The sequence below is a fragment of the Solanum dulcamara genome, chromosome 2 (genome assembly GCF_947179165.1).
Source record: "Solanum dulcamara chromosome 2, daSolDulc1.2, whole genome shotgun sequence".
Taxonomy (NCBI): domain Eukaryota; kingdom Viridiplantae; phylum Streptophyta; class Magnoliopsida; order Solanales; family Solanaceae; genus Solanum; species Solanum dulcamara.
In genome coordinates this window covers 63,980,850-64,052,938 of record NC_077238.1, presented here as the reverse complement: position 1 = coordinate 64,052,938, position 72,089 = coordinate 63,980,850, and the positions used below count along the sequence as shown (strand labels likewise).

The following is a 72,089-nucleotide window of genomic DNA, read 5'->3' as shown; positions in this document are numbered from 1 at the left end:
TAGTTAATCCATTTTAGATTGGAATATTTCTTTGGTAACCTCATAAGTAGCCTATCCCCATTTCTTCTTGAGCCCATTAATTTGATCCAAAAATCCTAAGCGCTATGAAAAAAAGAAATGAAACAGTATAAAGTGGGGCATTGGTGCTTAAAATAGACTTACATCCTGTGATGGGAAAAATAAAAAGAATTTTGATAAATGAAGAAAGAAAGAAGAAAAGTGACGCCCTATCATAAAAGTGGGTAAGTGGATTAAAGATAAGATATAAACAACAAGAAGGGGTAAAAACTAAAATGGTGAGTGAAGTTAAGTTTAATAAAAAAAGGTAATATATTAAAAGCGCTTGAAAAAGTTAGTCACTATTTAAAGCCAAATAATAGTTCCTACCCATCCCTTAGCTTATGTTACAGCCCGAGAACTCCTAGTTGATCCTAAACTATCGCTTCTTCTATAAGTGGAGCAAAACACAAAGGTCAGGCCTATGGAAAATATTTTGTGGCATGTGAAATCGTTTGAGAGAGTGAGTGACTTTGTTGTTGTACACCCACTGATGTTAAAAATATTATGTGAGTTCTTGTGGGTGATTCATTTTTGGTGAGAGACACGTGTTTAATTGAAAGGATTGGTGAGAATTTGAATACAAATTGAGTATCCAAGTTGAACGACCTTATATACATTGTGTGTTAGTATCCATGCATGAGCTAGGTGTTTACTCAAAGACAAACAAAATTCTAAGTGTGGGTGGTGATCTTGGGCACACTTATGTGCCCATGTACATTATTGTTCCCATATTTAGTAATTGTTTTGAGAATACTTTATAGATTAATTTTGTGGTTTAGATTGAATGAAGAACAAGTGTGCACTAAGGTTTGTGTTGAGTGAATACAAGAGTTTTGGAGAAAAAAAGTGCTTGGAAGTAAGAATATGCAATGGTATAAGCTGAACAGGAGCAAGAAGTGAAGTCCAAAGGAGAACCTAGTCGGGTGCACTACAGGTGAGTCGTGCCAAGGTATACACAACCAAGGGAAGAACCTGGCGCACTACTGGCTCGCCGTGCCACCGAAACCCCAAAATTTTCTAATTTTCTTATTTTAGTCTGGATCCAACTAGGAAAAGAGGGTTATTTTCCAAACCTTATAAATAGACCCCTAGCACTTGTGAGAAAGGGTTCACGTAGTTTTCAAAGGAGCAGAGAGATGAGAATACACGCACTTTAGGTTTCCTTTTCTTCTTCTTTCTCTTGAACATTAAAGTGTAGGAAATTGTTTACTTGGTGTTTTCATTGAATATGAGTAGGTAAGAGCCCTTGTTCTTGGGCTGTAGCTACGAAGTTATTTGGTTGATGATGGGTTTTTCTTTTTATTTACTCCTGCATTTTCGTTTATACTATTTTAATGTTTGGCCAGCATTAAAATACATTTGTTGTCTATCTTGAATTATGAAGAGGAAAAGGGGATAGAATAAAGAATATGGGGAACGTGGTTATGCTAGGGTAACTTAGGGCGATTCATATACAGGATGCTAGTGACACATACTTGTATATTGCGTTTGGTTAAGAAATAGGAAGATAGCTTAATGTGTTTTCACTTATTCATGCCTATACCCGCTCAACAATATAGTTAGGTTGTCAATAAAGATAGGCAATTAGAAATCAGAAGACCATTATTGTATTAGCAACCCTATAAATCAGTAATTAAATAACTCATCGGAGACTAAAACGGGAGAATATTACACTTGACTTCCTCTTATGATATAGACCTGGAATTTCTCATAATCTGATTAACCTATATAACCACTACGTGGTTTTTAATTGTAGTAATTTTTCTTACATCTAATGTTAGTAGTAGAATTATCTCCATCTCTTACAACACACATAATTAGTGCAATTCATTGAAAAGGAATAAGTAGTCTTATTAAAGTCCCTATGGATTCGATATTCAACTCGAAAGAGCCATTTTACTACTTGTAAGACCGCGTACACTTGCATGTACATTTGGATGCAACATAGTGTGAATGCATCTTTTAAGGGTGGTTTGGTACATGAGATACAGATAATAGTTTTGAAATAAAATTTAAAATTAACTTTATCACATGTTTAATTATAGTTGTTAGTTAATTTAGGGATTATTTTATCCCATCATTTATATGAAAATTGTTGGATTACTATTTCAATGAGCTATTCTTATGATTATATTATGATAGTGATTTGTATTGACTATGGCCTGATCTAATTCTATTGATGATTATGATTGATGACTTTCATTGGGATATTGACTAAGCAACGAGAGTACTTGGAGGTGGGGTTCGATCCAGAAGCTCAAAAAGCGACCTACGTGAACTCTAGTAGCAACCTCTAGTCCCAAACTACATGCCCCCATAGGTTTGCGTTATTTCGCCTAGCTAGTGGATCCACAAAAATCTCAAGTTTATGATGTTCTTATGAAGTCTTCCTTGGCAAGTAGCCTCTCTCTTTTCAGTGTGGGAGTAACACTGATTCAATGTTATAGCTCGCATGGTCTTAAATGTTGGTTAAAGGTTATATCCCACAAATGAACTAAGTTTTCTTATGAGCCCTTATGGCGATTTTGAATGATGCATTGACTACGTGTTATGACTTATAATTTTAAATATCATGCTTTTAAATGCTTCTTGGTCTTGCATCATATGTTCTTATGTTCATCATGCTATCATGTTTATGCCAAGCATACTTCTCACATACTTAGGGGTTGTTTGGTTGGATACAATTTATCCAAGATTAATTATCTTGGGATTAGCTATCCTAGAATAACTTATCACACCATGTATATGGGATAACTTATCCTATCACTATGGTATAAATGGTGGGATAAGTTATCCCAAACTTGGCAATCAAACAAGACATCAAAATTTTATTCCCAGACTATTATTTTATCTCATAAGGGCTCATCGCTTCGTGGATCAAACTTACCAAGATTATCTTTTTCATTATTATGAAAAATAAATTACATCCAAACGGATGAAAGTAAGCAATATTGGGTCTCTTACCATTCCAAAGTTCATATAGAGTCTTTTTCAAGATAGGTATGATCAAGCATAGATTTAATATATGACAAGTTGTACTTACTACCTCTGCCCAAAAATATATTCTGAGACTATTATTTTATCCCGGGACTTTTTATTTTTATCCCTCACACCAAATGAACCTTATTGCATTCTATGTACTAACACATACTTTTTTTCTATATTATATCATAATGTAGGGTCCGACGATCATCACGCACATCCTGCTCATGGCTAGAGTTTGAGTTACTATTTCTAGTATTAGTGAGCCCTCATGTTTCGAGGATGTGACATTTATATTTTCTCTATATTTTTCATGACTTTATTTCTTATGTTGGTGATCTAGAAGCTTTTCCTACGCCTTGTCTAGACTAGTAGAGGCATGTTAGATATTTATGGAGTTTATATTGTCAGTTCCATTGGATTTTGAGGTTGATTCCTTTTTATCAAGATATCCATGTTAAGACTTTTATTCCACACTTATGATGTCTCATATTATCTTATAATTTACCTTATGTATGCTCATGAATGATATGCTAAGAGGCTTGGTTGAAGTCTTTCAAAATTCTAATCATCTTGTCACGCCTAAGGCCTAACTAGTGTCGTGACAAAAATACACCTAGATTTTAACTTTTTTTGAGCTTTATATCTCAAAAATCCACTGTTCTGTTTTAATACCTAATATATGACACTCTTAACTATGTTTTTGACCATTAACTTTAAGAGGTTGTATAATATGCAAGATGATATAGGCCAACATATTTATGAGATTATTTGTTACACCCCGCACTCTTGAGCTCGGAACGTCTTCTTAAGTTCCTTAGACACTATCATGTGAGCCGTATAAGCTACGACACTATCAAACAACTCTAAGGAAAGAAGATTGTGATACCTCGCGAGAAGGGAGGTTGGAGATAGAGTCATAAGAATCCGGAAAGAGTTGAAGGGTAAGAAATGAGTCATAGGACTCGATTTACCTACGTAAGGCACTAAGTTAAGAGTCTTATACACTTAAGTTGCTTAAGGATATATCAAGCTTACGTAGTACGGATTACATAGGCTCTTAAAGTGAGACGAAATTACGAACCCGCGAGGAAGGAAAAAGACGACGTGTGGCAGCCAATGGAGGAGCGACACGTGGCAGCACCTCAAGCAAGCAGGTGATGCACCTACTTAGGGTCAAGTAGGTGATGCAGCTGCTTGGGGGAGGTGGACCCCGCTGCCATGTGGCAGCCCCTAATTAGCAGCATGACACGGTGGCCAATCATGGCTTGACACGTGTCATCCTTAGGGGATGACACGTGTCACCCCTTGGGACCACATGTATGTATGTATATTATGGATATACTTCAGAATTGGGTCTTCAAACTGCAGCAACAAAGCAGCAACAAGAGAAAAACGTGAAGAACAAGTGAGGGCAGCCACGGGTTTGAACAAAACAAAAGGTAAGGCCCGATTTCGTTTCGTGATTTAATTATTTAAGGTATCCTACGGTGATATAGCGGTGTTTAATAATGAAAATTTCGGATTTGGGGCAGCAAGAAGCCACACAAACAGCCCCTTAGTTTCAGCCGCGTCGAGGAGTTCCGAAGTTAATTTTCAGCACGTTTGAAGAGCCGTTTGTTAAGGTACGGTTGGATTATCTTCTCCCACGTTTTTGTGAGAGTTTATACATGATATGGAGGTGTTATTAACGTAAAGTTATGATTCAGAGCAGCACCAAAAAGATACAAACAGTCCGCTAAAGTTTCAGCATGTTAAGAAACTTCCGAGGCGCGATTTTGGCTAGTTTTGGCCAATTTCGGGTAAGGTAAGGTTTCTCCTTTAAATTAGGACTTTATAAGGTTGTTATGGAGTGTATTATGTAACTTTTATACTGCTGTAAGTATGAAACAAATCGTGGGGATGCTCAGCGAAAGAAACAATCTAAATTGAAGTCGCCGTAGTTAAATTGTAGTTAAAGTGAGGCGTGGTGTGTTTGGAGGCTGCTGCTGGTTGTGTGGTGTGTGTTTCAGGGTATAAATGTGTTCTAAAATAGGTTTAGGATCTTCTGTTTGCAGCCACATGATTCCACGCTTCGTACGGTTAAAGGTTTCGCAAAATAGAAACTAGAAACCCTCTTTTGATATCGTAACTTCGGACGAGCCGTTTGGAGTTTATATTGTGTAATTTTGTCGTAATATGTATATGTATGGGCTTCTGTTTGCATTGTTGGTTGGCTTCAGGTGCTAAGGACATGGTTGGGAATTCGTATAGGGCACATTATAGGGGAGGTGCTGCCCAATTTTCGTTAACATCCTAACTAGTTAAGGAACTAGCCGAGAAGGCGAGCGAAGGGATGAATGTTATGAATACTCGTGGGTAGTCTAAGTTTCTGAAAAGTCCAAGGTTGTTAATACTTACATTACTTCCATGTTAAATAGGTTTCGAGGACAACGATGTGGACGTGATTAAGAGAAGTCCATACAAGGTATGTGAAGCTTTCCTTTGGCGTGTTTTTGGAATAGATATGTGGAGCTATTCTTATTTTCTTTTGGCATGTCTTAGATATAAGTTATAAATGATATGTATATGATATTTGGGATTCAATCCATTCGTAAAGCCCTGAGTATGAGTTGAGACTCTTGTTTACTTCTTGATATTAGAACTTCTGCAATAGCTGAGTCGTTTCCTTTAAGTCTTCTATGTGATGAAAAGTAGTACATGTAAAGCCTATTTCTCCTTTCCTTTGGAATGGCTTAACTTTAAGTGAAATGGTATATGATATAGGTTTAGAGGTAATTCCATTTATGAGCTCTGATTGTAACTCGTGACTTGTAATCACTCCTGAACATTAAGAGTCTGAAAGTAGTCAAACTACTATTCTCGAGCCTGCTATATAATGAATAGAAAGTAGAGGTACCAGCTCCTCTTTTTAGAGGCTCTGAAATGATAAATGTCGTTGATTGCATGAGTTGAGTCTTTGACTAGATAAATTGTATTTCTGATTGCATAGACTATATTTATGATTGCATGAATTATGTGGCATTATTTTGATGCATGTTTGTGATCCCTGAAGCCCCAACTGATATAAGCCCTAATAACATCTAAAGGGATACCTCAGATAATTACTCCCCCAGTCTTTAGGTGACGGTTCACTTGATTGTTTCATCGAGTCTTAGATAATGACTTAGTTGCATATGGTTTCTCACTACTCTACTCGTGCATACTGTAACCAATCCTTCCTCGAGTCCCATAATGGGCCGGGATATGTTATCGTGCATAGTATTACTACTTCTTTCACCGTGTCTCGGGCCGGATGTGTATATTTCCACGCACGAGGAGACGATGTTTTACGTGAGGTATGATATATGTTATACGTTATGACGATATGATTATTCACCGAGTCCTGGGCCGGCAGTAATATGATAGTATATGTGGTGAAATAAGGAAGGAACACCGAGTCCCTCCTTAGAGGGCCGGGTACATATGTATATTATGATGGTACGCTATAGACGTACACCACTCCATTCACCGAGTCCCTCACTAAAGGGCTGGATACTTTATGTAGGCATGCATATGAGATTAAAGCAATACATTGTGACCCTGAGCCCCGTAGTGAACCGGGTATAATACGATGATATACATGATAAGATGATACCGTATACGATGGTATGATACCGTATACGATGATATGATGAAATGAAATGCATTATGACACGATAATATGTGATTATGAAGTAATGATTATGACACCGAGTTCACTAGAGGGCCAGGCACAGTATATGATGATGTATAAGATTACGTGTCCTAAGGTGCAGGTACAGTAATTTGCTAATTGTTATACTTATCCCCTGCATCCCTATTTCAGTTATGATCTCAGTTATGATGTGTTATGCTTTACATACTCAGTACATATATCGTACTGACCCCCTTTCTTCAGGGGGCTGCGTTTCATGCCCGCAGGTACAGATGTTTATTCTAGAGATCCATTAGCATAGGAGTTCCTCTCAGCTGTGTCGGAAGTGCTTCACTGTTCTGGAGCCTATATTTTGATGCTAGTCACCTAATGTATATATTTGTACATTTAGGGGTACGGCGGGGGCCTTGTCCCGCCATATGTTGCTGTTACTATTCTTAGAGGTCTGTAGACATATGTATATGTGGGTTGTTTGTGAGTTTGTTTCGAATGTGCCTATATGTCATGTTGTAAATGTTTTTATGTTATGGCAGCCTCGTCGGCGCGTGCCCTTTCATGATATGATATGAATGGAAGAGGCTACAGGAACATGAAAAAGTTTTAACTCATTGGGTTTTTTTTAGTAGTATCCCCTTGTTCATAGTTCAGTATGACTATAACAGATAGGTAGGTATACGGGGGTCCAGGTCGGACCCCAGTCGCGGCCCACGGGGTTGGGTCGTGACATTATTTTATCCCGCCCTCTAAGTATGAGAAAATATTTCATCTTTATGAATCCATGAGTAGGTGAGAAAACCTTTAACCTTTATCATGAATGTTTGAGATATCCTTTCACAATCTTTATACTTGCTTGAAAATATATTTTAACCATGTTTCATCATCAGCATAAATCATTACTTAAATCCTTTACTAATCCATGACCATAATTCCATAAATTCATTCTTGAATATAGCATAAGGCATAGGTCCATAAAAACAATCAATTGAAAGCATGCAACTAAACTTGAATCATGTGTAATCGAATCATTAACATTAAAATAAATTATAATTGAATTGACCTAATGCAATTTCATAAGTATATAAGTTAGAAGATAATTCATAAAACAAGAATTTAGAAAACCTTTGGGACTCCATGAATGGAAAGGAACCATGATGAATTCCCACATACCTTGATCAATTAAAGTCCTCAAATCTCTTTGAATTAGGAGACTTGAACTTGGAGGTCCTTAAAACCTTTACTTGACAAAGAAGATGGACTTGGGAGAAGAATTCTAGAGAGATCATTTATATTTAGTGGGTGAATAAGGAATTTAAGAGGGTTAGGGGTAGTTAATGGATTAGGATTTGTGCACAAACCATCCAAATACATTATTAAAATAATAGGTAAAAGACCAAAATACCCCTTAAAAGAAACTGACGAGTCCTTGGATGGATGCCCTTCACTGACCATCAGACCCTCCATGGTCCTTAAATAGGCTCGTGGATTTAGAGGACTTGATTGTGATGTACCATGTATTTACGATATTTTTAATGCTTTAAAACTTAAGAATGTGCATGTCTTTTAAGCAATTGTTAACATATTTGATGTTGGTTGTGCTTATTTTGTAGTAAGCTAAGTCGGAGATTTGGTTGAGGATTTACAAGACTAAAGGAAGTTATTTTTGGGGTTTACGAGCTCATCCTACAACTCGTCAATAGTTATACGGGTCGTAGGTATAAATCGTTAAAAGACACGAGAAAATAAAAGTTGAATTGAAGACCACAAGTGAAGTCAATGACTCTTTCTCAGGTTTACGGGTCATCAAAAGTAGTGTTCAAAGCAGCAGTGAATGAATAAGGGAAAAGTAAAGAAGAAGAAGAGTAAGTTTTATGGCTCGTTTAAGTTGCTATGAGGCGTAGAACTCACTCGTAACTTGAAGTTATAGGTGATGAAGAGAGGGAAGTATCTACAAACCCATTTGATGAACCATCTTCAGTTTTACGATCCATAGAGAATGGACGTGAAGAAGAAGAATCCTCAATGCGAAGTGAAGTATTATGAGCTAGGTCGATGACTCGTCTATATTGTTACGATCCGTAGAAGCGAGACCTAGATCCAAACCAACTTTTAGTTTCCTATGGTTTTCAAACCCATATTTATTTAGGAATGTTTGTCTGTAAATACACTTCTTAGGTTCAGATTATTTTATGCAGGTTTTTGGGTTTGAGAATGTAGCTTAAACTACTTTTTTGAGCTTTTATTCTTGAATTCGGGTTTTTGTTATTGATATTTTACGTTCGGATTTTATTGAAGATTTTTGGGTTTTCATAATTCTCATTGTAAGTTTATGATTTCATTTAACCTGAATATTATTGATTGTGAACACGTAGTTATGAGTAGCTAATTCCACAATGAGGGTTGTGGGAACCATGAAGAATTAACGACGTAGAACTTAATAAAAAGTAATTCTTGAATAGTGCGCATGCATGTATTATTTTTCCCTTTATTTTGATTGCTATTAACATTGGCCAACGTTAGAACTCTCCTTATCCTTACTTGTTGGATCAAGGAGGTAATGGATGGAAAAAGGGATTAAACAACGAGATTTGGAGCTAATCATCCTCATTTAATTAGCTTAAATGGATCAAGGAATAGCTAAATCTGGGATCATTGGTAAGGGTTAGTAAAGCATACACTCGTAGACGGATCATGTTGCATAGTGAAATTCACTTATTTGCCGGACCAAGGACTTAGGTAAAATTAACTTACCAATTCTACATGTAATACACTAGGAAAGAATTACTAATAAAAAAGGTCTACTTAGTTAAGGATTCGTGGGGAATACATAAAACCCTAGTTTCATTCTTATTGATTTAAACCACATTAAACGATACTTTCTTTCATTGACGTTTGCTATTTTGATTTATTGATTAATTTTATAACCCCCCCCCCCTTTATTTTCTGCTTTTACAGGAATAACTTGATTACTAAAGCAAATAATAAACGATTGATCTAAAGTCTAAACCATATTCCTCATGGGATAGATCCTAACCTTCATTTGGTTTTATATTTGAATAACAATCACTTTATACTTCTTTAGGGAAGTGTAATTTGAGAGTATCAAATTTTGGCGTCATTGCCGGAAAATTTGCCTTTTAGATTAAGATTAATTTTTATTATTTGATTGGTAATCATTATTTCTTTATATTACATTATTTTTTGTTTTGTTTTTGCTGAAACAGATTTTGATTCCTAGTGCAAGCCAAATATGAGAAGTCAAGGAATTTCCTTGATTCCATTCAATCCTAAAATTGAAATAGTGTTACGTAGGATAGCAAATAACAATAATAACAATGAGGGAAACGAACTTGGTGATGGCATGGAACATCTTGGAGAGAAACATGATAATACACCACAACATCCTCTGTAACATCAACCATAAAATATCCTTAATAATCCACAAATAGCAAGGCAACGTCCTACACCTAGACAATGTCCTGAATTTTTCATGTAGAATAATTATGGGGTCCATCCTGATGTCGTCGAAACTATGGGTGCTATTGTATTACCTCCATTTCCACCAGGAAATAAGTTTAGCATAACAAGCGGGCTGATTCAAATGCATCATAGTAGAGGATTGTTTTTAGGATTATCATCCGAAGATCCACACATTCTTCTCCAGAATGTGCGGTATATTTGCCAAAGTAGTATTGGCGACCCAAGCTTAAATATGTATATCATTGGTGTCAGTACCCAACCTCATACGCCGCGACTGGGGTCTGACCTAGACCCCCATATACATATTTATCAGCTGTCATCAAATCAAATAATAGACACGTAATGTATACAAGTCAAGTGTAGTCAAACCGGACTACAAACAACATGACCTGTATATAAAAACCCCTATGGGTCATAGCATTTCATATATTTGTAGCCTCTTTCATTTGCACCATAACCTAAAAGGGAACGCAAGCCGATAAGGCTATAATAACTAATAACATATACCATATATCATGTAGACCCAGCTGAACCAAACTGACATACATAACCCACATACACATGTCTGCAGACCTCTAAAAATATTAATGATAATATATGGCGGGACAGGGCCCCCGCCGTACCCCTGAATAAATGGAAACAATTATATACATCAGTGGCCAGTGCCAAAAACTAGGCTTTGATATAATGGAGCCTCTTCCAGCTGAGCTGAGCGGAATCCTAAGCTGATGGACTTCCAAAACCTGTATATGTACCTATGGGTATGAAACGCAACCCCTCTCGAAGAAAGAGGGGTTAGTACGACATATGTACTGAGTATGTAAAACATAACATAGCATAACTGGGATAGAGAAGTAGGGGATAAATATATTGTAAAAGAAACTCGATACCTGTACTCTATGAATTATAAAAGCATTCATGCTCAAATTATACCATATAGCCAGCCCTATCAGGGATCCGGTGGATATATCTGTAAAACCATCATAGCCCAAGTGCCATGACCACCTTATTACATCACATCATTATATATATACATATGTACCCTGGCCCTCTAGTGAGGGACTCAGTGAATAATGTAGTGAACTGTGCACGAGAACATACCCTGGCCCGTGACTCAGTGATAGAAGGATTACAGTATGCATGAGTAGAGTAGTGAGTAACCATATGCTTTTTAAAACATTACCAGATATTAAACCGTATAAGAAGATTAAACTTTCGTCTGAGGACCCAAGTAGCGGTGTAATCATCTCGAGTGTCCTCTAAATGCCATTCTGGGCTACATCCGTTGTAATCTCAGGGACCCTAGACATGTACCAAGGTAAGGATAAGTCTCTTATGGAATCAAAAACACTTGTTATCATATAGTCTTTAAGACTTGGGGCCTGTACATTGGTTACCTCTTTAACATATAGAAGTTCCCAGGGAAATAGTTCAACTACTATAAGAGTTCAATATTCAGAAGTAAATAACAGATGCTTAAGAATGGAGTTACCCCGGAGCTCATATAATATTTAACTTACAACTAAGACATGCCAGAAAAAGAAAAAGAATAAGCTCTATATAGTCTGTACTTTCCTTCATATGGTCATCATGTATATATTTCGTATCCGGCCCATCTTGGGGCTCGGTGAATAGCTATGGCATCATAATCTCATTTTCATACCAAGTACATATCAAGAGAAGGAAGAGATAGCTTTCCACACACTACTTTTTAACATGTAGAAGCCTTAATAGGCAATACTCAATTCTTGCAGGGAATCCAATACTAAGTAGTGGACAGGGATTATGAGGCAAACTTAGAGTTCTGGGAATGGAATTATCCCCATATCTCACATACAATTCACTTGCGGCTAAGACATGCCAACAACAATAACAACAACCCAGTGAAATCGCATATCGTAGGGTCTGGGGAGGGTAAAGTGTACGCAGACCTGACTCCTACCAATGTAGGACGGTTGTTTCTGAAAGACCCTCAGCTCAATAGAAGTATAGGAAAAAAAGGTCAGACAAGAATATTAAAAGTAGGAAAGTAGATAATGGAAGAGTTCCAAACAATAGTATAATCAAAGCACCAAAAAACAGTAGATATCGTCAAATAATAGCATAAATACCATAAATACCATAAGATAACATAACATACATAACATAAATAACATAAATCAGAGTACAAGAAATCATAGTGTGTTAATACGCCTACGGATAAGGGGGAATAATGTCACTATGTACTAGCCTTCTACCCTGATATGTGTCCTTCACACCCTCCCATCTAAGGTCATATCCTCGGTAAGTCGTAAATGCGCCATGTCCTGTTTGATCACCTCTCCCTAATATTTCTTTGGCCTACCCCTACCTCTTCTGAAACCATCCATGGCCAACCTCTTATATCTCCGCACTGATGCTTCTGGGACTCTCCTCTTCACATGCCCAAACTATCTCAGTCGCGTTTCACGCATCTTGTCTTCCACCGGGGCCACTCCTACCTTGTCTCGAATAGCCTCATTTCTAATTCTGTCGCTCCTGGTATGTCCACACATCTATCTCAACATTCTCATCTCGGCAACTTTCATCTTTTGCACGTGTGAGACCTTAACTGGCCAACACTCCGCCCCATATAACATAGCTTGTCTAATATATGCCAAAAGGAGAGAAAGATAGCTTTACATACTTATGCCAAAAACATGCCAAGAGAAAACTTCACATACCTCTTACGAGTTGCTCTTTATCACATTCACCTCGTCGTCCTTTGAACCTATTCAACATGTAATCAATATGAATATCAACCCTCCTTGACTTTTAATAATCTCAAGTTGCACATGAGTATTCATAGAACTCATTTCCTTGCTCGTCTTCTCGACTAGTTCTTTAGCTAGTTAAGGAGTTAACAAAAATTGGGCAGCATCTCCCCTATAATGTGCCCTATCTGAATTTCCAATTACACTGCTAATACCTACAGCCAACCAACAAAAATAACCTTCAGCATATGTTTAATCCATTCAGATGAACAATATACAACATAAACTCCAAACGACTCTCTCGAAACTACGATACCAAAATGGAGTTTCTAGTTTTTGTTTCACAAAACCTTTAATTATATGAAACGAGGGGTCGTGTGGCTGAAACCAGAAGCACCCACACCCTTTTATAATACATTTAGTCCCTGAAAAACACCCCCACACACCTACAGCAGCACACCACAAGCACAACACTTTACTTCGACGACAATTCAACTAAAATGACTCCAATTTAGATTGTCTTCAACGTCAAGCATTTCTATGACATTTTCACATTTCCATCCACCTATAGGGATTTTAAAACACATCATAACAACTCCATAAAGTCAAAATTGAAAGGATAAACCTTACCTTACCCAAAATAGGCCAAAACTCGCCAAAACTGCACCTCGGAAACTTCTTGATGTGCTGAAATAGGGCGGACTGTTTGTGTCACTTATCCGCTGCCCCAAATTGGAATTTATTGTTATTAAACACCATAATATCACCATGATAAATCCTTAATAATTAATTCACGGAATGAAATCGAAGAACCCACCTTCCAAGGCCAAACCTATAGCTCCCTCCTTTGACCCTCTAGCGTTCTCCTCTTCTTCTTTCACATTTTTCTAGGTCTAAAGCTGAAGAAATAATTCCGTAGACATCGTAAGATACATATATACATCTCCACAAGGTTAGGAATACCGTATATAATTAATTTACAGAGAACAAATGGAAGCTTACCTTTCTTTTTCTTGTTGCCGCCATAGTACTCTCTCTTAGTCTTAGGTTTCTTTTCCTTTGTTTTCTCTAAGTTTCAGCTCAAATGGAATAAGAAATGACTTATTAGTCATCCAAACACACATATATACACCTCATTAGGAGGTGACACATGTCATCCCCATAGGGTGACACATGTCCAGCCCTTATTGGGCCACGTATCCATGCTATGGCTCCTAGGCTACCACGTGTCCTTGGTGGGGCCCACCCCTAAGTAGTTGGGTCACCTATTTGACCCCAAACAGGTGGGTCACCTACTTCCACATAGTATTTTCCTAGGCTTCCACGTGGCACCTGCTCTTGCTTCCACGTGTCATCTTCTCCTCTTCCCCGTGGGTTCGTAATCTTTTTTTATTTTAAGAACCCGCATAATCCTTACTATATAAGCTTTGTATATACTCAAGTAGATTAGGTATGCAAGACTTCTAAGTTAGTAGCTTACATAGGTGATTCGAGTCCCACGACTCGTTACTTAGCCTCCAACTGCATCAGGATTCTTATAACTGTATTTCCAACCTTCCCTACCTCGGGGTATCGTATTCTTCTTTACTTAGAGTTGTTGGATACAGTAGTAGATTATACGACTCACTTGATAACTTCTAAGAAGCTTAAGAGACACTCTAAGCTTAGGAGTGTGGGGTGTAACATCCTTCCCCCCTTTTAAGACATTCGTCCTCGAATGTTAACTTACCTCATAGGGGTTTAAATTGCCTTTGTGTATAGGGAACAAGTACGAATATCTTCTCTCTATCTCTTTTTTGATTTTCGAGGTCATCTTATTCCTGGTTTTTATTTTGCCATAATACCTTAATGGAAGTCACGTCCTAGTTTGCAACCTTTTAATTTGCCGATCCAAGGCAACTATAGGTTGTTCCTCACAGGATTCCATTTCGTGGGTATCATCTATGGGACATACTCTAGGTGGATCACCAGTACATTTTTGAAGTATCCGTATTAGACGTACTGGGCGTATGGTTTCCAAATAAGGTGGTGAGTTCAACTTTCACGCAACTTTGTCCACCTTACGAGCACTTGATAAGGTTTAATGCATTTTGGGCTAAGTTTCCTTTTCTTGCCAAAACTTATTACTCCCTTCCTAGGTGACCCTTCTATGAACACATAATCATTAGTTTGAACTTTGAATATCAATGTCGACTATCTACATGTCACTTCTGCCATCTCTAGGCTGCTAATCAATAGCTTGCTTCATCATGTCAGGTCCTTTAGTCTTTGCCCCAATAGGGGGCCTTACACACTCTACCATACAACCTCTTGTAGGGGTCATTTGGATACTGGAATAGTAGCCATTCTTGTAGGAAATCTCAATAAGTGGTAGACAATCATCCCAGTTACTTTTAAAGCCAACCACGTAGTCTCGCAATATATCTTTTAGCATTTGATAGTACGCTTAGTCTATTTAGCAGCTCGAGGGAAAAATGCGGTACTAAGACCTACCTGTGTTCTCGATCTCTTGTTGTTCTGATCTCCAAACATTAATTATAATTGAAGTCTCTCTACCTACGATAATAGCTGGAGAAACCTCATGGAGTCTTACTACCTCCTTGACCTATAACTTTGCATAGTTTTAACTGCGTAGGCAGGTTTGATTGAAAGCAAATGGGCTGATTCATTAGCCTACTCATAATAATCTATATAGTACCCTACTCTCGCAGAGTATAAAATAGGTCCACAATGACGTTGATAATTTCGGACTCCTTAACCTCGTATAGTCATTCTCTACTCCTTTCAGAACTTTAACTGGCACTATAACTTTAATTCTGAAGGCATTTGGCATATAAGTCTGCCTTTTTTTGGTAATCCATTAGTTCTGCTCATCTTACTTAAATCATTTCACAATTTTCCTCACCCCAACTTGTAACACTTTAGATTCGTTATCGCGTGTCATTCTTTACCTTTATGAAAATACGAGAAGGTGCTCAACTTAACCTGAGAAATATCTTAGCATTGTCTTGCTAAGTTTCATATGTTACCTTGCCATTTCCTCCCTTATCCTATAGTCAGTATCGGGGTAGATCTTTGGTCAAATCGTGACCACGCCTTACCTTCCCCGTGGTACTAATTTCATCTCGATAGTTTGGCTTACCTATCTTCGTAGCTTTTGGTGGGGTATCCAAAATATCATAATTGCCTTGTCATTATTAAGACCTTATTCCTTTTATCATGTACTTACTCACTTAGCCTGACGCTTATATATACATACCCGTAGGTTGCACAACCATTCTACTGCAGCTTGTAAGAGGTAGACGTAGTCCTTCCATTTCCTGGTCTATTCTACTGTACACATCTTATTCATGTTGAAACTTGCTTTCCCCTTCTTTTTATACTTCTTTCTTTTCCCTTATTCACTTTTTACTCTACTCATCTCCTACCATAGGAGGTTTCCTATTCCTTTTCCTCGGTTATTTATCTACCGCAACATCATTTGCGACCAACTCTATAGCCATCATGTTGGCTTTTAGTCTGGCATGATGTCATTCAATGTCTTGTTAAAACTTCTTAACACTGCCTTACATAGCATTCTGACCCCTATCCAATTATTAGTGACTTCCAAACCTTCCTAACTTGGCTCAGCAAGGGATCTTATTAGAGTTTAAATATTCATCTTAAATATGTTGCCACATCAATTGCCTCCGCCTTACCCTTGCAACATTTCTCATTGACTTCCCCCCTTTAAGGGGTACTTATATCTTTATCTGCTGATACCTTGTTTTACATCTCTATGTCCAGTCTCAAATCTATCCGATCTCTTTCCCTAATCTGCTTGGTACTGTATCCTATCCTTGTTTCTCTGTATATTTTATAACCTGATTATCCACGTATGGGACCTTGGCTAAATCATGAAGCAACGAGAACCTTTCCATACATAGTACGACACCTCATCTATTAATTTGTACTTGAGTAATGGGACTCATGGAACAACTCGTCTAAAGCCACTTTCTACTTATCTTCATCCAAGAACTAATTAGCACTTGTAGTCGTTCCAATTCCAATTGGGCAGTTCTAGTATTCAGATGATAACTGTTCAAGGTTTTTTTTGAAGTAGTAGCTTTACCCCAGCCTATATCCTTTGTTTCTTGGGGTGAATGAAAGTTGTGCCATTTATTTCTTAAGTTTGCCGTCTTTGTCTCTTAAGAGTTCCATTATTTTTGGGGTGAAGTTATGTACACGTATCATTCCTTTATACCTTATGCCCCTTTCCCTTACTGTATACCTAACATAGGCTTTTGACTTAGTCAACACATACCAAGTGCACCTTACTAACGGTTTTACTTTATCCCCGCATTGTTGTACTATACCTTTAAACTCATACTTACGTATCTCCCTTTTATTTCATACTCATATTCAATTCATAACATCTCTCTGGGGTGCTTCTGTTAGCATTTCATTTTCCAATTAGTTGGTGGAGAACTAATAAACTGTTATCATAGAGCGCTTTACCACCACCATTAGAAGAAAACTAGAATCCCTTAAACATCGCAATACTTCTTAACACTTGACCCACATGGTCTTCTTCTGAGTTTATCCTCGTGTTATGAACAACTTATCTAACTTTGAACTAAGAGTTGGGGGCTTGGTACTTTTCAATAAAAGTGAAACTCAATTGATGGCCATCTTACCCTTCAACCTGAGCTTTTTTTTCTTCTTTTTGGTCCTACAGCACAAATACGGCTGGAGGTACCATAGTCTGAACTTACTGCTTAGATAGACTTTTGTTTCTCCAAAATAAAATTCTCTAAGTAAAAATGGTGCCCCTTATCGACGACATGAAGGTTACCTCTTACAGCTTTAGTTAAACATAATAGGGGTACTTGGTATCAATTTCCAAGACATCTTAAGAATCTATGTTTCATTCCCTTTTCTTGTTCTGGGAAAATTTTGGCAGAGTTTCCTCTATATTTCTTACTATCCCAAAACCTTCATGTAGAAAATATCAACAATGCCTCACAGGGCCAACATATATGTATATTCATATCATATCACAGCCACATAAGGCTTTCAATATTATCTCATATCGTATCCACACGGGGCTTTTAACATCAACAATAATATAAAAATACTGTACTTACCTCTTATGTCCAACTTCAAACTGCATCTGTTGCATTTTCCAGTCTACTTTTCCCTTCAGTTTTCGACTTTACATTTTAATTATATGTCAATACCTTACCCAATAGATATCTCTTGTTCCTTTACTTACCTACGTGCTTCATAACTTCCCATGTCATCAATTACTTCCTTCTGTTGATGGCGTCCTTCTGCTAAAAGTCAAGGTTAGTATAAGAAGGTTTCCTATGACTCAGAGCTATAGTACGATCTCAGATATAAAAGAAAGGTAACATCCTAAATGTCCTGTAGCTTCATGTTTATAGATGTGGCGCGCAACATATCGATAATCAAGACTCTACTAGACACCGTCTGGAGACAATCTAAGGATGAACTGCTCTGATACCACTTTTATCATGACCCAACCTCATAGGCTGCGACTGGGGTCCGACCTGGACCCCCTACATACATATTTATCAGCTGTGGTCAAATCGAATAATAGACACGTAATGTACATAAATCAAGTGTAGTCAAACTAGACTACAAACAACATGACATATACATAAGAACCCCCATGGGTCATATCATTTCATATATCTGTAGCCTCTTTTATTTGCACTATAACCTGAGAGGGCACGTAAGCCGACAATGCTGCCATAACTAATAACATATACCATACAACATGTAGACCCAACTGAACCAAACTGACATACATATCCCACATACATATGTCTACAGACCACTAAAAATATTAACGACAATATATGGCGGGACAAGGCCCCCGTTGTACCCCTAAATAAATGGAAACAATTATATAAATCAGTGGTCAGTGCCAAAAACTAGGCTTTGATATAATGGAGCCTCTTCCAGCTGAGCTGAGCGAAATCCTAAGCTGATAGACTCCCAAAACCTGTATATGTACCTACGGGCATGAAACACAACCCCCCTGAAGAAAGACGGGTCAGTACGACATATGTACTGAGTATGTAAAACATAACATAGTATAACTCGGACAGAGAAGCAGGGGATAAATATATCGTAAAAGAAACCTCGATACCTGTACTCTATGAATTATAAAAGCTTTCATGCTTAAATTATACCATATAGCCGGCCCTATCAGGGATCCGGTGGCTACATCTATAAAACCATCATAGCCCCAGTGCCATCACAACCTTATTATATCACATCATCATATATATACATACGTACCCTGGCCCTCTAGTGAGGGACTCAGTGAATAATGTAGTGAACTATGCGCGAGAACATACCCTATCTCGGGACTCAGTGATAGAAGGGTTACAGTATGCACGAGTAGAGTAGTGAGTAAGCATATGAAATTTAAAACATTACCAGATACTTGACCGTATAAGAAGATTAAACTTTTGTCTGAGGACTCGAGTAGCGGTGTAATCATCTCGAGTGTCCTCTAAATGCCATTCTGATCTACGTCCGTTGTAATCTCGGGGACCCTAGACATGTACCAAGGTAAGTCCAAGTCACTTATGGAATCAAAAACACTTGTTATCATATAGTCTTTAAGACTTGGAGCCTGTACATTGGTTACCTCTTTAACATATAGAAGTTCCCAGGGAAATAGTTCAACTACTATAAGAGTTCAATATTCAGAAGTAAATAAGAGATTCTTAAGAATGGAGTTACCCTGGAGCTCATATCATAGTTAACTTACAACTAAGACATGCCATAAAAAGAAAGAGAATAAGCTCTATATAGTCTGTACTTTCCTTCATGTGGTCATTATGTATATATTTTGTACCCGGCCTATCCTAGGACTCGGTGAACAACTATGGAATCATAATCTCATTTTCGTACCAAGTACATATCAAGAGAAGGGAGAGATAGCTTTCCACACACTACTCTTTAACATGTCGAAGCCTTAATAGGCAATACTCAATTCTTGCAGGAGTTCCAATACTAAGAAGTGGACAGGGATTATGAGGCAAACTTAGAGTTCTAGGAATAGAATTATCCCCACATCTCACATACAATTCACTTGTGGCTAACACATGCCAAAAGGAGAGAAAGATAGCTTTACATACTTATCCCAAAAATATGCCAAGAGAAAGCTTCACATACCTCTTACGAGTTGCTCTTTATCACATTCGCCTCATCGTACTTTGAACCTATTCAACACGGAAGAAATTTGAATATCAACCCTCCCTAACTTTTCAGCATCTCAAGTTGCACATGAGTATTTATAGAACTCATTTCCTCGCTCGTCTTCTCGACTAGATCTTTAGGTAGTTAAGGAGTTAACAAAAATCGGGCAGCATGTCCCTATAATGTGCCCTATCCAAATTTCCAATTACACTCCTAATACCTACAGCCAACCAAAAACAATAACCTGCAGCATATGTTTAAGCAATTCACACCAACAATATACAACATAAACTACAAACGACTAGCTCGAAACTACAATACCAAAATAGGGTTTCTAGTCTTTATTTCACAAAATCTTTAATTATATGAAACAAGGGGCCGTGTGGCTGCAACCAGAAGCACCCACACCCCTTTTAGAATACATTTCGGCCCTGAAACACACCCTCACACACCTGTATCAGCATACCACAAGCACAATACTTTACTTCAACGACAATTCAACTATAACGACTCCAATTTAGATTGTCTTCAACGTCAAGCATTTATATGACATTTTCACATTTCCATCCACCTATAGGGAGTGTAAAACACTCCATAACAACACCATAAAGTAAAAATTGAAAGTATAAACCTTACCTTACCCGAAATTGGCCAAAACTCGCCAAAACTGCACCTCGAAAACTTCTTGATGTGCTGAAATGGGGCAGACTATTTGTGTAACTTCTCTACTGCCCCAAATTGGAATTTCTTGTTATTAAAAACCATAATATCACCATGGGATACCCTGAATAATTAATTCGTAGAACGAAATCGAAGAACCCACCTTCCAAGGCCAAACCCATAGCTCCCTCCTTTGACCCTCTAGCATTTTCCTCTTCTTCTTTCACACTTTTCTAGGTGTAAAGTTGAAGAAATAAATTTGTAGACATCGTAAGATACATATATACATCTCCACATGGTTGAGGAACACTGTAGATAATTAATTTATAGAGAATAAGTGGAAGCTTACCTTTCTTTTTCTTGTTGCCGCCATAGTACTCTCTCTTAGTCTTAGGTTTCTTTTCCTTTGTTTTCTCTAAGTTTCAGCTCAAATGGAATAAGAAATGACTTAGTAGTCATCCAAACACACATATATACACCTCATTAGGACGTGACACGTGTCATCCCCATAGGGTGATACGTGTCCAGCCCCTATTTGGCCACGTATCCATGCTATAGCTCCTAGGCTACCACGTGTCCTTAGTGGGGCCCACCCCCAAGTAGGTGGGTCACCTACTTGACCCCAAGTAGGTGGGTCACCTACTTGACCCCAAGTAGGTGGGTCACCTACTTGACCCCAAGTAGGTGGGTCACCTACTTGACCCCAAGTAGGTGGGTCACCTGCTGCCATATTGTACTTTCTTAAGCTTCTACGTGGCACCTGCTCTTGCTTCCACGTGTCATCTTCTCCTCCTCCCCGTGGGTTCGTAATCTCTTCTTATTTTAAGAACCCGTGTAATCCTTACTACGTAAGCTTGGTATATACTCAAGTAGCTTAGGTATGCAAGATTTCTAAGTTAGTAGCTTACGTAGGTGGTTCGAGTCCCACAACTTGTTACTTGGCCTCCAACTGCCTCCGGATTCATATAACCATATTTCGAACCTTTCCTACCTCGGTGTATCGCATTCTTCTTTACTTAGAGTTGTTGGATAGAGTAGTAGATTATCCGACTCACTTGATAACTTCTAATAAGCTTCAGAGACGCTCTAAGCTCAGGAGTGTGGGGTGTAACAATTGGATTGTGCGTTTATCCATTATCATTTACTGGCAAAGCTTCAATTTGGTTGTCTGAACTCCCATACAACTCCGTCAAAACTTGGAATGAATTATGAATAGCATTCATGGAGAAGTATTTCCCATTATCTAAGAAGTTGAAATTAATAGGCAGAATCAACAATTTCCAACAGTTGCCCGGAGTGTCAATTTGTGGATCTTGGGATATATTTATAAAGTATCTACGAAGCATGGCAAATCATAGGATAGTAGATGAGTCACTTCTTGAGCTATTCTACCGTGCACTTGATGATAATGGAATATTTGTTGCTTTCACCATTACTGGCGGAGCATTTTTGGCTAACACTTTCCAAGAGGTTGTAAAGAGGCTTGATTGTGTTACACAGACCAACAGAGCTTGGAGCACTATGGACACAGAAACTTCAAAAAGCTCTTTTTCTATTTGCAAAAATTAGAATCCCAACTTATAAAATGAAAAGATACTTCAAGATCTTGCTTAATTAAAAACTGACATCAGGCCAGTATTTAAAAGCATGGGATAAGAGAAAATTAATGCAATCGACCATCAAGGTAGGGCAGCAAGTTATGACGATAATGGATATGAGAAAGATGTTTATTATGTGAATGATCAAGTGTGGGGTTTCTGGACTAACTCCCAAGAATCCAATAAGGATTCTTGGTGCCAAGGTCAAGGAAATCAAGGTCAAAACTATATAAACTTCAATCAAGAGGGCCATTACAATTGAGACAATAACTACAATCATGATGGAAACTACAATAGCAATAAAATTTACAACCGAAATGGATAAAATGATGGAAACCGCGGGAAAGACAAAGAAAGTGATTAGAGAAAGAGAGATAACAACAATAGTGGTACATACATCCATCTCGGAAATTGATATGGGGGATTTGGAGTTGCAAGAACCAAAGACATGATGTCTAAGATAATGAAAAAGTATGACGCAATAGAGGATAATCTTAATGAGATACATAATGATCTTTTTGGAATAAATCAAAAAATTGAGTTACATTCTACATCCATAAAGTTATTGAGCAATAATTGGGAAAGATTTTGTCATCTTTGAACCCACGCTAAAAAGGAACTCTCCCTAGTAAAACAATTCAAAATCCAAAGAATGACGGACAATGCATGGTGGTGACCACACGAAGTGGCATTCAAACAGTTGATCCACCTATGCTAGAACTTGAGGATGATGTGCATGATGTGGTTTAGTAAGGATGAAACAAAAATCAAAATTTAGGATGAAGCAGTAGGCAAAGATCCAAGCACCAAACAACCTGAAAAAGGAGATGCAAAGCATGATGAGAAAGCAGGCAATGCAAAATATTCTTCTCTAACTCCAATTCCAATGTCAAGACCTCCTCCTCCTTTTTTGTAAGGATTGAAGAAAAAGCCCGAAGATGGAAAGTTCCTTAAGTTTATTTCCATGTTGAAACAATTTTTGGTAAATGTTTCCTTGTTAGAGGCGCTAGAACAAATGTTGGGTTATGCCAATTTTATGAAGGATCTTGTCACAAAGAAGATAACGGTAAGCTTTGAACCGATCAATAACTTGCATCAATGTAGTGAACCACTTTCTCCCTTGTGCAAAAGAAAGAAGAGCCTGGTGCATTCACCATGCCATGTACCATTGGGGTATTCAACTTTGAAAAAGCATTGTGCGACTTAGGTGCTAGCATTAACTTGATGCCACTCATAGTTTTCTGACAATTAGGCTTGGGAGCCCCCAAATCGACTTCAATACGGCTCTTGATGGCAGATCATACTGTTAATAAGCCCGTGGGAATTATTTATGATGTTTTAGTGATGGTTGAATCATTCATATTCCCTGTTGACTTCTTTATTCTTGATTGAAAGTAGACTTTGATGTTCCTATCATTCTAGATAGACCATTCTTGGCAACTAGACATGCTTTGATAGATGTGGAAACTGGCCAACTTAAGTTTCGATTGAAGAATAAAAAGTTGATCTTTGATGTATGTTGAGCAATGAAGCATCACAATGATCTATGATTTGTTTCCATGATTGATGTTGTCGACGATTTATAACCAGACAAACCTATTGAACAGAGGTTGGGTGTTGAAGCTCTAGCTGCCGTCATCATGATATTTGATAAATATCACATTGGAGAGTATGATGAGATCGTTTGTGTACTAAATGGCCTTGGGATTTTCAATCACACACCCAAAGGACTCGACTTAGACTTGAAGAATAGAGAAACTCCACTTGCGAGGCCATCCATCGAGGAACCTCAATCTTTGGAACTCAAAGTACTACTATCTCACTTGCAATATGTATTATTGGGGCCCAACAACACGATATTGGTCATAATAGCTGCCGATCTTCACCAAAAGCATCTAGAAGCTCTTATATATGTCTGAGGTATTTCAAAAGAGCAATAAGGTGGTCCATAGCTGACATCATTGGCATACCATCGGGCATATGTACTCATAAAATCCAACTCATGCTGGATTTCAAACCAAGAATTGAATACCAACGACGTCTCAACCCACCTATGCAAGAGGTAGTCAAAAAGAAGATCATCAAATGGTTAGATGCTGGAGTTGTTTATCCAATCACAGATAGTAATTGGGTAAGTCCTGTCCAATGTGTACCAAAAAAGGGTGGTATTACTGTGGTGCCAATCGCAAAGAATGAACTCATTCCAATGAGGCCTATCACCGATTGGAGAGTGTATATGGATTATCATAAGCTCAACTCATGGACTAAAAAATATCACTTTCCAATGCCTTTCATGGATCAGATGCTCGACCTTCTCACTGGCAAAGTTGGTACTATTTTCTTGATAGATATTCGAGCTACAATCAAATTTCTATAGCACCAGAAGACCAAGAGAAGACCATTTTCACATGCCCATATTAGACATTTGCCTTCAAAAGGATGCTATTCAGATTGTGTAATGCACTGGCGACTTTTCAACGTTATATGATGTCTATCTTTAAGGACATGATGGAAGATACAATTGAGGTTTCCATGGATGATTTTTCAGTGGTTGGTGACTTATTCGAGGATTACTTGGCTTATCGCCAAGATGTACTAAAAATATGTGAAGAGTGCAACTTTCTGCTAAATTGGGAGAAGTGTAATTTTATGGTGAAAGAAAGCATAGTGCTGGGTCAGAAGATTTCAAATAAAGGAATTGAGGTAGATTGAGTAAATATTGAGGTAATCACAAAGTTACCTCCTTCCATCTCCGTCAAAGGTATTCCAAGCCTTTGGGACACGCCGGATTCTATCGCCGCTTCATAAAAAAATTCTCCAAAATAGCTCATCCTATATGCAAACTACTAAAGAAGGATACAAAGTTTGTTTCTAATGAAGCCTATCTAAAAGCATTCAAAGAGTTGAAGAAAAGGTTAGTATCGACTCCTATCATCATTGCACCAAATTGGGAGAAGCCCTGAAGTCATGTGTGATGTAAGTGGAGTAGCACTTGGCGTAGTATTGGGACAAAGGCGTGCAAAGATTTTACATCCAATAAACTCTACTAGCAAATCCCTTAAGTTTTCTCATAGAAATGACACCATGACCGAATAAGAGTTGCTTGCCATTGTGTTCGTTTACAAGAAGTTTAGATCTTACTTTTTGGGCACCAAGTAATTGTACACACAGAACATGTTGCATTGAGATATCTCATGGCAAAGAAGTATGCCAAGACAATATTTATTCATTGTGTATTGTTGTTACAAGTGTTCGACTTTGAAGTGAAAGACTGAAAAGGGACAGAAAACCAAGTTGCGGACCATCTCTCTAGGCTTGAAGAAGAGGCAATATTAAAGTTCAAAGATAGAGTTGAGATAATTGACACCTTTCCAGACGAACAAGTATTGGTAGCATCATATGACTTAATTTCATAGTTTGCCGATATTTCTAACTATTTGCCTAGTGATATAGTGCCATCCAATTTAAATGTTCACCAATGCTGAAAGTTCATGTCCGATGTAGAGAAGTTGTTTTTGGAAGAACCATACTTGTTCTGTGTTTGTGGAGATGGAATTATTCGTCATTGTGTACCAGAAGTAGAGATGATGAGTATTTTGGAAGCATGCCATTTGTCGCTCGTTGGAAGCCATCATAGTGGTATCCAGAGTGCCTACAAGATCCTATAATGTGGGTACTACTAGCATCAATTCATCAAGACGCTCATGATTTCGCCAAGTCCTGTGATCGTTGTCAAAGGGAAGGAGGAATTTTAAGAAAACATGAGCTCTCAGTCACTCCTATTCTAGTCATTGAATTGTTCAACGTATAGGGAATTGAATTCATGGGACCTTTTATGAGTTCAAGTGGAATGAAATACATCCCTGTTGAGGTTGACTACGTATCTATATGTGTTGAAATTGTCGCACTTCCCAATAATGAAGCAAAAAGTGTCACCGCCTTCCTCAAGCATAATATCTTCTCAATATTTGGTACAACAAGGGCAATAATCAGCGACGGAGGTTCCCACTTTTGTAATCGATTATTCAAAGTGTTACTTGAAAAGTATAGGGTTTGACATAGCGTAGAAAATCCTTATCATCCACGAACTAGTGGACAAGTTGAAGTCTCAAATAATGAAATCAAGCAACTAGTTGCAAAGACGGTGAGCGCAAATAGAAAGGATTGGTCAAGGAAGCTTGATGACACTCTATGGTATTACCGCATTGCATTCAAGATGCCCATAGGTATGTTATCTTATCAACTTGTCTTTGGGAAATCTTATCATCTGCCCGTAGAGTTGGAACACAACACTATGTTGGCGTTGAAGAAATTGAACATGGTTTGGGACACCGCATCAAAGCAAAGGATGAATTAAATAAATGAGCGTGATAAGTTTCGCCTAAATGAATATGTGAGTGCAGCCTTGTACAAAGAAAGAATGAATAAATACCACGACCAAAAGATTGAAAAGCGAATATTTGCGCCCAAAGACTTGGTCCTTTATTTCAACTCAAGGATGCATTTATTTCCTGGCAAACTAAAGTCAAAATAGCTGTGACCTCTTAGAGTGAGTCAAGTTAATGGTCAACAAATCAAAGCATATACGGGCACAGCGGATGAAATCAAAATTGTGGAAGAATGGAAGCTTAGTAAAGTCTTAGTAACTGAGCATATTTACATCGTGTCGCAACGTTAAATCAAGCGCTACTTGGGAGGCAACCCAATTTACTTTGTATTCATTTAGACTATTTTTATCTTTTTCTATTCTCACTTGATAGTTTTTAGGATAGCATAGACTTTGTTAGGGTCCGTGTCAAATTAGAGTCACAAATAAAAAGCATAAAAAATAGGCCAAAGGTTGAGTACGTGCCCATATCGAATTGAAAATACAGGAAACTAAAAAGGACTTGGAAAGGCATACGAATCATTTTTATGGACCTTAGAAACTTCTATTGATCATAAACCTGACTCGTCAAATTCCAGATGCAAAACATGAAGTAGCTTTAAGTCTATGAGTGTACTCTACAACTCGTAGAATATTCTATGACTTGTAGCCTACACTCATGGACTCCAGGTATGTTTTCTTTCCTTTGAGATAATCTACGATGTAATTCTATGACCCGTAATAATTGTTACGAGTCGTAACTTGCCTCTTTCACAGACTTAGTAAGTTAAACAACAGACCCGACCCATGAATACATCAAATAAAAGATCTAAAGTTTAAAACTCATTCTTCTTAAAAACTTATAACAGATCACTATTCACCCGCCCTTTCACATAAACAACTTCTCCAATTCGCACCCTTGCCAAAACCATGCAAACCCCATCATCAATCCACACCATTTAAGCATCAAACAACTAGAATTCAAAAACCCTAACTCCTAAAGCATCTAGTAATCCCAATCCTAGTACTAACCTAACTCAAACGCGTGAATTCTTCCTTGTGGTAAGTTATTTTTTCAATGATATTACATTCCACACTTGCCTTGCTTAAATAGTTTAGTAGGACTGAAGAACTATATCAAACAAAATTAGGGATTTTTCAGAGTTCAAATTTTGATCATTGAACTAATGTGTGAAATGGGGTTTTGCGTTTTAGAATTTATGTTTCAATTGACTGAAAATAGGTGATTGAATTTGATTGATGTGTTGCCTATGTAAGTTCACCCATTGAACTTGAAGAATTGTTTTTAGATGGGGCTTTTCTACGAGTCGTAGATAATTCTACGAGACATAGTTACCCCTCGTCAAGGAGCCTTCATGTTCAGTAGTTGAACCTTCATAGGTAATTACCAGTAGGATCCTACTTACAACTCGTAGACTCTCCTATGTCTCATCAATTAGACTCGTTAATAAAAGAGGCTCTAGATTTTAGGTGTTTTTAGGTTGTGGTTTTGATTTGTTGAAATGTGAATTGGGAGGACTGGGTTTTGTTGAAATTGTATTTATAATTCAATAACAAAGAACAAGTAAGAAATTTTTGTTGTTGAACTATATTTGTAAATGTAATCACTAAATCTTGCATGGTTCAGACGATGGTTTTCTACGATCCGTAGATCATTCTACGGATTGAAATTACCCCTCGTAAATGAAACCTCAAGATAAGTGGTTGTCTTCATATTCACCAAGTGCCATGAGTCTAATTATGGGTCATAGAATATTCTACAGCTTGTACATTGGACTCGTCTAAATAAAATGATAAAATTCCAGTACCATAGCATTGAGTCTACAACGGATCCTTACGATCCTTAGAAACCTCTACGGATCATAAGGTCCTATCATAGACAAACTTTGGAGACTAAAAACCTGTAGGACTAAGTCTATGACTGAATCTTACAATCCGTAGAAACTTCTACAGGTCGTAGGGTCCTCTGGTAGATGAACTTCAGAGACTCAATACCCGCAGGTCTGAGTCTACGGGTCGTCTACTCTTCTATGACCTATAAATTCACCCTTGTAGGACCAAAAACTATGACTATCTAGTTATTTTCTTTTCTTTCTTTACTTGTTTTTATTATTGTGTTTGTGTCCTAACTCTCCCTCCACAGGTATAATGCCTCCAAAACAAACATCGAAGAAGGGTAGTGTGAAGAAAAATCCTTCCAAGAAGGAAGCCGTGGAAAATTTTAGACGACACCTCAAGGATATGCCAACAAATATTGAACTCAGTGCATCTGAAGAGGCATCATCTCATGATTTAGAGTCACCATTCGTGTGGAGGTCCAAGCCCAATACTCCAAACAAATCATCTCGGCATCAGACCAAAGTGGAGGCACTTCCCCGCCTCATTCTTCTATAGAACCCACACCCTCTCTTTTTGAAGACAGGGATTCAGTAGAAGTGAAGCAGAGAGACGCCGACTCAATACCCCCATCTTCTTCAGGATCCAAATCCTCTGTGGGGAATTCAACACTCGAGTGGGCTTTTATATGAGTTCACATAGGAGTGAAACCAAAGTGGTGGTGCATTCCCGGGCTTCTAGATTTCTACAGAATGGGGAAAGAGAGAAATGATCATCAGAATATGAGGAGACCCATTGATTAGGAACCACATATGATCACAATCGAGTTGGAAGTAATTCCAGTTATTTGTGACTTGTTCCGTCACTATAGAATAGAGTGGATGGCTAAGCACCCCGAGAGTTACAGCAATAACATGGTCCGCGAGTTTTATGCTTCATACCCGGCCACAATAAAATAGTTGGCTCCTACCAAAGTAAAAGAGCTAAAGCAGCCATTCCTCTTGACCACACTAGTTCATGATATCCTAGATAGTCTATCCGAGGAGACTGTACGACGTGTCATCTATGGCCCCAACTTTCCACTGGTAGCCCCAATGATGGAGTTTGATCAGAAAATAAAGGTGGTTCGTGATAAAAATGCTATATGGGATGCGGTGCAACATAGAAAGCTACTTAGACAGGTAGTGAGTTATATAGCGGAGCATCGCATCACAGCAGATTGGGTATCACACCCAACCCCAATCAAGAAGGCATTACTGAACTTCACAGCTAATTTTTGGTGGACCATTATCAGACACTGACTCTGCCCCACAAATGCGAACAACTATTTAACCCTGGATCAAGCTGTGTTTGTAGCAAGCTTGATGGTTGGATATGAGGTCGACATGGTGAAAATCATTATTTTGGAGATTCATGAGCGGTCTATTCAGCAGAACACCACAATACCCATTCCTTTCCCTATGTTTGCACTATGCTAAGATGCCATAGTTTTGTTGATTACAGGGGTCGATCCGCTGATTAGAGTAAACAGGACTACAAACCCAGGACTTATTAAAGATGATGCAAACCCTATCGGATAGCAGCATGCTCTCATTCTGTCACGACCCGACCTAGGGCCTAGTCATAACACAATGATCGAAACCCCAAAGGACTCCAACCAAGCCTCTTGTACATATCATAAGCATACACAAGGTAAAATAAAGTAGAAACATCATAAGAGAGTCTAAACCGTGAATAGTATATGAAGAATGTAACATGACAACATAGACTTGAAATATTTTTCCAAGTAAATGCCTCTACTCATGAATATGGGCGGGGGCTAAGATATGTCCCTAGCTCACCCTTAAAATAAAACATAAGGAAAGTCTTTAAAACAATAACCAACTCAATGATTAGTCCCCGATAAATTAGGACTCACCACAAACACCGCTAGATAGAAAAGCTTAACTAGCCACATGGACGAATATGATCTTCAACCTCAACCCCTATATTATGAGATAATGTAGGCAAAAAATATGCATTAGTACGTTAGAATGTACTAAGTATGAGGGCGTGACATACAATGTAAACCATGGAATGCAAAGGTCAAGTAAAACACATGATAAGATAGGACAAGTAAAGTCATGAGAAAATCATATTGACCAAAGTATTTTAAAAGCATAACTTCAAAATCATAACATACTTAAGAGATCATACATATGTGGGATAGGAACCATAATCGAAAATAAGACCATGTGAACTATAACATGGAATCCCATTGTCTCCCTATATAACGCAGAAAAGGAGAATCTACTTGCCAAGGTAGACTCTACCCTGCTAGGCGGGTCATAGATATGCTATATATGGATCCGATAGCTAAGCCATGAAGGCAACCTACGGTGGCACGTAGTTTATGGGAAAGAGGCTGCTACTAAGGCTTTTGGTAAGGCCCCCACCTCGCATCCACTTGGTGCAAAGTCAAATCCCACAAAATACATGAATAGCATAGAAATCATAATTACATATATCATAGTCATGATCATAGGTTTGAAATCATAGAGTGGCTCATTTTTATAACATACTTGTAATGTGAGAATTGTCTTTTCATCATTACAAACATATTTGCATAATTCATATAGTTAGGCCTTAGGTCACCACATAGGGCCCTAAATCACCTTTTAGGCCTTAGGTCACCACATAGGGCCCTAAGTCACCTTACTTCATAACGTTTATGAAATTCATACCTTGAACTTAGAGTAAAACTCAACTGCATAATCAATTGACTTTGAAAATCATGTAATTCACTTGAAAACATGCATGATCATAAATTTTATATCATCCCATACATAATTCATATAGATAATATCCTTTGGAAGTATAATTCAAAATACTCATAATTTACATCATGAACCCTAGAGATCAAAATTGGAGAATTCATGGGAAAATTCTTTAATTCAATGAAATAACCATCAATTTATATCAAAATAGACTCATGATCATATTTTGAATCATAATTCATGTAATAGGAATAGCATAAAATACCATACTTTAATTTGATAGAAAACCTTGAGTAATTGATTGGACTTCATGGATTAAAAGATCCATGAATCAATACTCACATACCGTAAGTGAGAACACAAATTAATTTGGAAGAACTTGAGAGTTTTGATGGATAGTTTGAGTGAATTTATTTGAAGTCTTCAATGGAGTCCTTGAGAGTTTTTTGTAGAGAAACAAATATTTGAGTAGGTGAATTGTACAAAAATGAATAGAATTAGGGATTTAGGTTAATTTATAGAGTTGAATTAGGTCCTAAAAACGTCTAGATTCATTAGATAACAATTAGGGAAAAGTCAAAAACACCCTTATTAAAAACCCAACTCGGCTAGAAAATCCTTGTCAGGTCCACGATACAGACCTGTCATAGACCTTTCTGTTCCGGGTAGTTTCTTTAAAAATCTATCTTCCGATATACGGGTCCTAAAAATCCACTGAGACCTTTTTCCTACAGGTTTTGACCCCTGATCAATATTCCGAACTCAAATTTTCCAAAAATATTAAGGATACACATTACATGAGCGGCCTATTCCTAAGGTATTTCTTAAAGCACTTGTGCATTTTGAGGAAAGTTAGACATTCAAAAGGTGCAGCTACCGGAGTTTGTGCATGTTCAACCGACTGTGCAAGATTATTCAACAGCTGCTCCGAACCACGAGACACCTTCTATAGAGCTATCTGAGCCTACTCCGACTGTTTTGGTAGTCCTTTCTACTAGCATACTGCGATCACAACACACAGGCTTGGTCACTATCTTGGCCGAGTCTCTACATACTATGATACAGCGGTAGGCATAAAATGAGGCCTAATTAGCCAGTTGATTCAGTAGCTCAAGCCATAGGTCCGCAAAGCCAGTACCAAATCAGAGGAGCACGTGGGAGCTAAGTTTGAAGCTGCCTTAGCTAATTAAAAGAGACATATTCAGACGCGTATTGATGCCTTTGAGTTGAGGGTGAATATGAGGTTGTAGGCCTCATCCAGTGCTGATATTTCTGTCATTCAAACTGAGATTGGAGAATTACATGTGAAGATCACATCCCTGGCTACACCATCCCCTATACCATTTGCTTTGCCTTTTGTTCATCCACCGCAATTGGTTGATTTATTTGCGAATGATGAGTTTGAGGTGGTCCAAGACAAAAGACCCTACTGAGGATGCCACTTCGTATAGGTATTAGGTAAGGAAGAGCAAAAAGAGGGAGCGCCAGGATGTTGAGGAAGCCATTTGGGCATCTATAATGACCGATGAGATATGGTGAGAGCAGGAGAGACAGCGTGCTAATAGAGCTTTGAGCTCCTATTTTGACACTCATGATGACGCACAGACTATCGTAGTACCATATGCTGCTGCACAGGGATCCACACATATGGACTGGGATGCCAGCATATAGACTTTGGTGCTTAGGCTCCACAGGTTCTTTTCCTCCTCCCCCCTTATTTTTTTACTTTTTGTTGTATTACACTGAGGAAAATACAAGGCCTTTCAAGTAGGGTGGGGTGGTTATGAATGGATGCACGATTATTTAGGTGAAGTCTGAGTACCCTAGAAACTCAACCAAATCCTTGGGGTTTTCTTGCCTGTGTTCTTTTTCCTTATAGGATCTTTCTAATTTATGTTGAACCAGCAATCCTAGGATGTAAATGTGAAATAGGAGTAGGGATCTATGGCCTGATGGCTAGAAGGTTTTAAATGAAAACAAATAGACCCCTACAAAATTTACTTAAATTATTATGATTGTTTCTATGACATATTGACTATATAAGATATTTATGTGACATGATGTAAGCTGGTATGATAACATATGACTTAGATAAAAATATGAACCAAAGATTGATGATTGATAATGAAACTTGTTGCCAAGTGTGTGTGAGGTATTTGTGCGTTCGAACTATTTGTGCCAATCTAGAACTTGCCCCATTGGTCATACTTTGATGATTGAACTGTTGACTAGGAAAGAATCATAGGAAATTTTTGACTTAGTCCACTTAGCCTTAAAAGAACCAACCAAATATTGTCTTACTCTTTTAACCAAAAAATATAAACTTCTAAAAAACCTTTACGATCAAATAAACACGTGTTTCAACTATCCCTAATCCGAATTATAATCCCTTGTTTTGGCCCTGGTCCTTTATAAGATAATGTGAACCTCAACTCAGGCCAAAAGCCTAAGTTGAGGGTAGCTACTATGAGAGGAAAGAGAGAAGAGAAGAGGTATGAGAAAATAAAAATAAGAGAAAGAAAGGGTTTGAAAGAGTGATACGTGAAAAGAAAGAAAAAGGTGGGTGGCTAAGATGAATAAACGGGTTATAAAGAGTTAGAAAAGAGAAGTACAAATCTTAAGAAAAATGTTGTAAGACAAATAAACAAAAGCCACACCTAAGGCAAAAGCAACAAGAGAAGAAAAAGAGTGAAATGGGTTGTAAAAGGTGGACTCAAAGTTGATGAAGTGTTTGAAGAGGGCCAAAAGTCACTACAATCTAAATGTACCACACCTTCCCCTGAGCTTACGTTACAAGTCGTAAAAGTCCTATACTGATCCTAGTTCAATGGTTCAAGAGTCTAAGTATTAAAAATAAGGCAAGCCTATGTTATTGTGCATGAAAGTCTAAATCTCTTTTGTGAGCATGAGTGTTTTTCCACGTCCTTGAGTTTAAAGAAAAATTTGTAAATTATGAATGAAAAGGAGACTTCTTTTTGGTAAGGGCACAAGTGGCATTGTCTAAATAGTCATGAAAATAGTGAATGTTATTTTTGGCATGTTAATTTGTATATTGGTGTTGAAGTATCTAGCATAGATCTACATAAGTTAGTTTGATTTGAAATAATGGTTGCAATAGTATCATGAATGGAAATTGGAAAGGGTTGGGAGTTAATAGCTTATGGTTGCTCTATATTCTTAATCTCGTTTTGCATTGTGTCATTGTAGTATATTAGTATAGCTTGAGGACAAGCTACCATTTTAACTTGAGGGTGTTGATGTACTGTGGATTTATGGTAATTTTAATGCTTTAAAACTTATGAATATGAATGTCTTTTAAGAATTTGTTAGCATATTTGATATTGGTTGTGCTTAATTTGTAGGAAACTAAGTTAGAGATTTCCTTGAGGAATCATAGTAGTGAATGAAGGTATTTTTGGAGTTTACGGGTGCATCATATGACTCATCATTAGTTATACGAGTTGTAGGTATCAATCATCAAAAGAAAAAAGAAAAATAAAAGTTAAATTGAAGACCACAAGTGAAGTGAACGACTTGTTCTCAGGTTTACGGGTCGTCAAAGCATCAGTGAATGAATAAGGGCAAAGTGAAGAAGATGAGTAAGTTCTACGACTCGTCTAAGTTCCTACGAGTCATAGAACTCACTCGTAACTTGAAATTACAGGTGATGAAGAGAGGGAAGTATCTATGACCCCATTTGAGGAATCATCTTCAGTGTTACGAGCCATAGATAATGTTCTAGAAGAAGAATAAGCCTTAGTGCGAAGTGAAAGGTTATAATCTAGGTCTACGACTCGTCTAAATTGTTACAATCCGTAGAAATGAGTCGTAGACCCAAATTGACTTTAAGTTTCCTATGGTTTCCAAATCCATATTTATTTAAAAATATTTGTCTATAAATACACTTCTTAGGTTCAGATTACTTTATGCACGTTTTTAGGTTTGGGAATATAGCTTAAACTACTTTTGAGCTTTTATTCTTGAATTCGGGTTTTGTTATCGATATTTTACGTTCAGATTTTATTGAAGATTTTTGGGTTTTCATAATTCTCATTGTAAGTTTATGATTTCTTTTAACCTGAATATTATTGATTGTGAACACGTAGTTATGAGTAGCTAATTCCATAACTAGGGTTGTGAGAACCATGAAGAATTAACGACTTAGAACTAAATCAAAAGTAATTCTTGAATAGTGTGCATGCATGTATTATTTTTCCCTTTATTTTGATTGCTTTTAACCATGGCCAACGTTAGAACTCGCCTTATCCTTACTTGCCGGATCAAGGAGGTAACAAATGGGAAAAGGGATTAAACAACGAGATTTGGGGCTAATCATCCTCATCTAATTAGCTTGAATGGATCAAGGGATAACTAAATTTGGGATCATTAGTAAGGGGTAGTAAAGCATACACTCAAAGATGGATCAAGTTGCATAATGAAATTCACTTATTTGTCGGATTAAGGACTTAGGTGAAATTATTTTACTGATTTTACATGTAATACACTAGAAAAGAATTACTAATAAAAAAAGGTCTGCTTAGTTAAGGATTCATGGAGAACATATAAAACCCTTGTTTCACTTCTTATTAATTTAAACCACATTAAATTATACTTTCGTTCGTTGATGTTTGCTATTTTGATTTATTGATTAGTTTTATAAAAATCCCCCCTTTATTTTCTCTTTTTGCGGGAATAACTTGATTACAAAAGCAAATAATAATGATCTAAAGTCTAAACCATATTCCTCATGGGATCGACCCTAACCTTCATTAGGTTCTATATTTGATTAACGGTTGCTTTATACTTATTTAGGGAGGTGTTATTTGGGCGTATCATATTGCTTTGGTGAGTCCTCATGTTTCAAAGGTGCAACCACTTATGTCTTCTTTCATTTCAAATTATTTTACTTTCAGATATTTTGGGTGAGTTAGGTCTTGCCCTATGCCCCTATCTATGGAATAGAGTCTTTTCAGACTAGACTAGTATGATTTTTTTTAAATTTTCTTATGTTATGTTTGTATTCTCTTTTATTAAAACTTCTGTTTGAGACTTATCCTCAGCATTTAAATATATTCTAGACTATTGTGTTATCTAAGGCAAGCTATTATATACTAAGAGGCTTGTTTAGGTTCTCTCAATATCCTATGTGTTGTACCATATCTAGTGTCTAGCTTGGAACATGACAAACTTAGTATCAGAGCATCAGGATTAAGTGTCCTAGGATGTCTGATGAAGCCGTGTGAAGTAGAGTCTTGTTCATGAGCATGAAGCGCACCACATTTATGAATGAGAGGCTATGAGGTATTTAAGAAACTTCACTTTTTTTATCTCTCTTAAGTCATGCGATAGAGTTGAACTCTATAGGGTTCCGCTTCTAACTCTTGTTCTTTTCATTATAGAACTATGCCTCCAAGAATAGCTTACATGAGAAGAAATTTGAACGTGAAGATGAAGAGCACCAAACACCTCAAGCTTCAATTGATCCATTGCTCGAGCAAGTCTTTCATGTCAAATTTAGGGGCATTTTCTATGTGCTTGCCCAAGCTATGGTAGCACAAGCCAACTAAGAAGTGGTAGCTCCCATGAATCTAGATGTGGATACAATGACTACAAGAGTTTATGACTTCACAAGAATTAATCCTCTAAAAGTTCATTGGTCTGAGTTGGATGAGGATCCAGAAGAATTTATTGACGGAATTCAAATAATTGTTAATATCATGGGTATAACTCTAGCGGAGATGGTGGATTCGTTTGCTTATAAATTAAAGAGGGTGACTCAAGTATAGTTAAATCAATGGAAGAGAGAAAGAACTATGGGTGAGGGTCCCTTAGATTGGGGTGGGTTCAAAGATGCTTTTGTACACCACTTATTTCCCCTTGAGTTGAGGGAGGCAAAAGTGCAAGAATATATAAATATGAGACAAGGCAACATCAGTGTAAAAGAGTATGCATTAAAGTTAACACAATTGTCTAAATATGCTCTGACTTTGTTGGCAGATTATAGAGCTCGTATGAGCAAGTCTGACTCTAACATTTCGTACATGGTTATGAAAAAATATAGAATCGCAATATTGATCAAAGAGATGGATATCTCAAGGTTTATAACTCATGCCAAACAAATTAAGAAGGAAAAGATTAAGTAGAGGGTTAGCGAGTTAAAAAAGGCTCAAACCAATAATGGTGATCTCTTATTCAAGGTCCGATAATAGAGGTTGTTCTTAATTTCAGCAAAGATTCTAAGGTAAAAATTCTTCTAGTGCTCTAGTCCAAAAGCTCAACAAGGATAAAATGTCTAACTCTAACCCTCAAGGAGGAGCTCCTAGTGATTAAACTTTTCCTACTTGAAAAATATATGGAAAGAGTCATTTGTAGAGATGTTTAGCCCGAATAAATAGTTTCTTAGGATGTGGTATGATGAGACACAAGTTAAGGGATTTCCCTTCTCTTTCTAGCAAGGGTGGAGAAAGTGGACGTTTGATTCAGACTACTTCTTTAGGTTTCCCGAGTTAGTAGGGTACTTCATAATGTTCTGGTGGTGGCTAGCGCCAGAACAAACTCTATGCTCTTCAAACTCGACAGGATTTGGAGGATTCTTCGGATGTGTTGACTGGTATGTTAATAGTCATTTTGTTTGATGTTTATGTTTTGTTATATTCGGGAGCAAACCTTTCTTTCACGACTCTTTATCTTGCTATGAAGTTTGATGTTAATCCCAAAATCTTGTTAGAGCCTGTCGCAACCTATACACATGTGGGTGATTCAATTTTAGCTAAGCGGGTATATATAAATTGCCCGGTCTTATTCATAAAACCTCAATTGATCTTGTAGAGCTCTATATGACTAAATTTGTTGTTATTCTTGGTATGAATTGGCTTCAAGCATATTATGCCTCTGTTGACTGTTGGACCCAAGTGGTTAAGTTTCAGTTTCTGAATAAACTTGTCTTAGAGAGGTATAGTTCCATGATTAATGGTAAGTTTATCTCATGCCTTAAAGATCAAAAAATGATTTACAAAGGTTGCATTTATCATCTAGTATGAGTTAGGGATATGAATTCTAAAATCCCTATTCTTGACTTAGTTTATATTATGAATGAGTTTTCGAAAGTATTTCCTGATGATCTTCCTAGTATTCCTCCTGAAAGAGAAATAGACTTTATTATTCATCTTCTCCAAGATACCAGCCTATTTATATGCCTTCTTTTAGAATGGCCCTGGCAGAAATAAGGAGTTGAATGATTAATTAAAGGACGTTTTGGAATAGGACTACATTAGATCTAGTATCTCTCCATGGGGTGCTTCGGTTTTCTTTGGTCAAAAAAAGGATAGTTCTGTTTGAGTGTGTATTGACTATCGATAGTGGAACAAGGTCACAATCAAGAATAAGTATCTCATCCTAATGATTTATGACTTCTTTAATTAATTTCAAGGTCTAGTTACTACTCCAAGATTGATCTTCGATTGGGAGACTACGTGTGTGTCCTTTCAGTTACGGGTTGACTTCAGACTTGTCATTGTTACATCGTACACTAGCATATATTTCCTTTTCTTGTCATTATGTGTGGTTGTATCTTCTGGGCTTATGGGAGCCCAATTGGCGTACAGGCTTAGTTGATAGGGCATTACACCCGCGTACATCACTATATCGTGGTTCAGATTCTGGCTACTTTCATACCTACAAACATACTTACCCATTTCTTATATATACCTATTTTCAAGTTATAGTATGGCTTATTCCTGCCTTATTTAATTTTCTTACTCAGTCAGCCTGTGATGCCTACTGGGTACCTCAATTCCGGTACTCATACTACACTCTACATTTGTTTCGTGAAGCAGGACCAAGTACGAGCCAGCACCGCTGATCTTCACTGCTATTGTTTTCATATTTAGAGATTTCTGGTGAGAATTGAGTGTTCTTGGATCCTTCCAATCTCTATCTGTATCAGTTATCCCATTTTTTACTACCAGAGACTAGCCTTGTATATAGTTTTTGTCTTGTATCTATATATATTATTTTGGCTCAGTTGATATGTATTTGCCTATAGTAGCTTTGTATAGTTGACTTCTAGGTACTGGAAGGGTTGTTCTATTATATCTATATCGTAGCAGGTTCTGTATTTCATTAAGTTCAGTTTGGCCTTTGATTATCTCTACCCCCACACCTATTATTAGTCATTTCAGGTTATGGGTTGGCTTGCCTGTTGGCGGGATATAAAAGGCGCTATCATGACCTATAAAGTCGGGTAGTGACCATTTATATCAGAGCCTCAGGTTTGTTGGACTCACCTTTACAAAGATATCATCTAGTAGAGTCCTACAAATGCGTGTAGAGATGTCCATGACTTATCTTCGGGAGGCTACTGGATGTTTTAGGAAACTCCTTTGTGATTATATTACTTTGTGCAGTGTGTATTCATTGGTTTTGTGGAATCTTACTTGTCTCACTATTTCGCAAATATGGCCCATAGGGGTCGACCTCTGCGTAGAGTTAGGGGGTGAGCCCCGAGACTCTTCTATGTGGACTACGTGTTTCAAATTCTATAGGAGATTCTTTAGTAGTGTATTATGTATATAGATCGTGTGTGGTCACTCTTCAGGGGCTAGATACCCGGGCAGACTTGGAGTTACTTGATATGTTTGATTTTGACTCTATTATGGGTAAGGATTGGTTGGCTCCTCATCAAGTAGTTTTGGATTGTTATGCCAAGACTATCACATTAGCTATCCCGGTATACCCCCAGTGGTGTGGCAAAGATCTACTAGATATACGCTAGATGATATTATTTCTTGTGTTTGGGATCGGAGGTTGGTTTCTACTGGCTGCTTATCATATTTAGCTCAGGTTTGTGATATATCAGCTAAGGCTCCTCCTATTAGTTCAGTCACTGTGGCCTATGAGTTTCTAGATGTGTTTTCTACTGATTTGCATGGGTTACCTCTAGAGAGGGATGTTGATATTGCCATAGAGGTGGAGCCGGGAAATAAGCCCATTTTTATTCCTCCTTATCGAATGGCCTCAGTTGAGCTTAAAGAGCTCAGTGTTCAATTTCAGGTTCTTCTAGATTAGGGTTTCATATGGTCGAGTGCTTTTCCCTAGGGAGCTCCTGTTCTATTTGTTAAAAAGAAAGATGAGACTTTTTGGATGTGTATTGGTTATAGGCAATTGAATAAGATGACTGTGAAAAACTTTTATCCACTACATCATATTAATGAATTGTTTGATAAGGTATAGCGAGCCTCATGTTTGCTGAGGTAGATTTGAGGTCTGGTTATCATCAACTGAGCATTAGAGTGGCAGATATTCTTAAGACTGCTTTCTAAACTTTGTTATGGCCACTATGAGTTTTTGGTTATGCCATTTAGGCTGCCTAATGCCCCGGCAACTTGTATAGACCTAATGACTTGTGTATTCAGGCCTTATCTGAATTCTTTTGTTATAGTGTTCATTGATGATATTCTGGTATATTCTCAGAGTCAAGAGCACCATATGTAGCACCTGAGAATTGTACTTCAAACTTTGAGGGATCACCAGCTTTATGCTAAAAAAAATTAAGTGTGAGTTTTGGTTAGATTCTGTGGAATTTCTACGACACATAGTGTCCAAGGATGACATTATGGTACATCTGGCTAAATTTGAGGCTATCCTTGGTTGGGGTAGGCCTATATCTGTCACTGAGGTTAGGAGTTTTATTGGTTTAGCTGGGTATTAGATGGTTTGTTGAAGGGATCTCCACCGTTGCTGCACCGTTGACTCGATTGACTCGCTAGGGTATTCCTTTTGTGCTATCTAAGGAGTGTGATTCCAATTTTCTGAGGCTCGAGGAGTAATTGACTACAGCTACTATTCCAACTCTTCATGTTAAGAGCGAGGGGTTTACAGTGTATTGTGATGCCTCTAGTGTCAGCCTGGGGTATGTTCTGATGTAGATGGGTCGAGTTATTGGCTATACCTCCCGACAGTTGAGAATTCACAAGCATAACTACCCCACTCATGATTTAGAGTTAGCGGTGGTAGTTTTTACGCTCAAAATGGGGAGGAACTGCTTATATGGGGTCTACTATGAGATATATACAGATCATCGCAGCCTAAAGTATATTATGAGCCAAAGATATTTGAATTACAGGCAGAGGCATTGGATTGAGCTATTAGATGAGTATAACTCTCCATTCTCTATCATTTGGGCAAGGCGAACGTAGTGGTAGTAGACACCTTGAGCCGGAAGGCAGTTGACATTGGTAGTTTGGCTTATTTTTCCACTGTGGAGAAGCCTTTAGCTTTGTGAACTGTAAGAGGGGGCTAAATTGAATCTTTTTATTTTCTTCAATTGAATAAACTAAATAGTAAAGTGATAATTAAAGAGCATAAGGATGGACGAATGCATCTCTTTGGTTAGCCACTGATCTTTGTGATTTATAGAGTGTGTGGCTTGACTTCTCCACTCCAAAGGATTTGATCCTTGGAAGGAAGATGAATCCTTCTTTCCAAGAATAAGGACAAAGTCTAGATTGACTTTGTATCTCTAGCCATAGAGGAGTCTTCAAAAATCCTTCTTGATATAACTTGATTATTCTCTTTCCTTGAGAAAGATAAGGATCCGATTCCCCTTACCGAATTTGCAGCGATTATCTCTTTTCCTTTTAATACTGTATTCCTTGAATTTAGGAGTGTTGATGGATTTGCAAATCTCTTTTGAGTGATATCTTTCCTTCTAATTGATCTACAGATCTCCTTGGATTGATTATTTCCTTCCTTGCAGTCCTTCTCCTTGGATTGATCTCTTTCCTGTAGATCTTCTTGGATTGAATCCTTCTTTGTAGTTCTTCTTTCCTTTCTCGCAGCCCTTATCTTTCTCTTCTTTTCTTTTTGATGGTTTGATTGTACCTGCACATTTTATCATCAAAATTAACTCCAACAATCTCCCCTATTTTGATGATGACAATAAGTAATTTAGTCGACTTCCCTTTGTAGGTAGACTCCCCCTACATTAATGAGTTGAGTTAGTAGTCGACTCCCCTTGAGTTGAAGCTTCTTTTTTTTATCCTCTTTGCACCTGTTATTATATCTATTCTCCCCATTTGAAATCATCAAAAAGGAAAGAACAAGCACACTAACAGACAAATCACACTAATATAGGAAAGAGATATATTAACATAGTCATGGATGGCAACAAAACAAAACAAGAGTAGCAAAAAAAACATCAGAGGGCTTATGCCTTATTATAGTCCAAAAACAACACTCAATTTAAGTCAATGCTAATTGTTGAGAAATTAGGTAAGGGTGTTGACAATAGCAGTCTTGAGGGCTTCAAACTGAGTGGAAATGGTAGCACCATCTCCTTCGGTACAAGCATGAAGTTGATTTGCAATTTTGACTGCTTTCTTGATAACATGGTCCAAGTTGAGTCTTAACTTGGCTACATCAGCACTGGTCTTTTTGGTGACCTCCTTGAGTTTTTCCATCTCAAAATGAGACGCAAGAAGAAGATCCTGAAGAGATTCAAACTTCCCATCCATTGAATTCAGCTTGGCGAGAATATCCTCTGATATCTCAGGATCAGATATAGAAGAAGGAGAAGGGATGGAGGATGAAGGAATATCTGATGGGGGAATTTTGTCCTTAGAAGAGGAGGGGACACAATTTCCATCAAAATCAGACTTAAGTAGCCAAGAGTCACAAGTTTTGACAAACCCCATATAGCTGAAGGCTTTGGAGTTGTAACATTGTTTAACCAGGATGGGGGGAAAGTCATCAAGACAAATATGATTAGCTTGTAGGATGCGAGTGATTAGCATCCCAAAAGGAAGGCTGGAAGAATCAATAGCTGATTCCAACATAAAGTTAAGAATAAACGAACAGAGTTTGATATGATGTTTGAACAAAAGACAATAGGTGATGAGAGTATCAAGAGTAGTAAGAGTGGAGTAAGAACCAGCACAAGGAAAAAGAGTTATTTCAGTTATGTGAGCAACTACTCTAGTTTCAAAAGAGACATCTTTAGGAATCAACTGAGAGGAAAGATTAACAGATGAATCCAACGCAATAGCGCTTTTTGCTTCTTCAAAAGTCACACTAAGATCTGAGGGCTAAGAATATTTAGAGGGAGCACATAAACCAAAAAAGAAAATTTCAAAAATAGCATCAAATATATCACAATTGAGAAAGATTCTTTTCCAAGCAATAGAGTTTCTAACTCTCCGGGCTTAGAAGACCTAATATTAGCATAGAAGAGACAAATAAAGGGTTCATAAATAGTGTTTGGCATAGAGGAAAAGATATTCCCCCATACTTGAAAATCGAAGAGCTCTTTAATGGGACAGTTGAGAAAGGACAAGAGATTTAGATCGACAATGCAACCATGCACCACAGTTTTTTTCTTGAGAGAGTGAAAGAGAGATTCATGAGAGGGACCCCAAAAATTGCTTTTAACCTCTAAAGAACTATCAATATTGAACTTTACCTTTTTCTTCATATCGCCACCCGACTCTTCTTCAATACGACGTTTTGGGGGATGAGAGGATTCTAAGGAACCATAAAGGAATTGATACTCAGAATCGATAGGAACGGGAGAGGAAATAACTCCTTTTCCTTTATTTCTGGTGCTTTCTCGAGAGGGAAGAGAAGAGAATTTAGATGTATTAGTCATTGAAGGAGATGATAAGAATAGGGGAATTAAAAAGGATTTAAACTAGAGAAGAGGAAGATGAAGAGGAGAAGTGGAAAAGTAAATAAAGTGAGGGGAATGAGGAGATTGAAGTGATGAGTCAGGGAAGAGGAAGAGTTGGTAATAATTACCTAAAAATGGGAGAAGCAATCAAAAAATTAATTAGATACACGCATAAAAAAGGTAAGATAATCAGCCAAATATTCAACACAAATTCTCAAATATTCCCAAGGATTTTCGAAGAAAATAGAATCTTTCATCTAGAAGAGGTTTTGTAAATATATCAGCTAATTGGCAATCAGTATTAACAAAAGATATGTCAACATCTCCTTTTAAAATATGATTTCTAATTAAATAATGCTTAATGTCAATATGTTTAGCTCTAGAATGATGCACAGGACTTTTTGACAAACATATAGCACTAGAATTATTACACAAAATTTGAGTAGGTTTACAAGAAATATCATAATCTGCTAATTGATGAGTTATCCAGAGTAATTGAGCATAGCATAAGCCAATAGCAATGTACTCAGCCTCAGTAGTAGAGATGAAGACACAGTTCTGCTTTTTACTATTCTAGGAAATTAGAGAATTTCTAAGAAATTGACAGGTTCTACTAGTGCTTTTTTGATCAATTTTTTCACCTGCAAAACCAGCATCTGAAAAATCTTTTAAATTAAAATTAGAAGAGTGATCATACCAAAGACCAATAGAAGTGGTTTCCACAAGATATCTAATAATTTTTTTCACAGTAGTTAAATGAGACTCTTTAGGAGCTGACTGAAATGTTGCATATTTACACACACTAAACATAATATATGATCGACTAGTTGTTAAATATAAGAGATCCAATCATACATCGATATTTATTTTCATCTACAGGCTTACCATCATTGTCCATATCTAGAGAGCATGTAGGGCTCATTGGAGTCCCTATTGTTTTTGCATTGCTCATCCCAAACTTATGAATCAGTTCTTTTATGTACTTACTTTGGCTAATGAAGAATCATTTGTTAGATTGTTGAATTTGCAATCCCAAAAAGAATATGAGCTCTACCATCATACTCATTTCGAATTCACTTGGCATTAAGTTAGCAAATTCCTTGCACAACACATCATTAGTACAACCAAAAATAATATCATCCATATAGATTTGAATAATCAAATTTCCCAGAGGAGACGGCTTGATAAAGAGAGTAGTGTATTTTTCCTTTAGAGAAATCATGAAAGATTAAGAAAGAGCTTAAATGATCATACCAAGCACGAGGGGCTTATTTTAGACCATACAAGGCTATAATTTAATTACAAGGAATGAAAATTCAGGATTTTCAAAACCTGGAGGTTGTTTGACAAAAACTTCTTTAGTAAAGTCATTTAAAAAGCACTTTTAACATCTATTTGAAAAAGATTAAAACCTTTGAATGCAACATATTATATAAGTATAAAAATATATTCTAACCTTGCTACTGGAGTGAAAATTTCATCATAGTTGACTCCTTCTTGTTGAGAGTAACCTTGAGCTACTAACCTGGCTTTATTTCAAACAACTTCTCCAGTTTCATTTAGCTTGTTTCTGAAGATCCTTTTTGTGCCAACGATTGAGTATTTTCAGGCTTTGGAACTAGTGTCCATACTTCATTTTACTTGAAATGATCTAGCTTTTCCTGCATTGCTTGTACCCAATGGTTGTCTTTCACAGCTTCATCAACCTTTTTCTGTTCAAGTTGATATATGAGTGCTATATTAGCACTTTTATTGCTAAAAGGTCATGTTTTCATGCCTTCATTTGGATCTACGATAATGAATTTCTTTGGATAACCAGTTTCACTTCTCTATTTATTTGAAATTTCTTCGATTGTGAATTGATTTCCTTGATTATCAGTCAGCTATTCTAAACAATTGACTTTTTTAGAAGGGATGGTGGTAATTTGTATGTTTTGAGCATCATCATCACCCGTACTTATACAGTTCTCAAAAATTTGACTAGAGTCATTGAAGATAACATGAATAGGTTCTTCAATAATAGAAGTTCTTTTATTGAAAATTCTGTAAGATCTACTGGTGTTAGAATATCCAAGAAAAATACCTTCATCGCTTCGTGGATCAAACTTACTAAGATTAACTTTTTCATTATTATGAAAAAAACATTTACATCCAAACGGATGAAAGTAAGCAATATTGGGTCTCTTACCATTCCAAAGTTCATATAGAGTCTTTTTCAAGATAGGTATGATCAAGCATAGATTTAATATATGACAAGTTGTACTTACTGCCTCTACCCAAAAATATATTTTGGGACTATTATTTTATTCCAAGAGTTTTTATTTTTATCCCTCACACCAAACGGACCTTAGTGCATTCTATGTACTAACACATACTTTTTTTATATTATATCATAATATAGGGTCCGACGATCATCACGCATATTCTGCTCATGGCTAGAGTTTGAGTTACTATTTCTATTATTGGTGAGCACTCATGTTTCGAGGATATGACATTTATATTTTTTTCTATATTTTTCATGATTTTATTTCTTATGTTGGTGAGCTAGGAGCTTGTCCTACACCCCGTCTAGACTAGTAGAGGCATATTAGATATTTATGGAGTCTATATTATCATTTCCATTAGATTTTGAGGTTGATTCCTCTTTTATCAAGATATCCAGGTTAAGACTTTTATTCCGCACTTATGATGTCTTTTATTATCTTATAATTTACCTTATGTATGCTCATGAATGATATGCTAAGAGGCTTGGTTGGAGTCTTTCAAAATTCTAATCATCTTGTCACGCCTAGGGCCTAGCTAGTGTCGTGACAAAAATACACCTAGCTTTTAACTTTTTTTGAGCTTTATATCTCAAATATCCACATTTCTATTTTAATACATAATATATGACACTTTTAGCTATGTTTTTTACCATTAAGTTTAAGAGGTTGTATAATATGCAAGATGATATAAGCCAACATATTTATGAGATTATTTTATCCCGCCCTCTAAGTATGAGAAAATATTTCATCTCTATGAATCCGTGAGTAGGTGAGAAAACCTTTAACCTTTATCATGAATGTTTGAGATATCCTTTCACAATCTTTATACTTGCTTGAAAATATACTTTAATCATGTTTCATCATCAGCATAAATAATTACTTAAATCCTTTACCAATCCATGACCATAATTCCACAAATTCATTCTTGAATATAGCATAAGGCATAGGTCCATGAAAACAATCAATTGAAAGCATGCAACTAAACTTGAATCATATGTAATCGAATCATTAACATTAAAACAAATTATAATTGAATTGACCCAATGCAATTTCATAAGAATCTAAGTTAGAAGATAATTCATAAAAGAAGAATTTAGAAAACCTTTGGGGCTCCTTGAATGGAAAGGAACCATGATGAATTCCCATATACCTTGATCAATTAAAGTCCTAAATTATCTTTGAATTAGGAGACTTGAACTTGGAGATCCTTGAAACCTTTGCTTGACAAAGAAGATGGACTTGGAAGAAGAATTCTAGAGAGATCATTTATACTTAGTGGATGAATGAGAAATTTAGGAGGGTTAGGGGTAGTTAATGGACAAGGATTTATGCACAACCCATCCAAATAAATTATTAAAATAATAGGGAAAAGACTAAAATACCCCTTAAAAGAAACTGACGGGTCCTTGGACGGATGCCCTTCACTGATTGTCAGACCCTCTACGGTCCGTTAATAGGCTCGTGGATTTGGAGGACTTTATTGTGATGTACCATGTATTTACGGTACTTTTAATGCTTTAAAACTTAAGAATTGCATGTCTTTTAAGCATTTGTTAGCATATTTGATGTTGGTTGTGCTTATTTTGTAGTAAACTAAGTTCGAGATTTGGTTAAGGATTTACAGCACTGAAAAAAGGTATTTTTGGGTTTTACGGGCTCATCCTACAACTCGTCATTAGTTATACGGGTCGTAGGTATAAATCGTCAAAAGACACGAGAAAAATAAAAGTTGAATTGAAGACCACAGCTGAAGTCAATGACTCATTCTCAGGTTTACGGGTCGTTAAAAGTAGTCTTCAAAGTAGCAGTGAATGAATTAGGGAAAAGTGAAGAAGATGAGTAAGTTCTACGGCTCGTTTAAGTTCCTACGAGCCGTAGAATTCACTCGTAACTTGAAGTTACAGGTGATGAAGAGAGGGCAGTATCTACAAACCCATTTGATGAACCGTCTTCAGTTTTATGATTCGTAGAGAATGGACGTGAAGAAGAAGAATACTCAAAGTAAAGTGAAGGATTATAAGCTGGGTCGATGACTCGTCTATGTTGTTATGATCCGTAGAAGCGAGCCGTAGACCCAAACCGATTTTTAGTTTCCTATGGTTTCCAAATACATATTTATTTAGGAATATTTGTCTATAAATACACTTCTTAGGTTCAGATTACTTTATGCACATTTTTGGGTTTGAGAATGTAGCTTAAAATACTTTTTTGAGCTTTTATTCTTCAATTTTGGTTTTTGTTATTGATATTTTACATTCGGATTTTATTGAAGATTTGTGGGTTTTCGTTATTCTCATTTTAAGTTTATGATTTCTTTTAACCTGAATATTATTGATTGTGAATACGTTGTTATGAGTAGTTAATTCCACAACTAGGGTTGTGGGAACCATGAAGAATTAATGATGTAGAACTTAATAAAAAGTAATTCTTGAATAGTGTGTATGCATGTATTATTTTTCCCTTCATTTTGATTGTTTTTAATGTTGGCCAACATTAGAACTCTCCTTATCCTTACTTGCTGGATCAAGGAGGTAATGGATGGAAAAAGGGATTAATGATATTTGGAGCTAATAATCCTTATTTAATTAGCTTGAACGGATCAAGGGATAGCTAAATCTGGGATCATTGGTAAGGGTTAGTAAAGCATATACTCGTAGATTGATCAAGTTACATAGTGAAATTCACTTATTTGCCGGATCAAGGACTTAGGTGAAATTAACTTACCAATTCTACATGTAATACAATAGGAAAGAATTACTAATAAAAAAGGTCTACTTAGTTAAGGATTCGTGAGGAACACATAAAACTCTAGTTTCATTCTTATTGATTTAAACCACATTAATCGATACTTTCTTTTGTTGACGTTTGCTATTTTGATTTATTGATTAATTTTATAACACCCCCCTCCCCTTTATTTTCTCTTTTTACAGGAATAACTTGATTATTAAAGCAAATAATAAACGATTGATCTAAAGTCTAAACCATATTCCTCATTGGATAGACCCTAACCGTCATTTGGTTTTATATTTTAACGATCACTTTATAGTTCTTTAGGGAGGTGTAATTTGAGAGTCTCAAATTTTGGCGCCATTGCCGGGGAATTTGCCTTTTGAGATTAAGATTAATTTTTATTATTTGATTGGTAATCATTATTTCTTTATATTACATTATTTTTCTTTTTGTTTTTCCTGAAACAGATTTTGATTCCTAGGGCAAGCCAAATACGAGAAGTCAAGGCATTCCCTTGATTCCATTCAATCTCGAAATTGAAAGAGCATTACGTAGGATGGCGAACAACAACAATAACAATTAGGGACACAAACTTGATGATGGCGCGGACATTTTCGAGAGAAACATGAAAATACACCATAACATCCTCCGCAACATCAACTATAAAATATCCTTAATAATCCACAAGTAGCAAGGCAACGTCTTACACCTAGACAACACCTCGAATTTGGCATGTAGAATAACTATGGGGTCCATCCTGAGGCCGTCGAAACTATGGGTGCTATTTTGTTACCAACATTGCTGGCAGGAACTAAGTTTAGCATCACAAGCGGGTTGATTTGAATGTTTCATGGTAGAGGATTGTTTTTAGGATTGCCATCCAAATATGCACATATTTTTCTCCAAAATGTGGCGTACGTTTGCCAAATTAGTATTGGCGATCCAGGCTTAAATATGTATATCATTAGATTGTGCATTTTTTCATTATTATTTACTAGTGAAGATTCAATTTGGTTATCCGAACTCCCATACAACTCCATCACAACTTGGAATGAATTATGCATAGCATTCATGGAGAAGTATTTCCCATTATCTAAGAAGTTAAAATTAACAGACAGAATCAACAATTTCCAACAGTTGCCCGGAGTGTCACTTTGTGGAGCTTAGGAGATATTTGTAAAGTATCTACGAAGCGTTCCAAATTATAGGATAGCAGACGACTCACTTCTTGAGCTATTCTAGCATGCACTTGATGATAATGGAAAGTTTGTCGTTGTCACCATCACTGGCGAAGCATTGTTGGCTAACACTTTTTAAGAGGCTGTAAAGAGACTTGATTGTGTTACAAAGACCAACAGATCTTGGAGCACTAGGGACACAGAAACTTCAAAAAGCTCTTTTTCTGTTTGTAAATATTAGAATCCTAACTTACAAAATGAAAAGATACTTCAAGAGCTTGCTCAATTAAAAACTTACATCAAGTCGGTAGTCAAAAGCATGTGAAAAGAAAATATTAATGCAATCGACCATCAAGGTAGGGCAACAAGTTATGACAATAATGAATATGAGAAAGATGCTTATTATGTGAATGATCAAGTGGGGGGTTTCCGAACTAACTCCCAAGAATCCAATCAGGATTCTTGGCGCCAAGGTCAAGGAAATCAAGGTTAAAACTATATAAACTTCAATCAAGAGGTTCATTACAACTGCGACAAAAAATACAATCGTGACAGAAACTACAATAGCAATAACAATCACAACCGAAATTGATAAAATGATCGAAACTGCGGGCAAGACAAAGAAGGTGACTGGAGAAAGAGAGATAACAACAATACTGGTACATACATCCCTCTCGGAAATTGAGATGGGGGATTCAGACTTGCAAGAACCGAAGACATGATATCTAAGATGATGAAAAAGTATGACGTAATAGAGGATAATCTTAAGTAGATACGCAATGATCTTTTTGGAATGAATTAAAAAGTTGAGTTACATTCTACATCCATAAAGCTTATTCAGCAATAATTGGGGAAGATTTCTTCATCTTTGAACCCACGCTAAAAAGGAACTCTCCTAAGTAATACAATTCAAAATCCAAAGAATGACGAGCAATGCATGGTGGTGACCACCCAAAGTGGCATTCAAACAGTTGATCCACCTATGCCAGAACTTGAGGATGATTTGCACAATGTGGTTTAGTGAGGATGAAACAAAAATCAAAATCTAGGAAGAAGCAGTAGGCGAAGAGCCAAGCACCAAACAACCTGAAAAAAAAGATGCAAAGCATGATGAGAAAGCAGGCAATGAAACAGATGCTGCTCTAACTCCAATTCCAATGCCAAAACCTCCTCCTCCTTTTTTGTAAAGATTGAAGAAAAAGGACGAAGATGGAAAGTTCCTTAATTTTATTTCTATGTTGAAACAATTTTTGGTAAATGTTCCCTTGTTAGAGGCGCTTTAACAAATGCTAGGTTATGCCAAATTTATGAAGGATCTTGTCACAAAGAAGATAATGGTAAGCTTTGAACCGATCAATAACTTGCATCAATATAGTGCAATCGCCACTTTCTCCCTTGTGAAAAAGAAAGAAGACCGTGGTGTATTCACCATACCATGTACCATTGGGGTATTCGACTTTGAAAAGCATTGTGCGACTAGGGTGCTAGCATTAACTTGATTCCACTCATAGTATTCTGACAATTGGGGTTAGGAGCCCCCAAATCGATGCCAATATGGCTCTTGATGGAAGATCATACTGTGAATAAGCCTGTGGGCATTATTTATGATGTTGTAGTGATGGTTGAATCATTCATATTCCCTGTTGACTTCTTTATTCTTGACTGCAAAGTAGACTTTGATGTTCCTATCATTCTAGATGGACCATTCTTGGCAACTTGACATGCTTTGGTAGATGTGGAAACTGGCTAACTAAAGTTTTGACTAGAGAATGAAAAGGTGATCTTTGATGTAGGCCGAGCAATAAAGCATCACAATGATCTATGAGTTGTTTCCATGATTGATGTTATCGATGATTTGTAACTAGATATACCTATTGAACAGAGGTTAGGCATTCCAGCTCTAGCTGCCGTCATCATGAAATTTGATAAAAAATACATTAGAGAGTATGATAAGATCGTTTGTGTACTAAATGGACATGGGATTTTCAATCACACACCCAAAGGACTCGACCTAGACTTAAAGAATAGAGAAACTCCACCTGCAAAGCCATCCATCGAGGAACCTCAATCTTTGGAACTCAAAGCACTGCCATCTCACTTACAATATGTATTATTGGGGCCCAACAACACGTTGTTGGTCATAATAGATGTCGTTCTTCACCAAAAGCAACTAGAAGATCTTACATCTATCTTGAGGTATTTCAAAAGAGCAATAGGGTGGTCTATAGCTGACATCATTGGCATACCATCGGGCATATATACTCATAAAATCCAACTCATGCTGGATTCTAAACCAAGAATTGAACACCAACGACGTCTCAACCCACCTATGTAAGAGGTAATCAGAAAGAAGATCATCAACTGGTTAGATGCTGGAGTTGTTTATCCAATCGCAGATAGTAATTGGGTAAGTCCTGTCCAATGTTTACCAAAAAAGAGTGGTATTACTATGGTGCCAATCGCAAAGAATGAACTCATTGGGTATTGTTGTTATAAGAGTTCGACTTTGAAGTAAAAGACTGAAAAGGAACAGAAAACCAAGTTGCGGACCATCTCTCTAGGCTTGAACAAGAGGCGATGTTAAAGTTGGAAGATGGAGTTGAGATAATTGACACCTTTCCAGACGAACAAGTATTGGCAGTATCATATGACTTAATTTCATGGTTTGCTGATGTTTCCAACTATTTGGTTAGTGATATAGTGCCATCCAATTTAAATGTTCACCAATGCCAAAAGTTCATGTCTGATGTGAAGAAGCTCTTTTGGGAAGAACCATACTTGTTCTATGTTTGTGCAGATGGAATTATTTGTCACTGTGTACCAAAAGTAGAGATGATGAGTATTTTGGAAGTATGCCATTTGTTGCTCGTTGGAGGCTATCATAGTGGTATCCGGACTGCCTACAAAATCCTACAATGTGGGTACTACTAGCATCAATTCATCAAGATGCTAATGATTTCGCCAAGTCTTGTGATCGTTGTCAAAGGAAAAGAGGAATTTCAAGGAAACATGATCTCCCACTCACTCCTATTCTAGTCATTGAATTGTTCGACGTATGGGGAATTGAATTCATTGGACCTTTTATGAGTTCAAGTGGAATGAAAGACATCCTCGTTATGGTTGACTACGTGTATAAATGTGTTCAAATTATCGCACTTCCCAATAATAAAGAAAGAAGTGTCACTGCCTTCCTCAAGATTTGGTACAACAAAGACAATAATCAGCGACGGAGGATCCCACTTTTGCAATCGATTGTTCAAAGTGTTACTTGAAAAGTATAGGGTTCGACATAGTGTAGCAAATTCTTATCATCCACAAACTAGTGGACAAGTTGAAGTCTCAAATCATGAAATCAAGCAAATAGTTGCAAAGACGGTGAGCGCTAATAGAAAGGATTGGTCAAGGAAGCTTGATGACACTCTATGGGCTTACCGCATTTCATTCAAGACACCCATAGGTATGTCGCCTTATCAACTTGTCTTTGGGAAATCTTTTCATCTGCCCGTAGAGTTGGAACACAACGCTATGTTGGCATTGAAAAAATTGAATATGGATTGGGATGCTGCATCAAAGCAAAGGATGAATCAAATAAATGAGCTTTATAAGTTTTGCCTATATGAATATGAGAGTGCATCCTTGTACAAAGAAAGAATGAATAAATACCATGACCAAAAGATTGAAAAGTGAACATTTGCGCCCTGAGACTCGGTCCTTTTTTTCAACTCAAGGATGCATTTATTTCCTAGCAAACTAAAGTAAAATAGTTGGGACCCTTTAGAGTGAGTCAAGTTAATGGTCAACAAATCAAAGCATATATGGGCACAGAGGATGAAATCTAAACCGTGGAAGAATGGAAGCTTAGTAAAGTCTGAGTAACTGAGCATATTTACATCGTGTCACGACGTTAAATCAAGCTCTACTTGGGAGGCAACCCAATTTACTTTGTATTTATTCAAACTATTTTTATCTTTTTCTATTCTTACTTGATAGTTTTTAGGATAGCATAGACTTTGTTAGGGTCCGTGTCAAATTAGAGTCACAAATAAAAAGCGTAAAAACAGGCTAAAGGTTGAGTACGTGCCCATACCGAATTGAAAATACTAGAAACTAAAAAGGACTCAGAAAGTCATACGAATCATTTTTATGGGCCTTAGAAACTTCTACGGATCATAAACCTGACTCATCAAATTCCAGATGCAAAACATGAAGTAGCTTTAAGTCTATGAGTGTAGTCTACAACTCGTAGAATATTCTATGACTTGTAGCCTACACTCATGGACTCCAGGTATGTTTTCTTTCTTTTGAGATAATCTACGATGTAAGTCTACGACCCGTAATAATTGTTACGAGTCGTAACTTGCCTCTTTTGCAGACTTAGTAAGTTAAACAACAGACCCGACCCATGAATACATCAAATAAAAGATCTAAAGTTTAAAACTCATTCATCTCAAAAACTTATAACAGATCATTGTTCACCTTCCCTTTCACATAAGCAACTTCTCCAATTCCCACCCTTGCCAAAACCACGCAAACCCCATCATCAATCCACACCATTTGAGAATCAAACAACCAGAATTCAAAAACCCTAACTCCTAAAGCGTCTAGTAATCCTTGTCCTAGTACCAACCTAACTCAAATACGTGAATTCTTCCCTGTGGTAAGTTATTTTTTCAATGATATTACATTCCACACTTGCCTTGCTTAAATAGTTTAGTAGGATTGAATAATTATATCAAACAAATTAGGGCTTTTTGAGAGTTCAAATTTTGATCATTGAACTAATATGTGAAATGGGGTTCTACGCTTTAGAATTTATGTTTTAATTGACAGAAAATAGGTGATTGAATTTAATTGATGTGTTGCCTGTGTAAGTTCACCCACTAAACTTGAAGAATTATTTTTAGATGGGGCTTTTCTACGAGTCGTAGATAATTCTATGAGGCGTAGTTACTCCTCGTTAAGGAGCCTTCATGTTCAGTAGTCGAACCTTCAAAGGTAATTTCCAATCCAAGCCTACTTACAAATCGTAGACTCTCCTACATCTCATCAATTAGACTCGTCAATAAAATAGACTCTAGATTTTAAGTGTTTTTAGGTTGTGGTTTTGATTTTTTGAAATATGAATTGGGAGCACTGGGTTTTTTTGAAATTGTATTTATAATTCAATAACAAGTAACAAGTAAGAAATTTTTGTTGTTGAACTGTATTTGTAAATGTAATCACTAAATCTTGCATAGTTCAGACGACGATTTTCTACAATTTGTAGATCATTCTACGGATTGCAATTACCCCTCATAAATGACACCTCAAGATAAGTGGTTAAGTCTTCACACTCACTAAGTGTCATGAGTCTAATTACGGGTCGTAGAATATTCTACGGCTCGTGTATTGGACTAATCTAAATAAAATGATAAAATTCCAGTAGCATAGCATTTAGTCTACAACTGAACCTTGCGATCCTTAGAAACCTCTATGGGTCGTAAGGTCCTCTCGTAAACAAACTTCAGAGACTAAAAACCTGTAGATTTGAGTCTACGACTAAAGCTTACAATCCGTAGAAACTTCTACGGGTCATAGGGTCCTCTGGTAGATGAACTTCAGAGACTCAATACCTGCAGGTCTAAGTCTACGGGACATCTACTCTTCTATGACCTGTAAATTCACCCACGTAGGACCAACAACTGTGACTATCTAGTTATTTTCCTTTCTTTCTTTACTTGTTTTTATTGTTGTGTTTTTGTCCTAACTCTCCCTCTACAGGTACAATGCCTCCAACAGATGCTGAACTCAGTGTATATGAAGAGGCATTATCTCATGATTTAGAGTGACCATTCATGTGCAGGTCCAAGCCCAACACTCCAAACAAATCATCACGGCATCAGACCAAAGTGGAGGCTCTTCCCCACCTCATTCTTCTGTAGAACCTACACCCTCCATTTTTGAAGAGGGGGATTCAGTAGAGGTAGAGGAGAGCGATGCTGACTCAATACCCCTATCTGCTTCAGGATCCAAATCTTCCGTGGGGAATTCAATGCTCGAGCGGGCCTCTATACCAGTCCACATAAGAGGGAAACCAAAAAGGTGGTGCATTCCCGGGCTTCTAGATTTTAATAGAATGGGGAAAGAGAGAAATGATCATCAGAATCTGAGGAGACCCATTGCTGAGGAACCGCATGTGATCACAATCAGGTTGGAAGCAATTCCTAATATTTGTGATTTGTTCCATCGCTACAGACTAGAGTGGATAGCTGAGCACCTCGAGAGTTACAACAATAACATGGTTTGCAAATTTTATGCTTCATACGCAGCCACAATCAAATAGTTGGCTCCTTTCAAAGTAAAGGAGCTAGAGAAGCCAGTCGTCTTGAACACACTAGTTCATGATATCCCAGTTAGTCTATCTGAGGAGACTGTCCGACGTATCATCTATGGCCCCAACTTTCCACTGGTAGCCTCTACGATGGAGTTTGATCAGAAAATGAAGGTGTTTCATAATAAAAATGCTATGTGGGATGCGGTGCAACATGGAAAGCTACTTAGATGGGTAGTGAGTTATATAGCGGAGCATTGCATCGCAACAGATTGGATGTCACACCCAACCCCGATCAAGAAGGCATCACTAAACTTCACGGCTAATTTTTGGTGGACCATTGTCAAACACTGACTCCACCCCACAAATGCGAACAACTATTTGACCCTGGATCAAGCTATGTTTGTAGCAAGCTTGATGGCTGTATATGAGGTTAATATGGTGAAAATTATTATTTTTGAGATTCATGAGTGGTCTATTCGGCAGAACACCATACTACCCTTTCCTTGCCTTGTGTTTGCACTATGCCAAGACACCATAGTTCCATTGACTACAGGGGTCGATCTGCTGATTAGAGTGAACAAGACTACAGACCCAGGACTCATTAAGGATGATACAAACCCGGTCAGACAACAGTGTGCTCCTATTCTGTCACGACTCAACCTAGGGCCTAGTAGTAATACAGCGATCGAAACTCCGAAGGACTCCAACCAAGCCTTTTGTACATATCATAAGCATATACAAAGTAAAATAAAAGCAGAAACATCATAAGAGAGTCTAAACAATGAATAGTATATGAAGAATGTAACATGACAAAATAGACTCAAAATATTTGTCCAACTACATGCCTCTACTCATGAATACGGGGGGAGCTAAGACATGTCCCTATCTCACCCTCAAAATGAAACATAATGAAAGTCTTTGAAACAATAACCAACTCAATGACTAGTCCCCGATAAATTAGGACTCACAACAAACACCGTCGGATAGAAAAGCTTAACTAGCCAGGTGGACAAATATGATCTTCAACCTAAACCCCTACATTATGAGACAATGTAGGCAAAAAGTATGCACTAGTACATTGGAATGTACTAAGTATGAGGGTGTGACATGCAACGTAAATCATGGAATGCAAAGGTCAAGTAAAACACATGATAACATAGGACAAGTAAAGTCATGAGAAAATCATATTGACTAAAGCATTTTAAAAGCATAACTTCAAAATCATAACATACTTAAGAGATCATACATATGTGGGATAGGAACCATAATTGACAATAAGACCATGTGAGCTATAACACAGAATCCCGTTGTCTCCCCATACAACGCAGAAAAGGGGAATCTACTTGCCAAGGTAGACTCTACCCCGCTAGGCGGGTCATACGTATGTTATATATGGATCCAATAGCTAAGTCATGAAGGCAACCTACGGTGGCAGATAGTTTATGGGACATAAGGCTGCTACTAAGGCTTTTGGTAGGGCCCCCACCTCGCATCCACTTGGTGCTAAGTCAAATCCTACGAAATACATGCATAGCATAGAAATCATAATTACATATATCATAGTCATGATCATAGGTTTGAAATCATAGAGTAGCTCATTTTTATAACATACTTGTAAAGTGAGAATTGTTCTTTCATCATTATAATCATATTTGCATAATTCATATAGTTAGGCCTTAGATCACCACATAGGGCCCTAAGTCACCTTTTAGGCCTTAGGTCACCACATAGGTCCCTAAGTCACCTTACTTCATGACTTGCATGAAATTCATACCTTGAACTTAGAGTAAAACTCAATTGCATAATCAATTGACCTTGAAAATCATGTAATTCACATGAAAACATGCATGATCATAAACTTTATATTAGCCCATAAATAATTCATATAGATAATATCCTTTGGAAGTAAATTCAAAAGACTCATAATTTACATTATGAACCCTAGAGATCAAAATAGGAGAATTCATGAGAAAAATTTTCAATTTAATGCAATAACCATCAATTTTTATCAAATTAATCTCATGATCATATTTTGAATCATAATTCATGTAATAGGAATAGAGATCATTAAACTCATAAAATACCATACTTTAATTTGATAGAAAACCTTGAGAAATTGATTGGGCTTTATGGATGAAAGGATCCATGAATCAATACCCACATACCTTAAGTGAGAACACCAATTAATTTGAAAGAACTTAAGAGTTTTGATGGAGATATTGAGTGAATTTATTTGAAGTCTTCAATGGAGTCCTTGAGAGTCTTTTGTAGAGAGAGAAATATTTGAGTAGGTGAATTGTACAAAAATGAATAGAATTAGGGGTTTAGGTTAATTAATAGAGTTAAATTAGGTCCTAAAAACATCTAGATTCATTAGATAACAACTAGGAAAAAGTCTAAAACACCCTTATAAAAAACTCAACTCAGCCTGAAAAAATCCTTATCAGGTCCGCAACGCAGACCTGTCGCGGACCTTTCTATTTTATGTAGTTTCTTCAAAAATCTATCTTTCGATATACGGGTTCCAAATATCCACCGAGACCTTTTTTACCGCAAGTTTTGGCCCCTTGATCGATATTCTGAACTTGGATTTTCCTAAAAGAATAATGCATTACCTTAGCGGCCTATTCCCAAGGCATTTCTTAAGGCACTTGTGCATTTTAAGGAACGTTAGATATTCAAAAGATGCAGATACTGAAGTTTGTGCATGTTTAACCAACTGTGCAAGATGATTCGGCAGTTGCACCGGACCGCGAGACACCTTCTATAGAGCCATGTGAGGCTACCCTGATAATTTTGGTAGTCCCTTCTACTAGCATACCGCAATCACAACACACAGGCTTGGTCACTATCTCAGCCAAGTCTCTACACACTGTGATACAGTGGTAGGCACAGACCGAGGCCCAATTGGGCCAGTTGATTCATTCGCTCAAGCCATGGGTCTGCAAAGCCATTACCAAATCAGAGGAGCGCGTAGGAGCTAAGTTTGAAGATGCCTTAGATGATTAAGAGAGACAGATTTAGGCGTGTATTGATGTCTTTAAACTAAGGGTGAATGCGAGGTTGCAGACCTTATCGAGTACTAACATTGCTTCCATTCAAACTGAGATTGGAGCATTACGTGCGGAGATCATATCCCTGGCTACACCATCCCCTATATCATTTGCTTTGCCTATTGTTTATCTACTGCAATTATTTGATTTATTTGCGGATGATGATTCTGAGGTGGTTTGAGACAAAATCCCCCTATTGAGGATGCCACTTCGGATAGGGATGAGGCAAAGGAGAGAAAAAAAAGGGAGCGTCAGGATGTTAAGGAAGCCTTTCGGTCATCTATAGTGATCGAAGAGATACGGCGAGAGAAGGAGAAGCAGCATGCTAATAAAGCTTTGAGATCCTATTTTGACACTCATGATGATGCACAGACTGTCGTGGTACCACGTGCTGCTGCACAGGGATCCATACCTATGGACCGGAATGCCAGCATATAGACATTGGCGCTTAGGTGCCACAAGTTCTTTTCCTTCCCCCAAGGGTTTTCTTACCTGTGTTCTTTTTCTCTATATGATCTTTCTAATTTATGTTGTACCAGCAAGTTTAGGATGTAAATGTGAAATAGGAGTACGGATCTATGGCCTTATGGCTAGAAGGTTTTAAATGAAAACAAATAGACCCCTCCAAAATTTACATAAATTATTGTGATTGTTTCTTTGAAATATTGACTATATAGGATCTTTGTATAACAGGATGTAAACCGTTATGATAACATATGACTTAGATAAAAACATGAACCAAAGATTGATGATTGACAATGAAACTTGTTGCCAAGTGTGTGTGAGGTATTTGGGTATTCGGGCTGTTTGTGCCAATCTAGAACTTGCCCCGTTGGTTGTACTGTGATGATTGAACTGTTGACTAGGAAAGAATCATAAGAAAGTTTTGACTTAGTCCACTTATCCTTAAAAGAACCAACCAAATATTGTTTTACTCTTTTAACCAAAAGATATAAACTTCTAAAAAACCTTTATAATCAAATAAACACATGTTTCAAATGTCCCTAATCCTAATTGTAGTCCCTTGTTTTAGCCCTGGTACCTCCTACGATAATGTGCACCTCAACTTAGGCCAAAAGCCTAAGTTAAGGATGGCTACTATGAGAGGAAAGAGAGAAGAGAAGGGGTATGAGAAAAGAAAAATAAAAGAAAGAAAGGGTTTGAAAGAGTGATGTGTGAAAAGAAAGAAAAAGGTGGGTGGATAAGATGAATAAACGGGTTAGAAAGAGTTAGAAAAAAGAAGTATAAATCATAAGAAAAATGTTGTAAGACAAATAAACAAAAGCCACACCTAAGGCAAAAACAACAAGAGAAGAAAAAGAGTGAAACAAAGTATGGGTTGTAAAAGGTGGACTCAAAGTTGATGAAGTGTATGAAGAGGGCCAAAAGTCACTAAAATATAAATGTACACACCTTCTCCTAAGCTTACATTACAAGCCGCAAAAGTCCTATACTGATCCTACTTCAATGGTTCAAGAGTCTAAGTATTGAAAATAAGGCAAGCATATGGTATTGTGCATGAAAGTCTAAATATCTTTTGTGAGCGTGAGTATTTTTCCACGCCCTTGAATTTAAAGAAAAATTTGTAAATTATGAATGAAAAGAGGACTTCTTTTTGGTGAGGGCACAAGTGGCATTGTCTAAATAGTCATGAAAATAGTGAATGTTATTTTTGGCATGTTAATTTGTATATTGGTGTTGAAGTGTCTAGAATTGATTCACATAAGTTAGTTTGATTTGAAATAATGGTTGCAATAGTATCATGAATGGAAATTGGAAAGGGTCGAGAGTTAATAACTTATGATTGCTCTACATTGTTAATCTTATTTTGCATTGTGTCATTGTAGTATAGTAGTGTCGCTTGAGGACAAGCTACTATTTTAACTTGAGGGTGTTGATGTACCGTGGATTTACGGTACTTTTAATGCTTTAAAACTTATGATTGTGCGTGTCTTTTAAGAATTTGTTAGCATATTTGATGTTGGTTGTGCTTATTTTATAGGAAACTAAGTTAGAGATTTGTTTGAGGAATCATAGCACTGAACGAAGGTATTTTTAAAGTTTATGGGTGCATCCTAAGACTCATCATTAGTTATACGGGTTGTAGGTATCAATCGTCAAAAGATAGGAGAAAAATAAAAGTTGAATTGAAGACCACAAGTGAAGTGAACGACTTGTTCTCAGGTTTACGGGTCGTCAAAAGTAGTCGTCAAAGTAGCAGTGACTGAATAAGGGCAAAGTGAAGAAGACAAGTAAGTTCTACGACTCGTCTAAGTTCCTACGAGTCGTAGAACTCACTTGTAACTTGAAATTACAGGTGATGAAGAGAGAGAAGTATCTACGACCCCATTTGATGAACTGTCTTCAGTGTTACGAGCCATAGAGAATGGTCGTGAAGAAGAACAATCCTCAGTGCAAAGTGAAAAGTTACAAGCTAGGTCTACGACTCATCTAAATTGTTACGATCCGTAGAAATGAGTCGTAGACCCAAATTGACTTTTAGTTTCCTATGGTTTCCAAATCCATATTTATTTAGGAATGTTTGTCTATAAATACACTTCTTAGGTTCAGATTACTTTATGCATGTTTTTAGGTTTGAGAATATAGTTTAAACTACTTTTGAGCTTTTATTCTTGAATTCCAGTTTTTGTTATCGATATTTTACGTTCGGATTTTATTGAAGATTTTTAGATTTTCATAATTCTCATTATAAGTTTATGATTTTTTTAACTGAATATTATTGATTGTGAACACGTAGTTCTGAGTAGCTGATTCCACAACTAGGGTTGTGGGAACCATGAAGAATTAACGACTTAGAACTAAATAAAAAGTAATTCTTGAATAGTGTGCATGCATGTATTGTTTTTCTTTTTGTTTTGATTGCTTTTAACGGTGGCCAATGTTAGAACTCGCCCTATCCTTACTTACCGGATCAAGGAGGTAACAGATGGGAAATAAAATTAAACAATGAGATTTTGGCTAATCATTCTTATCTAATTAGCTTGAATGGATCAAGGGATAGCTAACTCTAAGATCATTGGTAAGGGGTAGTAAAGCATACACTCGTAGATGGATCAAACTGCATAGTGAAATTGACTTATTCTCCAAAGACCATAAAGCATACATTTCCTGATTCATTGTGGTCAAATTATGAGTTGTCTTCATTACTCAAACTACTAATAGCTTTGGGTCTACTTTGAGATTCTTCTTGCTGCTGGACATTCCCATACTTTCCACAGTTGTAGCATTTGCCATCGTTCCTGTTGAATTTAATAATCTATTTACCTTTAGAGAAATTTTGCCTACCTTTTCTTTGATTTTTGGATCTCCTGAAGGTTTCCATTATTGATTTAGTGATGAGGGAATTTTCATCTTTTTCAATATCTTCTTCATCTTCATTGTTCTCTTCAATTGCATTGAAAGCAACTGTTTTCTTCTTATCATCTTCTTGTCCTCGTTTGTTTAGATGGGTTTTCTCAAATGCAATGAGATCTCCTCTTAACTCATTATAAGACATAGTCTTCAGATTCATACTTTTAAGTGCAACCACTTTGGCATGCCATTGTGGTGGAAGACGTCTAAGAATTCTTCTTATATGTTAAATGGGAGGATATACTTTTCCATTTTACTTTAGCTCCCCAATGATCTTGCTTAGTCGAGCAAACATATTTTCAATGGTTTCACCTTCCTTAATGTGAAACAGTTCATATTCATAAACCAGCAGACAGACTGTAGTTTCTTTAACTTTATCAGTTCCCTCATAGGTGACCTCTAATTTATCCCAAACTTCTTTTGCAGTCTCACAACAAGATATGTTTTCATACTCTTCTCCACTTATAGCATTGTAGAGAATATTTTTTGCTTTGAAATTTATCTGAATGACTTGCATTTGATCATCAGTATAATCCATTAGATCTGGAGTTGGGGTGTCTTGTCCTTCTGTGGTTTTTATTGGGATGGGAAAATCTCCAGTTTGATTACCTTCTAAACTTTCATTATGAGAGAAATGTTGTCCATTAAAATAGGAAGGTCTAGTTTGAGATGTTCCTTCTTGAAACAAAAAACCAATAGTCTGTTGAGCCATGATCTTTTCTCACCTGTTGTAAGGAAGATACAAATAGTGAGACCAAGCTCTGGTACCAATTGAAAGTGCAAGAGGGGGATGAATTGAATCTTTTTATTTTCTTCAGTTGACTAATAAGTAAAATAGTTAACTATATCAACTAAATAGTAAAGCGATAATTAAAGAGAAGAAGGAAAAAGTGACGCTAGATGTTTTTATACTAGTTGGGATCCAATGTGAATCTTAGTCCAGTCCCCTTGGATTACAAGGATGTTACTAAGCTCAGTGAATGGGTTACAAAGGTAAGTAAAGTAGATCCTAGATCTATACTCACTTTTTTTCTTGTTCTCTCTTTCTTTTTCACTATCTTTTGATACAATGCCTCACCACTTAATTAAACTCTCTTCTCTTTTTGATTACACAGTAATTCACAAAGAAATGACAATGCTTAGTAAAGTAGAAATGAGATTGTAGAATGAATGGACCAATGTATCTCTTTGGTCATCCACTGATCTTTGTGATTTATAGAATGTGTGGCTTGACTTCTGCAACCCAAAGGATTTGATCCTTGGAAGGAAAGTGAATTCTTCTTTTCAAGACTAAGGACAAAGTCTAGCTTGACTTTGTATCTCTAGCCATAGAGGATTCTTTAAAAATCCTTCTTGATATTCCTTGATTATTCTTCTTTCCTTCAGCAAGAAAAGGGTCTGATTCCACTTACCGAATTTAAAGTGATTATCTCTTTTCCTTTTAATACTGTCTTCCTTTAATCAAGGAGTGTTGATGGATTTAAAAATTTCTTGGGATTGATCTCTTTCCTTCTAATTAATATACAGATCTCCTTTGATTGATTCTTTCCTTCTCCTTGGATTGATCTCTATCCTGCAGATCTCCTTGGATTGATTCCTTCCTTGTAGTCCTTCTTTTCTTCCTCACAGCCCTTGTATTTCCCTTCTTTCCTTTTTGATGGTTTGATGTTACTTGCACATTGTATCATCAAAATTAACTCCAACACTTTGGACATCTAGTCCTTAGCTAATAAGTTGGTTAGATTGGATATTTTAGACCCTAGATGGGTATTAGCCTTCATTGGTATAGTTGTATAGGGTGTTGGTGGTCCAGTTATTATCGGCTCAAATGGGATCCTCGGATTTAATGGTTGGTTATATGTTCCCATAGTTGGGAGTATGATACAGTTGATTCTGCACAAGGCTCATGACTCTAGTAACTCTATTTACCCAGGCCCAACGAGGATGTATCAGGATTTGAGGCATAATTACTGGTGGGATGGTATGAGGAGAGATATAGTCAATTATATATCCCGTTGTCTTAGCTGTTAGAAGGTAAAGGCCAAGCATCAAAGACCTGGTGCATAGTTTTAGAGGTTATCCATTCTCGAGTGGAAGTGAGAGAATGGATTTTGTGATGGGATTACCTTGGACTTCCAAGGTATTGATAATATCTAGGTCATCGTTCATTGATTGACCAAGTTAGCTCATTTCCTTCTAGTCTAGTCCTCCTACAGTGCTGCATGGTTAGCCCATATATATATATTCAAAAGGTGGTCCATCTTTATAGGGTCCATTATATCAGATCGTGGTTCATATTTTACCTCCAGCTTCTAGAGAGATTTTAAGAGAGAGTTGGGCACCCGGGTTGATCTGAGTATATCATTTCATCCACAGACCGATGACTAATTAGAGCGTACTATCCAGGTCCTTGAGGATATGTTGCAGCCTGTGTGCTAGAGTTTGGTGGTTAGTCGGACCAATTCTTTCCCCTTGTAGAGTTTGCATATAATAATAGCTACCACTCCAACATTTAGATGGCCCCATTTAAGGCTTTATATGGTAGGTGTTGTCACACTTCAATTGGCTGGTTTGACTCCACAAAGCCTAGATCTCATAGTATAGATTTTTTTTAGAAGGCTCTATCCAGTGTTTGGGTGATACAAGACAGGTTGAGGACAGCCCAGAGCCGGCATCAGAGTTATGCTTATTATCGACACCGCCTCTTGTATTTTGGTGCTGGGGATAAAGTTTTTCTGCGGGTATCACCTACAAAAGGGGTGATGAGATTTGGTAGACAAGGTAAGCTCATCCCTCGATATATTGGGCCATTTGAGATTTTGAGAAGGATTGGTATAATTGCATATGATTTAGCTTTGCCTCCAGCATATATAGTTATACGTCCTATTTTTTATGTCTCGATGTTATGTTGATATGTGCCAAACGATTCTTATGTGTTGTATAATGATTCAGTTGAGTTAGATGACCTCCTAACCTTTATTGAGGAGCCGGTAGCCATATTAGCTAGTGATGTCAGACGACTTCACTCCAGAGCTGTACCTATGGTTAAAGTCCAGTGGCGGCATCGACCAGTTGACGAGGCCACTTGGGAGACCGAGCAGGACATACAAGAGCAGTTCCCTAGTATACTTGAGTCTTCAGGTATGCCCTTATACTTTCTCTCGTGAATGAACGTTCTCTTTAGTAATGGATATTGAAAGACTCTCTAGGTTATTTCTATGTTTCCACTTATTTATTGTCGGTTACAACTTTTTTATAGCAACCCCAAGTCATTTATGACTTGCTGGCACTGATAGTTAGATCACTTGGCCGTTCATTTGGGTTTTGTGCAGTTTTCTGTGTTGGGATGCCCGTTATATCTTGAAAGTCTATTTTGGGTAAGATTTTAGGTAAATGGCCTCAGAACTAGATTCTGACAGTCCCATCAACTCTGGAATGGCCAAATTAGGCTAGAAGTGTGGTTGACTCAAGACTTGAGACTTTTAGTGCGAGTTTAAACCATTTTTAGTGTTTCAACTTCAAAAAGTGGCCAATAGGTGACTTTAGTCAAAATTCTTGGAAAACATGCCCGAATAGGAATTTTGACAGCGCGGTAAGCTCTGAAATGTCAATTTTAGTCTAGAACAACCTTTCATTTAGTTTTTGAGGCTTTTGGGTTTTTCTTCACCCTTGGGTAGAATATTTGTATTCGGAGGTGCAATCCAAATTTGATCATAATGACCTCCAATGGAATTTTTGACTACACCATTGAGTCTGGAATGTCATTTCCAATCAGATTCCATATAAGGTTTATATTTTTCGACTTTGGATGAGTCCAGAGCATTAAAACTAAGGATTTGATTTGCTGGTTGCTAAAAGCTGGTGCGGGAGGGTCCACGAGATCGCGGTGGCCAGCTGGAATGGAGGCCCGCGATCGCTACCTACAAGCCAACGCGATCGCAATGAGGAAATCAATGGCTATAAATGGCTGGTCCTTTCCAGATTCGACCAACACTTGCACAAGACTTTGAGACGCGATAATTTGATCAACTTGAGGGTGAATTGAGTGATTCCGGAGGCTATCTTGTGTGGAATTTCGAGGAGAATGTCATGGAATGTAGGAAATTATCATGGGGAAATCATTCAAGGTAATTTTACTATTTTTGTTGCTTTTGGAGTTGGATTTTGTCAGAAACTTTGGGAAGTTGCAACTTTATCATTTTAAGGCGGATTTTAGTGAATTTTTTTTCTAAATTGAATAACTTTTAAAAAACCAATGCTATGACGTTGTTAGATTCTCCTGATTGTGCTGCATTTAAGGTAATTTTGAGGTTAAACTTATTGCCAATTTCATATTTTATCGATAAGAAATATATTCCTTGGGTTGGATTGTTAGTATTATGTTGAGCCTCAAATTGAGCTCTAATTTGAGGTACAGGTTTGGGTGGTTGTAAGGACCGTTATATGGGGTTTGTTTTGAGATTTTGGGTGCTGTTCGTACCTTTTTCAATTTTAGTCCGAAATTGACTTTTTCTCTATTTCTTGAGATATTAGTAAAGATATGACCGTATTGACGTCGTGAATCCTGTTTTGATAGCTTGGCAGTGCTTGAGGTCACTAGGATAATAAAGCTCCTGTGGACTAAGTTGGAGCGCGCGTGATTGACTTTTAGCTAGGCTAGGTCTTTCTTTTCTTTTAGACTGAGTTAGAATACGTAAATCTTGCCTAGTTAGCCTGGATATTTGTTAGATTTGTTGTGTTAAGGTTGTATCTACTAAATTTGATATGTTATAGGTTGTATTTGCTAGAGTTGATATGTTAGAGGTTGTATTTGCTGGATTTGATATGTTAGAGTCTGTATTTGATGGATTTGGTATGTCAAAGGCTATACTTGCTAAATTTACTATATTAACCAATATGTGGGGATGACAGGGTATCTTTTTGACATACTAAGGTTGTTTGTAATCTGTATACTGTTTATCTATTCTGTTTTGGATATCTGATGATTGTTGGGCCTTAGTCTAGGCTTACGCCAATGATGCCTTAGACCTGCGCTATTTAGAGCCGATAGCATGCTATACACGCACCTGGTGTGACTTGAGAGGCGTAGATTCTTGTTGACCAGAATAGAAGACTTGAGTCTGGTAGAGTAAAGTCTTAGGAAAGACCCTGATATTACAATCTAATTGTCTCCTTAGAATGTTCCTGCGGATTATCGAATGTTGCTCGGATTAGGAGATATCCGATGAGCTATATTAGAGCCTAGAATAAGACCTCCTATAGTTAGAGGCCCATGCATTTCCCATGAATTTACTACTTATCCTTTTATTTCAAAATTGATAGACAGGGTTCAACTATATACTACATACCCCCGTTCAAAGGTCGTGTCGTTAAAGGCGAGATCGGATGATATCCAAGGTTAAAGTCCATGTTAGATTATTTGGCCCTAACTGGCCATACTCTCAGTCGGAGGCCACATTGGGACTTTAGCCTGGTAAAGGCTAGGTCATAGACTAGGTAAAGGCCAGGTATAGCCTGGGTTGAAGGCCAGGTCGGATTGCTACATTGGGTTGAGATTACACGTGTATCATTTGGGTTACGAGTTCACTTGAGACTTGTCGTTGTTACACCATATACTAGCATATCTTTCCTTATCTTATCATTGTGCGTTGGTGTAGCTTCTAGGCTTATAGGGGCCTGGTTGGCTTATAGGCTTAGTCGGTAGGGACTTACACCCGCGTACATCACTATAATGTGGTTCAGATTCTAGCTACTTCCATACCTGTAGACATACTTATCCGGTTCTTGTATATAGTTGTTTTCAAGTTATATTCTGGCTTATTCTTACCTTATTTACTGTTCTTACTCAGTCGGCCTATGATGCCTACTAGGTACCTCAATTCGGGTATTTATACTATACTCTGCATCTGCTTCCTGATGAAAGATCAAGCATGAGCCAGCACTGCTGATCTTCCCTGCTATTGTTGTCATGTCTGGAGACTTGTGGTGAGCATTGAGCATTCCTGGATACTTTCAGTCTCCATCTATATTAGTTGGCCCATCTTTTGTTACCAGAGACTAGCCTTGTATATAGTTTTTGTCTTGTATTTGTATATATATCATTTTGGCTCAGTTGAGACATATTTGCCTATAGTAGGTCTGTACAGTTGATTTCCAGGTTCTGGGAGGGTTGTCCAATAGTTGTATTGTATCTATATCGTAATAGGTTCGGTGTTTTGTTAAGTTGAATTTGGCCTTTGATTATCTCTACCCTCACACCGGTTACTAGCTATTTCGGATTATGGGTTGGCTTGCCTGTTGGCTAGATATAGCAAGTGCCATCATGACCTGTAAAGTCAGGTCATGATAGAATATATGAATAAGGGTGTGGAGGGACAGAATTATAATAGTTATTATTATAAATTATAAAAGAAAGAACACTGTGTGTTCTCCAAATAGTCCTTCAAAATGTGAAGGTAATTTTTATCATCATAATAGTATGAAGGGTGATTGGACCCGTGGTCATTGTGCGACCTAATAATTTAATAAATTTATTAATCCTCCATAAAAGAAAGGAAGATAAAGTGGTAGTACACTTGACCGTTCAAAATAATGTTGAGGTGGGTCATGCAAAAATGATAAATTTTAATGGCAGGACAATGAGCTATAATGCAAATTTATGAAGCATATACACATGATTAGTGCATTCCTTGGAGAGAATGTGACCTGTGATAAGCATCATAAATGCTCGACCATTCTGAAAGTGAATGAGTCAATATGTGATAAAAAAAATTATGGATTGGATATATGCCATAACTCACCTATATAAGAGGTTTGAAAAAAATAAGTAAAAATATTATGGGTTGGATATATGCCACAACTCACTTCTATGGGAGGTTTGAGAGAAATAAATAAATTTTATTTTGGCATAAATGGTCATTGGTTGTGTACCTAAGGTACAACAAAAGTAAAGCAAGAAACATTTCTTGTCTACTTCTTCTGAAACCATCCATGGCCAACCTCTCACACCTCCGCACTGGGCATCTGTGTCTCTCCTCTTCACATGTCCAAACCATCTCAGTCGCACTTACCGCATCTTGTCTTCCATCGAGGCCACTCCTACCCTGTCTCGAATAGCCTCTTTTCTAATCCTGTCACTCCTGGTATGCCCACACATCCATCTCAACATTCTCATCTTGACAACTTAGATTAATGACTTATCATATTAATGAATTGTGTGGTTTTTCTTTTAAAAGGAATATTTCAATTACCATGTATGAAGATAATATAACATATATGACTCAATTGAAGAAGGATACATCAAAAGAGACTGGACAAAGTACATTTCACCAAAGTTCTTCTTCACACATGATCCTTTAACAAATTGGAGAGATAAAAAATTCAACAGATCTGTTCAAATGATAATCTTGCAGACTTATTCACTAAGGCATTGTCGACATAAATATTTGAGAAGTTAAGATATAAGATTGGAATGCGCCGTCTCCGAGATATCAAGTGAAGCTTTTATCGGGGATGGGAGGGAGTGAAATATGCGTTGTACTCTTTTTCTTAACCATGATTTTGTCCAGTTAGATTTTCATGGTAAGGTTTGTAATGAGGTAACACTTAAAACATATTATGAGATGTGTGTACTCTTTTTCCTTCACTAGACTTTTTCTCACATGATATTTCCTAATAGAATTTTAACGAAACATATTATATATGGACATCCAAGGGGGAGTGTTATAAATTCATTGAATTGGTGGATTGTCCATTTAATTGATACATGAACTACTTACATTCATGTATATATATTTTCTAGGCTCTATGAATCATTTTGGATAATAATGTATCTATTAATTATGATATTTAATATGGTAACTTTTGGAGTGATTTCTCAACTTATAAATAGAATTGTCATTAACCATTGTAAGAAACATTTGAAAACACTTGAATAGAATAAAAGTTCTCTCATTCTTCTACATTTCTTACCTTGTTCTCCTTATAGCTATATATTATTTTGAGCTTAATTTATAATAAAAATAAGTAATCTTATTTATATATAGAGATAATTTTGTGTATCTTATACCTATACGAAACAACACGCAAGATACCATTTCCTTCTGATACCCACAAATGGCACAAATACAAACCGAACCCCCCTTTCTCCACCTCTTCACATCTGCCCCTCCACCGAACCGCCATTAACCTAGACCCAATCTCTACATATCGTGCCTCTCAGACCTCAGCACCATACTTCTCTTTACCTATCGTCATTTGTGTCTATTCCTCTGTTTGTTCATCAATCCACTGATTGCTTATCTAGTAGAAGAGAAAATAATACTATTATCTCTTCCTTTTGGGTTTATCCATCTAATTCACCTCTTTTTTTAATCCATCTGTGTATCTTTTTGATCTGAAATCTCAGGGTACTGGAGATTCTATGCACATCTATTGATACTCTTTTGTGGTAATTTTGTTGTTCTCTTTCTGTTTTTTACTTTTTACAGAAATGGGGCTTTTAGAAGTAGGATTGCAAGTTGCCACACCTGAATTTTGAATCTTTATATGTTTTATTTAAGGATGTATGCAATTTATTTGATTCTGATGTGGGGGCTTTGGCTGATCAGAGCAATCTGCTTGTTAACTAAGAGGATTATGTTTTGTAAGAGCTTATATTGTTTTTATGCATATGTTGAACTTTAGGACTGTTGTGAAAAAATGTGAATTCCTCAATGAACACATAATCTACCAATTGTTGCCCTTTTTTATTCGTAGGACGCCCAAGTTTAATGATGCAATAACTTAACCTTTGTTGTTGGACTGGATTTTCGTGTTAGAGACTTGTAGGTCAGTGTTTGAGATTTAGAGTATCTCTAGCCTTAGAGAGCACGTAATTTGTCTTTAAATATGAACAAATTATATATGTTGGAATGAAATGGGCCCGAAAATGGATATAGAGGATTCGTGTAGTTGAGTTTAACTAGTTTGGGGATCCGGTGTTATTGATTGAGTCCATCTTTTTAATCATACTTTCTGTGATAACACAATTGGAAATTTAAAAAGTATGAATTGGTCAATTATGCGTAAGGGTCTAACGGCTTATCACTGTCATGATCATTGTCGCTGCAAGATGTTTGTTACTCCAAGCTAG

At 37.1% G+C, this 72,089-nt stretch overlaps 2 protein-coding genes across 5 annotated transcripts in view; both read left to right on the top strand.

Moving 5' to 3' along the window:
• The first annotated feature begins 36,985 nt into the window (after positions 1–36,985).
• LOC129872229 (uncharacterized) lies at positions 36,986–40,448 on the top strand. Its single transcript, XM_055947141.1, has 5 exons — positions 36,986–37,103; positions 37,380–37,479; positions 39,145–39,223; positions 39,979–40,110; positions 40,224–40,448. The coding sequence occupies exons 1-5, from the start codon at positions 36,986–36,988 to the stop codon at positions 40,446–40,448; spliced, it is 654 nt and encodes a 217-aa protein (XP_055803116.1).
• A 30,565-nt stretch (positions 40,449–71,013) lies between these two features.
• LOC129880621 (WD repeat-containing protein 26 homolog) overlaps positions 71,014–72,089 on the top strand; it is an 11,031-nt gene continuing 9,955 nt past the window's right edge. For 3 of the 4 annotated variants that reach the window (XM_055954729.1, XM_055954725.1, XM_055954727.1), the window contains exon 1: positions 71,014–71,405. The gene's annotated coding sequence lies outside the window, so the exon portion shown is untranslated. The remainder of the gene's footprint in view (positions 71,406–72,089) is intronic. The other variant, XM_055954728.1, reaches the window with a different exon arrangement.

What these genes read in the sequence shown, in the direction of transcription:
- LOC129872229 (XM_055947141.1), top strand. Translation starts at nt 36,986, where the DNA reads ATGACTACAAGAGTTTATGACTTCACAAGAATTAATCCTCTAAAAGTT. An exon ending in AATAATTGTTAATATCATGG is followed by an intron (nt 37,104 to 37,379) that starts GTATAACTCTAG and finishes CTTTGTTGGCAG; the next exon opens with ATTATAGAGCTCGTATGAGC. An exon ending in AAAGAGATGGATATCTCAAG is followed by an intron (nt 37,480 to 39,144) that starts GTTTATAACTCA and finishes TTTCTTACTCAG; the next exon opens with TCAGCCTGTGATGCCTACTG.